Source organism: Bufo bufo, chromosome 9 (assembly GCF_905171765.1).
Source record: "Bufo bufo chromosome 9, aBufBuf1.1, whole genome shotgun sequence".
Taxonomy (NCBI): domain Eukaryota; kingdom Metazoa; phylum Chordata; class Amphibia; order Anura; family Bufonidae; genus Bufo; species Bufo bufo.
Window position 1 is genome coordinate 125500134 of NC_053397.1, and position 62309 is coordinate 125562442.

Below are 62309 nucleotides of genomic sequence, written 5' to 3' on the forward strand. Positions count from 1 at the left end.
CACCCACAGGCCCTCAGCGAAAATCTTTTAGAGGGTCAGCTCACCAGCATGCCCTCACCCATAATGTTTTAGATGGTTAGCTCAGCAGCAGATCCTCACCTCTAATGTTTTTGAGGGTCACCAGCAGGCCATCAATCATACTTTTTCCGTAGACTGTGTCCGCTGCAGACAGTTAAATTATCCATGCCACATCTGCTGTGTAAAGTGTGCCGATATATTATTTTTTTATCTTTTAAAGGGTTAGTTAACCAGCAGGCCCTCACCTACAAGTCCAGTCTCACTATCCAAGAGTCTGGTCAACACAATCCTCACGACCGGGGGTCACGTAACTACTTAGCACTGAGAAGTATCGGTTATCGGAATGAACCACACAAATCATCTCGATCCACAAGCTCACAACGGCCATGCACTACCACCCACAGAATCGAGAAAGAGGTATCAATCTGTCAATCCTTTCCGTTTCCGGGCCGGGTGAGGTTTCCCGTGCGTAGTCAAATTAAGCCCCAGGCTATACTCCTGGTGGTGCCCTTCCGTCAATTAGTTTAAGTTTCAGCTTTGCAACCATACTCCCCCCGGAACCCAAAGAGTTTGGTTTCCCAGAAAATGCTCGGCGGGTATTTAGAATAACACCGCCGGATCGAACCCCATGTCCATCTAGCATTTATACTAGAATTGTATGAGTATGGAATTGGCACTGGGTTCTGATTTGAATAAGTGGATAGATCGGTATAATTGTATGGCACATTGTCACCGGCAGCTGAATACATCCGTGCATGAATTTGTCCACTGCAACTGCGCCATTCTCTGCGCTGTAACGTTAGCGCAATTTAAAAAATATTTTTAAAATATATTTACAGTCAGGTTCATAAATATTGGGACATTGACACAATTCTAACATGTATGGCTCTATACACCACCACAATGGATTTGAAATAAAACAAACAAGATGTGCTTTAACTGCCGACTGTCAGATTTTATTTGAGTGTGTTTACATCCAAATCAGGTGAACGGTGTAGGAATTACAACAGTTTGCATATGTGCCTCCCACTTAATAAGGAACCAAAAGTAATGGGACAGAATAATAATCATAAATCAAACTTTCACTTTTTAATACTTGGTTGCAAATCCTTTGTAGTCAATTACAGCCTGAAGTCTGGAACGCATAGACATCACCAGACGCTGGGTTTCATCCCTGGAGATGCTTTGCCAGGCCTCTACTGCAACTGTCATCAGTTCCTGCTTGTTCTTGGGGCATTTTCCCTTCAGCAAGTGAAATGCATGCTCAATTGGATTCAGGTCAGGTGATTGACTTGGCCATTGCATAACATTCCACTTCTTTCCCTTAAAAAACTCTTTGGTTGCTTTTCCAGTATGCTTTGGGTCATTGTCCATCTGTGAAGCGCCGTCCAATGAGTTCTGAAGCATTTGGCTGAATATGAGCAGATAATATTGCCCGAAACACTTCAGAATTCATCCTGCTGCTTTTCTCAGTAGTCACATAAACAATAAATGCAAGAGCACCAGTTCCATTGGCAGCCATACATGACACTACCACCACCATGCTTCACTGATGAGGTGGTATGCTTATGATCATGAGCAGTTCCTTTCCTTCTCCATACTCTTCTCTTCCTATCACTCTGGTACAAGTTGATTTTGGTCTCATCTGTCCATAGGATGTTGTTCCAGAACTGTGAAGACTTCTGGCAAACTCTAATCTGACCTTACTGTTTTTGAGGCTCACCAATGGTTTACATCTTGTGGTGAACCCTCTGTATTCACTCTGGTGAAGTCTTCTCTTGATTGTTGACTTTGACACACATACACCTACCTCCTAGAGAGTGTTCTTGATCTGGCCAACTGTTGTGAAGGGTGTTTTCTTCACCAGGCAAAGAATTCTTCGTTCATCCACCACAGTTGTTTTTCGTGGTCTTCCGGGTCTTTTGGTGTTGCTGAGCTCACCGGTGCGTTCCTTCTTTTTAAGAATGTTCCAAACTGTTGTTTTGGCCACGCCTAATGTTTTTGCTATCTCTCTGATGGGTTTGTTTTGTTTTTTCAGCCTAATGATGGCTTGCTTCACTGATAGTGACAGCTCTTTGGATCTCATCTTGAGAGTTGACAGCAACAGATTCCAAATGCAAATAGCACAGTTGAAATGAACTCTGGACCTTTTATCTGCTCATTGTAATTGGGATCATGAGGGACTAACACACACCTGGCCATGGAACAGCTAAGAAGCCAATTGTCCCATTACTTTTGGCTCCTTAACAAGTGGGAGGCACATATGCAAACTTTTGTAATTCCTACACCGTTCACCTGTTTTGGATGTAAATACTTTCAAATTAAAGCTGACAGTCTGCAGTTAAAGCACATCTTGTTCGTTTCATTTCAAATCCATTGTGGTGGTGTATAGAGTCAAAAATGTTCGAATTGTGTCCATGTCCCAATATTTATGGACCTGACTGTATATTTTCTCGTAGCCGGTGCTGACCGCCATTTCCTGAGCTAACTCTGCTCTATAACGTTAGCGCATGCAAAATATAGCTCTAAAATTCAATATAAATTTTTCATACCCAGTGTTTTTCATAATATCTCTGCAATGTCCTAGCACTGGCAGCCGGGGGTCACGTAACTACTTAGCATGGAGGAGTATCGTTGGTTATCGGAATGAACCACACAAATCGTCTCGATCCACCTGCTCACAAGGGCCATGCACCACCACCCACAGAATCGAGAAACAGGTATCAATCTGTCAATCCTTTTTATGTCCGGGCCAGGTGAGGTTTCCCCTGCCTAGTAAAATTAAGCCGCAGGCTCCAATCCTGGTGGTGCCCTTCCGTCAATTAGTTTAAGTTTCAGCATTGCAACCAAACTCCCCCCGGAACCCAAAGAGTTTGTTTTCCTAAAAAATGCTCGGCGGGTAATGGGAATAACACCGCTGGGTCACCTGTGGGAACATCTTTGAACCTCCGACTTTCATTGTTGATTAATGAAAACATTTGTGGAAACAAATGCTTTGGCTGTGGTTCGTCTTGCGCCGGTCCAAGAATTTCACCTATAGAGGTACAATACGGATGCCACCGGCCGTCCCTCTTAATCATGGCCCAAGTTCCGAAAATCAACATTTTTAGCTGAACTTGCACTATATATACAAGTACATATACAGGAAAGAATGTTTCCTAACAATTTTTACTCTACAATCGATTTTATGTTTGGTTTTGTGCGTATTATTGTCAGTCTGTAAAAGTGGCGTACTACTCGGACAACATCGCTCCCAGTAGCGACATGGGAGTCCAAGATGCATCCAGAGATCGTCCCCATGGTGTTCCTGATCCATTTCGGTGGTGTTTCTGTCAGACCTTTTCCAATGGACCAGTCACAAACCCCTCTTCAGAGCAGGGGGTGCCTGGTTGTCTCCCATTGACTTCTATTATACTCAGATGCTCGGCCGAGCACACAAATATAGCAATGTGTTCAGCCCGAACACCCGAATACTTTGGTGCTCGATCATCACCAATAATAAGGATGCCCTCCTTTCCATTCCATGATGACTGGAAACCCCTGACGAAGAGACTGGGCCCTGGTTGGTTTGAATCGTGATTAAATTTGCAACTCTTCCAGGCTCCAAGCAATCTTGAAGCTTTGTCTTCTTCTGATTTTCTGTCGCCAGTAGAGGCCTAAGCATGGCAGAAGTATCTTGCTGGATGAGCAGCCAATACCGCACTTGCATCAATCTTGACAGGATTCGGCTCCAGGTGTAGAGCAATTGTTTTTTTGGAATGCTTTGTCCATCGCAACACCCTCCACGTCGTTGAATAAACTGAAGACTAGCCGATTCTCTCCTAAGAAAAAAATTTAATGTTATTATTAAATTTATTAAAATATATTATAAAATTTGGTGTCTCCATGATCAATCTTCAGCGGGGGGTTCCCACACGGGTTCTACAAACTTCCAAAATAAAGTGGGGTGAATAGATGACATATGATCAGGAAGCTTCATGATCTTCCCAGGAGCTGCATTTGGGAGCCGAGGTTCATTTCTGAGACGTCTGTGTGGGAATCGGAAGACCATCTCCATCTCCGTGCACCACAGGATGTCCTACTCCACCTGTATTAGGAAAAATGTAATTTTTATTACAGGCCTTACAGCTGCTACACAAACAGCCAGGATCTATGCGTCTCATTTTTCCTTCCTTCTGACAGATCAGAAGAAAGGTCAAATAAATTATGAAGTCAGCCAGGCCAAAAGCCAAAATAGTGGCCCAGTCATGAAGTGGGGAGGGTGTGAACAGCATGAGAAGTCCACAGAGTGTCCCTATGACAGAGTGGTGAGGTGGAAGCAGCATGAGGAGACCACACAGTGGCCCAATGACAAAGTTTGAAGGTAGCGGCAGCATCAGGCGGCCACACAGTGGTACAATGACAGTGTGGAGGTGGCAGCAGTATGAGGAGGCCACCGAGTGGCACAATCACAGAGTATGTAGTTGGCAGCAGTATGTGGAGGCCAGCGAGTGGCCAGGTTACATAGTGTGGAGATGGCAGCATGATAAAACAGAGTGGCACTGTGACATAGTGTGGACATGGCAGCACAACAAGGCCACAGAGTGGTAAGGTGACATAGTGTGGACATGGCAGCATCAGTAGGCCACAGAGTGGCAAGGTGACATAGTGTGGAGGTGGGTGGCAATACTAGTACTCACTGAAGATGGTGGGTGAAAGAAGGAGCACTTGGCATCAGATGTTTGGCATCAGGCGGGTAATAGCATTAGAATAGTAGCTGAGGCAGGTAGCCAGAAGAAAACGGTCTCTTTTGTCAAAATGTTGGTATGGCACCATGGATGATCTAGTCTGATGCATCAGGCATTGGTGTGTTGAAATCCTGGCTGATCCACGCCTGATTCATCTTGATGCAGTGTCCCACTATGTGCTATATGTGGGCACTTTAAACTCTTGCTAATAATGCGATTCGTTACCACGAAGCGTGAGGAAATTTGCATTCGTTCATAATCGAATTTTTCCTGAAATTCAGAACGAATTCAACTTTGCCAGCTTCGATTCGCTTATCTCTAATCACAACAGTTGCAATTAGTTTGTACAATAGCGTTTGTCCCTCTGTATAGCTGCGGTATCTCAGCAGAACCGCACACAAATGCTGCACAATACAAATGCACTATATATAGATTATATTATAGGTATATCACACCCCTGCCTCAATCGGTTATTTTGGGGGGCAACTGGTATATCATACCAGTAGAAATTATTTGTTCCAAGTGTTTGTCACTCTGTCTAGATGTGGTAACGCAGTAAAACCACAGGCAAATGCTGTACTACCTAAATGCACTATATAGAAAGTATATTATTGGTATATAACACCCCTGCCTCAATCAGTTTTTTTTTTGGGGGGGGCAACTGGTTAATCACACCAGTAAAAATTATTGGTTCCAATAGCATTTGTCACTTTGTGTAGATGTGGTAATGCAGCAAAACTGCAAACAAATGCTGCACTACTTAAATGCACTATATAGAAAGTATATTATTGGTATATAACACCCCTGCTTCAATAAAAAAAAAAATTGGGGGGCAGCTGGTAAATCATACCAGTAGAAATTATTTGTTCCAATAGCGTTTGTCACTCTGTGTGGCTGCAGTATCGCAGCAGAACCGCACACAACTGCCGCACAATACAATTGCACTATAATATAGTTTCTATGTTAGAAAGTATATTATAAGTATATTACACCCCTCAGTATGTCACACCTATACCAGTCCTTAAAAGGACTTTTGTGGCCCTATTAACTAGCGTTTGGTGTCCCTAACAGTCTGTCCCTGCTCCACACATCAACCTCTCCCTACACTGGCAAGAGACTGAATGTACAATGGCGGCCAGATCAGGTTTATTTATAAAGTAGGGGGTATGTCCATGTGCTGAAACATCCCAATTGGGTGTCCTGTACCACCTGATGGATGTGTCATGGGTCAAAGTTCTTCACAATGTAAAAGAATATGGTGGGCGCGAATATCGCCATATGCGAATAGCGTATGAGCAAGGTTCGCCGCAAAACGACCGCCGGGCGAACCGCAAGGCCATCTCTAGAAGTTATTTGCTGAAGTGAGACAACCCTTTTAAAAAGGACTGTTCACCTCTCCTGACATGCCTGTTTTAATAGCTTCATGCATTCCCCCAACGTAATAACAATTCTGGAGCTTCTATTTATATGGCTCTATGTTGTGCGATTCCTTTATTATTTCTACTAGAAGTTATAAATGAATTGCTAGCAGTCTGCAGTAAGGGTACAGAGGGGTGGCAACCTGTTGGGGGGTGTCCCTGCACAGTCTGACTATCTAGTCATCTAGTCAGACTTTGCAGGGACACTCCCACAACTGCTTAACACCCCTCTGTAACCTTACTGCAGACTGCTAGAAAGTGGAATGGCAACTAATTTGCCCTCTCAACAAAAAGACGTGATAAAGAGTCCTTTCCAAATTTAGCCAGCAGCCACTCCTCAGCTTCCTTCGGGATCCCTACGAATCTAAGATTATTCAGGCAAAACCTGTTTTCCAGGTTATGTTTTGTTGATTTATAAACACAAGTTATAAACCACTTTGCCAAGATCCCTTTTAACTGGGGGGATTTCATCTTCCATGATACCAACTCTCACCACATTATCTGGTCATTGAACTTCCAGAGGTCTTGCTGTATCAGTGACACATTTTCATGCTGGTTACCCTTATGGGAATTCAGTGATATCAAAGCACTGCTGCACTGTGTAACAGCAGAAAAAAAATGTCCCTTATAGTGGGGTTCTCCGTCTTTTAGGGGGGGGGAGAGATATAGAAACGCCCAAAGGGTTAGATACCCTGGTCACGGCCTGCCACAGAGTCCAGAGCATTTTCTGATTCTGCACTACCAGCACTGCTGCCAGACAGACACATCAGACCATGCCAGACCAGCAGGCTCACCATCAGCAGATGCTGCTTCAGTAGTACTGGTATCAGCACGCACCGTCTATGAGGATATATTGTTCAAGGTGCCCCTATTGTAGAGTAGGAGCATGTTGCTTAGCCGGTGTAGCAGGTCCAGTGTGCCTTCTTTACTTGTTTTTTCTGCATGTTTGGTTCAAAGTGGCAAAAGAGTACTCAGACGGGATCAGGAAAGACTCCCCAGTCAAGATGGGACCAGCAAGATATCGCAAATGGGTGGATGCAGGAGAATATCAGAAGGTCTTTTGCACTTTCAGCGCACAGGCAGTAAACCTGTTGGCATAAACTGAAAGAAGACAGTCGATGTCTTAGCATAACAACCCTTTTCACAGTACAAGAAACACTTAGGCAACCGTACACAATAAAAGTTTGCAGTAAGGCTCAAAGATACGCCAATTTCTATATGCTATGCAATGCGCCCTAAGTGGGAAGATGCTAGGGGAGAGGGTGGGAGTGGTAGTCCAGATAGTGGCAGTGATCCCACGCCATTGCTCCCTTGGAACTGTGCAGTCAGGAAGGTAACATTCACCAAACCAAAATACAGGTGGTACCTCCAGACTGTTGTTCTTAAACTTCCCATAAGGATGCTCAACCTTCAATATAATTGCTTTCAGCTCTCAGTATGCATGGGTTTTCTGTAATTTCTCTATTAGTCCCCGACTTCTTGTCTGTAGTTCCTGTTTACAGCGATGCCGGCGGAATAACCCCTTCTATGTCGCGGTCCGTGCTGACCGCGACATAGAAGTGGTTTGCGGCAGGTGAGTGATCGCATCGAGCCCCCGCGCTGCTGTGGTGGGGACCCGATGCGTGACAAGGCAGCCAGATGCCGTGCAGAGGCTGCCCAATGCCCTGCACGGCATCGGGAACTGCCTTCTACGGGAGCCGAGGAAATCCAGTCTCAGGCTGGGTCTCCTAGGCAACAAGTTAGTGTATGACTCAGTGTCATACACTAACAGGCAATGCATTACAATACAGATGTATTGTAATGCATTGCAGAGGGGATCAGACCCCTAAAAGAGTGGGACAGAAATAAAGTTTTTAAAAAAAAAAAAGTTAAAAAAAGTGTTTTGAATAAAAAAATAAAGTTTCAAATAAAAAAAAAAAAACGCCCCATTCCCCTGATTTTCTAATTAAAAGTTGCAGAAAAAACGCACATATTAGGTATCGCCGCGTCCGTAACGAACGGCTCTATAAATGTATCACAGGATCCACCCCATCCGATAAACACCATAAAAAATAAAAACTGTATAAAAAAGCCATTTTTGTCAACTTACATCACTAAAAGTGCAACACCAAGCGATCAAAAAGGCACATGCCCCGCAAAATAGTACCAATCTAACCGTCACCTCATCCCGCAAAAAATTAGCCCCTACATAGGACAATCGCCCAAAAACTGAAAAAACTATGGCTCTCAAACTATGAAGACACTAAAACTTTATTTTTTGGTTTCAGAAATGAAATCATTGTGTAAAACTTAAATAAATAAAAAAAATATATATACACTCACCTAAAGAATTATTAGGAACACCATACTAATACAGTGTTGGACCCCCTTTTGCCTTCAGAACTGCCTTAATTCTACGTGGCATTGATTCAACAAGGTGCTGATAGCATTCTTTAGAAATGTTGGCCCATATTGATAGGATAGCATCTTGCAGTGGATGGAGATTTAAGGGTTGCACATCCAGGGCATGAAGCTCCCGTTCCACCACATCCCAAAGATGCTCTATTGGGTTGAGATCTGGTGACTGTGGGGGCCATTTTAGTACAGTGAACTTATTGTCATGTTCAAGAAACCAATTTGAAATGATTCGAGCTTTGTGACATGGTGCATTATCCTGCTGGAAGTAGCCATCAGAGGATGGATGCATGTTCTCATTCTGTTTACGCCAAATTCGGACTCTACCATTTGAATGTCTCAACAGAAATCGAGACTCATCAGACCAGGCAACATTTTTCCAGTCTTCAACAGTCCAATTTTGGTGAGCTCGTGCAAATTGTAGCCTCTTTTTCCTATTTGTAGTGGAGATGAGTGGTACCCGGCGGGGTCTTCTGCTGTTGTAGCCCATCCGCCTCAAGGTTGTGCGTGTTGTGCGTGTTGTGGCTTCACAAATGCTTTGCTGCATACCTTGGTTGTAACGAGTGGTTATTTCAGTCAACGTTGCTCTTCTATCAGCTTGAATCAGTCGGCCCATTCTCCTCTGACTGCTAGCATCCACAAGGCATTTTTGCCCACAGGACTGCCGCATACTGGATGTTTTTCCCTTTTCACACCATTCTTTGTAAACCCTAGAAATGGTTGTGCGTGAAAATCCCAGTAACTGAGCAGATTATGAAATACTCAGACCGGCCCGTCTGGCACCAACAACCATGCCACGCTCAAAATTGCTTAAATCACCTTTCTTTCCCATTCTGACATTCAGTTTGGAGTTCAGGAGATTGTCTTGAACAGGACCACACCCCTAAATGCATTGAAGCAACTGTCATGTGATTGGTTAACTAGATAATTGCATTAATGAGAAATAGAACAGGTGTTCCTAATAATTCTTTAGGTGAGTGTATATTGGGTATTGCCGCGTCCGTATTAACCGTCTCTATAAAAATATCACATGACCTAATCCCTCAGGTGAATACCGTAAAAATAAAAAACGGTGTAAAAAAAGCCATTTTTTGTCACCTTACATCACAAAAAGTGTAATAGCACTTACAAATTTGCCCCTACACAAGACAGCCGCCCAAAAAATAAATAAAACTATGGCTTTCAGAATGTGGAGACACTAAAGAATCTTTTTTTTTTTGGTCATATTTGGTATTGTCGCATCCGTGACAACCTGCTCTATAAAAATAACACATGATCTAACCTGTCAGATGAATGTTGTAAATAACAAAAAATAAAAATGGTGCCAAAACAGCTATTTTTTGTTACTTTGCCTCACAAAAAGTGTAATATAGAGCAACCAAAAATCATATGTGTTAGTGGTTTCATTAACTCACAATATGTACCCTAAAATAGTACCAACAAAACTGCCACCCTATCCTGTAGTTTCTAAAATGGGGTCACTTTTTTGAATTTCATCTCCATTTGCGAATAACTCTTGTGGAACACCTAAAGTGTTAATAAAATTTGTAAAACCAGTTTTGAATACCTTGAGGGGTGTAGTTTCTTAGATGGGGTCACTTTTATGGAGTTTCTACTCTAGGGGTGCATCAGGGAGGCTTCAAATGGGACATGGTGTAAATAAACCAGTCCAGCAAAATCTGCCTTCTAAAAACCACACAGCGCATCTTTCCCTCTACGCCCTACCGTGTGCCCGTACAGTAGTTTACGGCCACATATGGGGTGTTTCTGCAAACTACAGAATCAGGGCAATAAATATAGGGTTTTGTTTGGCTGTTAACCCTTGCTTTGTTACTGGAAAAAAATGATTAAATAAAAGATTTGCCCAAAAATTTTAATTCTCAAATTTCATCTCCATTTGCCAATAACTCTTGTGGAACACCTAAAGGGTTAACAAAGTTTGTAAAACCAGTTTTGAATACCTTGAGGGGTGTAGTTTCTTAGATGGGGCCCCTTTATGGAGTTTCTACTCTAGGGGTGCATCAGGGGGGCTTCAAATGGGACATGGTGTAAATAAACCAGTCCAGCAAAATTTGCCTTCCAAAAACCACTCGGCGCACCTTTCCCTCTACCCCCTACCGTGTGCCTGTACAGTAGTTTACGGCCACATATGGGGTGTTTCTGCAAACTAAAGAATCAGGACAATAAATATAGGGTTTTGTTTGGCTGTTAACCCTTGCTTTGTTACTGGTAAAAATGGATTAAAATTGAGAATTTGCCCAAAAAAAATTAATTCTGAAATTTCATCTCCATTTGCCAATAACTCTTGTGGAACCGCTAAAGAGTTAACAAAGTTTGTAAAACCAGTTTTGAATACCTTGAGGGGTGTAGTTTCTAGAATGGGGTCACTTTTATGGAGTTTCTACTCTAGGGGTGCATCAGGGGGGCTTCAAATGGGACATGGTGTAAATAAACCAGTCCAGCAAAATCTGCTTTCCAAAAACCACACGGCACACCTTTCCCTCTACGCCCTACCGTGTGCCCGTACAGTAGTTTACGGCCACATATGGGGTGTTTCTGCAAAGTACAGAATCTGGGCAATAAATATAGAGTTTTGTTTGGCTGTTAACCCTTGCTTTGTTACTGTAAAAAATGGATTAAATGGATAATTTGCAAAAAAATTTAAATTCTCAAATTTCATCTCCATTTGCCCATAACTCTTGTGGAACACCTAATGGCTTAACAAAGTTTGTAAAACCAGTTTTGAACACCTTGAGGGGTGTAGTTTCTAGAATGGGGTCACTTTTATGGAGTTTCTACTCTAGGGGTGCATCAGGGGGGCTTCAAATGGGACATGGTGTAAATAAACCAGTCCAGCAAAATCTGCTTTCCAAAAACCACACGGCGCACCTTTCCCTCTACGCCCTACCGTGTGCCCGTACAGTAGCTTAAGGCCACATATGGGGTGTTTCTGCAAACTAAAGAATCAGGGCAATAAATATAGGGTTTTGTTTGGCTGTTAACCCTTGCTTTGTTACTGGAAAAAATGGATTAAAATGGAAAATTTGCCAAAAAGTTTAAATTCTCAAATTTCATCTCTATTTGCCAATAACTCTTGTGGAACACCTAAAGGGTTAACTAAGTTTGTAAAACCAGTTTTGAATACCTTGAGGGGTGTAGTTTCTTGAATGGGGTCATTTTTGGGTGGTTTCTATTATGTAAGCCTCACAAAGTGACTTCAGACCTGAACTGGGCCTTAAAAAGTGGGTTTTTGAAATTTCTGAAAAATTTCAAGATTTGCTTCTAAACTTCTAAGCCTTGTAACGTCCCCAAAAAATAAAATGTCATTCCCAAAATGATCCAAACATAAAGTAGACATATGGGGAATGTAAAGTAATAACTATTTTTGGTGGTATTACTATGTATTATAGAAGTAGAGAAATTCAAACTTGGAAATTTGCAAATTTTTCCAAATCTTTGGTAAATTTGGTATTTTTTTTATAAATAAAAAAGATTTTTTTTTACTCCATTTTACCAGTGTCATGAAGTTCAATATGCGACGAAAAAACTATCTCAGAATGGCCTGGATAAGTAAAAGCGTTTTAAAGTTATTCACACATAAAGTGACACTGGTCAGATTTGCAAAAAATGGCCTGGTCCTTAAGGTGAAAATGAGCCCGCTCCTTAAGGGGTTAAGCAATTTTTTTATGTAGCAGCTCATTTTTTGCCGGATGAGGAGACTATTTTATTGGTACTATTTTGTAGGACATACGCCTTTTTGATCGCTTGAAGTTGCACTTTTTGTGATGTAAGGGGACAAAATTATTTTTTTTTTTTACACAATTTACATTTTTTTATGGTGTTTATCAGACGGGGTAGATCTTGTGATATATTTATAAAAGTGGTCGTTGCGGATGCGGTGATACCCAATATATGTAGTTAATATTTTTTTTCCATTTTTTTATCTCTTAGAAATGAGTGGATATGTGAAAAGGCTATTTCCACTGAGGAAGGAGACCGAGATCTCCAAAACGCGTCTGGTGAAAGAGGACCCCCAGCTGAACGTTTCTCATCAATACCGGACCCTTATGTCCTAAAAGAGCGCTCTAATCAAGTTCTCCTGATGCAACACCTGACGTTTACTACAGCCCTACAAAGCTAACCTGTATTCCAGACCTGGTAATCATCGCACGACTGTGCCTTGGCGGATACAAGCAGCACAAGTTCTGTAGGCACGTGGGACGCCGCAGCCACAGAGATATATACAACATTAACGGGCTACTACAAGCGATACAACACTACCAAGTTGCTTATGTCAGGAGCTAAATCCGGAGACAACTAACTGTGAGTAAGCAATATAATACTCAACTACCCCCAATGCATGAATGTAGACAGTAAGTCGGCCGACAAACTGGAACTATATAATCACAAAATAGAATCTACATCTATATGACATTGCTATTGGAGAAAGAAATACTATTTGCACATCACAGGGTGCCCTCTGCATTGCTATCTTGCGGGAGAAACTTTAACCCTTACAGTACTAGACAGCATACAATCTTTGATCAGTGCTGGATAGGACACAAATATCCAGACTTACGTCATACAGTGAGATTATTGCCGATGCTGGATAAAATACAACAGATTGCAGTTCTGTATTTTATACTATACTAATATCGAATTTTTAATACTGTATTTTATACTGAAATTCTAATACTGTACTTTATATTTTTTACGTAGTTCTTTTATATGTTTCTATACATTGCTGTGTTTTGAACTATTGGCAGAAAGGAATTATTGTCAGAAAGAAACCAGTTCTATCACCGTCGAATTGTAGTATAAACGTTCTTATTTATTGTGGCACTTACCCTGTTGTAGTCAGATTTATGCACTTATAACATTTTTATTTCGATTTATATCACACTTAGAAGGTATACATTTTGCACTTATTAATTCACGTGGATACCCACATATAATAACTTTGTCGACACAATACCATTGGAAAGAATATATTATACTTTGTTATCACCATTATAGTGAATAATATTTTTAAATACCGGTAATGATATACAAACATTTAAGGGACTGTATATATGTACACTGCTCAAAAAAATAAAGGGAACACAAAGATAACACATCCTAGATCTGAATTAATTAAATATTCTTCTGAAATACTTTATTCTTTACATAGTTGAATGTGCTGACAACAAAATCACACCAAAAAAAATAATGGAAATAAAAAATTTTAACCCATGGAGGTCTGGATTTGGAGTCACCCTCAAAATTAAAGTGGAAAAACACACTACAGGCTGATCCAACTTTGATGTAATGTCCTTAAAACAAGTCAAAATGAGGCTCAGTAGTGTGTGTGGCCTCCACGTGCCTGTATGACCTCCCTACAACACCTGTGCATGCTCCTGATGAGGTGGCGGACGGTCTCCTGAGGGATCTCCTCCCAGACCTGGACTAAAGCATCTGCCAACTCCTGGACAGTCTGTGGTGCAACGTGATGTTGGTGGATAGAGCGAGACGTGATGTCCCAGATGTGCTCAATTGGATTCAGGTCTGGGGAAGGGGCGGGCCAGTCCATAGCATCAATGCCTTTGTCTTGCAGGAACTGCTGACACACTCCAGCCACATGAGGTCTAGCATTGTCTTGCATTAGGAGGAACCCAGGGCCAACCGCACCAGCATATGGTCTCACAAGGGGTCTGAGGATCTCATCTCGGTACCTTATGGCAGTCAGGCTACCTCTGGCGAGCACATGGAGGGCTGTGCGGCCCTCCAAAGAAATGCCACCCCACACCATTACTGACCTAATGCCAAACCGGTCATGCTGGAGGATGTTGCAGGCAGCAGAACGTTCTCCACGGCGTCTCCAGACTCTGTCACGTCTGTCACATGTGCTCAGTGTGAACCTGCTTTCATCTGTGAAGAGCACAGGGCGCCAGTGGCGAATTTGCCAATCTTGGTGTTTTCTGGCAAATGCCAAACGTCCTGCACGGTGTTGGGCTGTAAGCACAACCCCCACCTGTGGACGTTGGGCCCTCATATCACCCTCATGGAGTCTGTTTCTGACCGTTTGAGCAGACACATGCACATTTGTGGCCTGCTGGAGGTCATTTTGCAGGGCTCTGGCAGTGCTCCTCCTGTTCCTCCTTGCACAAAGGCGGAGGTAGCGGTCCTGCTGCTGGGTTGTTGCCCTCCTACGGCCTCCTCCACGTCTCCTGATGTACTGGCCTGTCTCCTGGTAGCGCCTCCATGCTCTGGACACTACGCTGACAGACACAGCAAACCTTCTTGCCACAGCTTGCATTGATGTGCCATCCTGGATAAGCTGCACTACCTGAGCCACTTGTGTGGGTTGTAGACTCCGTCTCATGCTACCACTAGAGTGAAAGCACCGGCAGCATTCAAAAGTGACCAAAACATCAGCCAGGAAGCATAGGAACTGAGAAGTGGTCAGGTCACCACCTGCAGAACCACTCCTTTATTGGGGGTGTCTTGCTAATTGCCTATAATTTCCACCTGTTGTCTATCCCATTTGCACAACAGCATGTGAAATTGATTGTCACTCAGTGTTGCTTCCTAAGTGGACAGTTTGATTTCACAGAAGTGTGATTGACTTGGAGTTACATTGTGTTGTTTAAGTGTTCCCTTTATTTTTTTGAGCAGTGTATAATAAATACTGAACACTATATACGAGGAAAGTCTTGTCTGGGTATATAAATATACTTCCATATGAGGTGTGCACAACTAACTTACATTTTATATTTATTCTGTACTCTATATCAGTTGGAGCACCCGCCCCATATATAACAACCAGGTGAGCCATCACAACCCAATATACTATGTGAAAAGGCTATTTATTTTCTTTTTCATATACATTTTTATTTATTTTTCACTTTTTTTTTTTATTAAGTCCCACTTGGATCTTGAAGATCCAGTGGGGCTGATGGCTGTATTATACTTTGCAATGCTCTTGCATTGCAAAGTATAGTACTATTAGGTTTCCTGGTAGATGGCAACACAGGACGCCTTTGCAGGGCTTCTGATTTGCCATGGCAACCATCGGTCCGCTGCCATCGCAGCAGCCCGACGGTTGAGAGAGGGAGCCCCCTCCCTCTAATAAGCCCATGGATGGCGCTGCCACTCACTGCTGATGGCATTGGCTCAGGAATTGAGCCGCCGCCATCACATTCAAGAGGACCGCATAAGGGGCAAAAATGTAGGCTGGGAATACAGTAAGGGGCATGGGACATCGGCAGGCATAGTTGTAGCTAGGAACAGGCCTGTGCTGAGAAAGGCTGGAGAGTTTGAAGTGGGAAAGCAGATTGCAGGCACTGATCGCGGGATAGGGCAGATGGGGGAGGCATTAGAGCGTGCTTATAAGGGCACAGATTGGGAAGAGGGCTAAATGCCCGATACATATTGGGGGCACTGATCATCTAATGCCTGACTTCAGGCTCTGATCTGCAGAGTGCAGATCAGAGCATTAAACTGGCATTTTTACACTGTCGTGATCCGATTGGTTAGTCTGCACAGACTAACCAATCGGAGCGATCACCGGCAAGGGACCACTCTGATTGGTCCCTTGCCGGCAGTACTGGACTGTATGCTGTCAGTGACAGCGGCAGTAGCTTTAATCCAAGCGTTTTGCAGCGCTTGGATTAAAGAGCTGCCATGATGTTTATACACGTGCTAGCTGCACGGGGTATGTGCAGATAGCACGTATATAGATGTTTGGCAGTCATGAATGGGTTAAGGGTAACACAAAAAATCACTGGTTCTTTTTATGCTGCTTCCTCCAAATCCTCCCTCCTTCACAGCTTCTTAGTCTCTGAACCAACGAGCGGTAGTGGGTATGTTTCTCACGCCTTTAAAGAGAGTATCAACATAGCACAGACCTGCATGTAAAATAGTTCACGCTTCTTTATTATACTTACATGATCGTAATCTTGAACATCACATAGAACATGATAAATCCTGACAACACGGGTTTTGCTCCTTTTCATACGTTTTGGACTGAAACAAGTGTGGAACTTCTTCGACAAAGGGACTGCAGCTAATTTCAGCACGCAATCTAATACACAAACCTTTTGTATATTCTTTCACTTCTCGTTTGAGGGATTATCACTCATTCTTTCTTGCAAAAGTCTTTCAGTTCTGTGGGATTCCAGAGCAGTCTTACATGCACTGCTCTTTTGAGGTCTATCCACAGATTTTCAATAACATGTAGATCAGGGGATTGTAAGCTTTCGCCTTTTAAGGTAGTCTATTGTGGATTTTGATGTGAGTTTAGGACCATTATCCATTTGTAGAAGCCATCCTCTTTTCAAGTTCCGTTTTTATTTTTTTACAGTTGGTATAATGTTTGCTTCCAGAATTTGCTGGAATTTCATTGAATCCATTCTTTGGCCTCATGCGCACGGCCTTTTTGGTCAGCATCCGAACCGACATTTTGGCGGCTCGGATGCGGACCCATTCACTTCAATGGGGCCGCAAAAGATGCGGACAGCACTCAGTGTGCTGTCTGCATCCGTTGCTCCGTTCTGTGGCCGCGCAATTTTTTTTTACATGTTCTATTCTTGTCCGCGCTTTGCGGACAAGAATAGGCATTTATATTGAAGGCTGTCCGTGCCGTTCCGCAAATTGCGGAACGCGCACGGACGCCATCTGTGCTTTGCGGATCTGCGATTTGCGTACCGCAAAACACACCACGGTCGTGTGCATGAGGCCTTTCCCTGTACAAATAAAAGTCCCCTGTGCCACTGGCTGCAACACAACCCCAAAGCATGAATGATCCACTTCCATGCTTAATGGTTGGAGAGGTGTAATTTTCCTGAAATTCTGTGCCCTTTTTTCTCCAAACTTACCTTTGCTTAAAGAGGACCTGTCACCACTCCTGACATGCCTGTTTTAATAGGTACGAGTTCCTCATGTGATAGCAATTCTGGAGCTTCTATTCTTATGTCTGTATGTTGTGTCATTCCTTTACTATTTCTACTAGAAGTTATGAATTAAAGGGTTTCTGTCACCCCATTAAACCGTTTTTCTTTTTTTTCTTTACTAATAATCCCTATAGTGCGATCTCATGATACATCGATTTTTAAAATATGCTAATTACCTTGCTACCAGCAAGTAGGGCGGCTACTTGCTGGTAGCAGCCGCATCCTCCGATGGTAATGACGCGCCCTCGGCATGCTGATTGACAGGGCCAGGGAAGGGAATCGTTCTCTGCTGGCGCTGTTAGAATTTGAAATCTCGCGCCTGCGCCGTACCTGTCTTCAATCGGCGCAGGCGCACTGAGAGGCGGCCGCTCTCTCGACCGCTCCATCCTCAATGCGCCTGCTTCGATGACGTCATCAAGTACACCCGGAAGAGATTTATTATTAATAATCGTTGGTGGTATAGTGTTAATAACTGTCATTTTTATAAAATTATTTATTCCCATTTCGTTGGTGGTTTTTGTGGCAGCATGCTTATTATGTACATACTTACCTGATTCGAGCATCCAGCGACGTCACCAGACTCTCCGCCTCCTTCCAGCGATGCCGGCGTCTTCTCTTCCGGGTGTACTTGATGATGTCATCGACGCAGGCGCAATGAGGATGGAGCGGTCGAGCGAGCGGCCGCCTCTCAGTGCGCCTGCGCCGATTGAAGACAGGTACGGCGCAGGCGCGAGATTTTAAATTCTAACAGCACCAGCAGAGAACGATTCCCTTCCCTGGCCCTGTCAATCAGCATGCCGAGGGGGCGTCATTACCATCGGAGGATGCGGCTGCTACCAGCAAGTAGCCGCCCTACTTGCTGGTAGCAAGGTAATTAGCATATTTTAAAAATCGATTTTTAGCAAATTCTACTGAACCAAAATGATTAATTTGCTTATGTATCATGAGATCGCACTATAGGGATTATTAGTAAAGAAAAAAAAAAAAACTGTTTAATGGGGTGACAGAAACCCTTTAAATGCTATCAGTCTGCAGTAATGGTAGAGGTGTGGTAACCAGGTGTGTGTGTGTCTGTGTGTGTGTGTGTGTGTGTGTGTGTGTGTGTGTGTGTGTGTGTGTGGGGGGGAGGTGTATCTGCACAGACTCACTCTATCCAATCAGAACTGCCATTTTCAAATTGTACAGGTACACACCCCCAAGTTGTTACCACACCTCTGTACCCTTACTGCAGACGGTTAGTAATTAATTCACAACTGCAAGCAGAAATAACAAATGAATGGCACAACATACAGACATAAGAATAGATTCTCCAGAATTATTATTACATGGGGAACGCATGAAGCTATTAAAACAGACATGTCAGGAGTGGTTAAAGAGGACCTTTCACTAGAATAAAAAATCTAAACTAACTATACAGACATGGAGAGCGGCGCCCAGGGATCTCCCTGTACTTACTATTATCCCTGGGCACCGCTCCGTTCTCCCGGTATAGCCTCCGGTATCTTCATATGTTAGGCTCCACCCAGTGGAACCTGCCAGGGTCTCCTTCTACCAGGCTGTAGCGCTGGCCAATCGCAGCGCTCAGCTCATAGCCTGAGAGTTTTTTTTTCCTCTCAGGCTATGAGCTGAGCGCTGCGATTGGCCAGCGCTACAGCATGGGAGAAGGAGACGCCGGCAGGTTCCACTGGGTGGAGCCTAACATATGAAGATACCGGAGGCTATACCGGGAGAACGGAGCGGCGCCCAGGGATAATAGTAAGTGCAGGGAGATCCCTGGGCGCCGCTCTCCATGTCTGTATAGTTAGTTTTGATTTTTTATTCTAGTGAAAGGTCCTCATTAATGTAGCCAAAGAGTTCTATTTTTTCCTCATTGGTCCACAGGACTTGTTTCCAAAATGCATTAGGCTTGTTTAGATGTTCTTTTGCAAACCTCAGATGAATTTTGTAGACGGCGCAGGAGAGGTTTTTTTATTCTGATGACTTTTCCATGAAGGCCATATTTGTACAGGTGTCGCTAAACAATGTACCAGAACTCCGAAGTCTGCTAAATCTTCCTGAAGGTCTTTTACAGTCAAGCGGTTAATATTTGCTTTTCTATCAATCCTACGACCAGCCATCTCTGAAAATTTTCTTGGTCTTCCACATCATCTCTTGACCTCCACTGTTCCTGTTAAAGCGGCTCCGTTACCAGGATCAACCCTATTAAAATAGACATACTGCCTGGTAGAGCTCAGCATGCTGATTAAATCTATACCTTTCTTTTGTCTGTTCGCAAAACAGCTGCAGAGAGATCTGCATTTTATTCATATGCAAATGAGAAATTGGAGCATCAGGAGGCAGGACGCCATCACATTCAAGAGGATAAGGGGCAAAAATGTAGGCTGGGAATACAGTAAGGGGCATGGGACATCGGCAGGCCTAGTTGTAGCTAGGAACAGGCATGTGCTGAGCAAGGCTGGAGAGTTTGAAGGGGGGAAGCAGATTGCAGGCACTGATCGCGGGATAGGGCGGATGGGGGAGGCAGGAGGCATTAGAGCGTGCTTATAAGGGCACAGATGGGGAAGAGGACTAAATGCCCGGCCCATATTGGAGGCACTGATCATCTAATGCCTGACGTCAGGCTCTGATCTGCAGAGTGCAGATCAGAGCCTTAAAGGGAATCTGTCACTAGCATATTAGCAAAAATTTTTTTTCAGGAATCCATGTGTAATAAAGTACCTTATATCCATATGTCTTGTTCTTTTTATTGTGAGTCTTGTCATTTCTTCAAAAAAAAGGCTTCTTATGATATACAAATGAAGCTGTAAGGAGCCCAGAGGGGCGTTATTCTTTCTCCACGGTGCCCAGGAACGCCCCTCTGAAGTGCCGTGCCCGCCCAAATTTGAAAACTAATAACTCCTCCAAGTTCAGCTAAATCACCTCCCAGAGGGGAGGCTAAGTGCTCCCCCCCCCCAGCGCCGCGCTCTGCAGCAAACACCCCCGATCCTCCTCTCGCCTGCAACCGAAATCCCGCGCAGGCGCAGTGCCGGCGATTTAGCTGGCTGAGGAAACAGCGAACACGTCACTGGGATCGACGCATGCCCAGTGACGCTGTTGAAGCTGTTGCCCTCAGTTGTCTTATCAGCACAGGCGCAGGAAATCACCTGTGCTGCGCCTGTGCGGGATTTCGGTTGCAGGCGAGAGGAGGATCGGGGGTGTTTGCCGCTGAGCGCGGCGCTGGGGGGGGGGGGAGCACTTAGCCTCGCCTCTGGAGGCGATTTAGCTGAACTTGGAGGAGGTATTAGTTTTCAAATTTCGGCGGGCACGGCCCTTCAGAGGGGCGTTCCTGGGCACCGTGGAGAAAGAATAACGCCCCTCTGGGCTCCTTACAGCTTCATTTGCATATCATGAGAAGCCTTTTTTTGAAGAAATGACAAGACTCACAATAAAAAGAACAAGACATATGGATTTAAGGTACTTTAGTACACATGGATTCATGAAAAAAAAATATTTGCTAATATGCTAGTGACAGATTCCCTTCAAACTGGCATTTTTACACTGTCGCAATCCGATTGGTTAGTCTGCACAGACTAACCAATCGGAGCGATCACCGGCAAGGGACCACTCTGATTGGTCCCTTGCCGGCAGTACTGGACTGTATGCTGTCAGTGACAGTGGCAGTGCAGGGGCAGAAGCTTACATCCAAGCGTTTTGCAGCACATGGATTAAAGAGCTGCCATGATGTTTATACACGTGCTAGCTGCACGGGGTATGTGCAGATAGCACGTATATAGATGTATGGCAGTCATGAATGGGTTAAGGGTAACACAAAAAATCACTGGTTCTTTTTATGCTTCTTCCTCCAAATCCTCCCTCCTTCACAGCTTCTTAGTCTCTGAACCAACGAGCGGTAGTGGGTATGTTTCTCACGCCTTTAAAGAGAGTATCAACATAGCACAGACCTGCATGTAAAATAGTTCGCGGCTCCGTTACCAGGATCAACCCTATTAAAATAGACATACTGTCTGGTAGGGCTCAGCATGCTGATTAAATCTATACCTTTCTTTTGTCTGTTTGCAAAACAGCTGCAGAGATATCTGCATTTTATTCATATGCAAATGAGAAATTGGAGCATCAGGAGGCAGGACTGAATTGTTTGACCACTCCTTTCTAACTTCCCCCTGTGCTCTGCACACTCCCCACCCCCTTTGTTTGACAGGGCTAGAATCAGCATGCTGAGTGCAGAGCTGTGCCCTAGCATCTACGTATCATATACACGATGTACTATAGCTTCACTACACTGAGATATGCTCAGAAAGCGGATATACATATTAACACTTTATTCACAAGCACAATATAGGATTATAAAGACACCAGTAATATGTGTTAGCTTTCTGACCATACAAAAAGTCCTTCTCTATGTGATAATGTTATAGCTTATTGCTTAGTGATCTGTCATGCATGTAGAAATGTGGTAATATTTATTAGCTTTCTAAAAAAAACTTTCTCAATATGATAAGGATATAGAGGGTAATTTATCAAACTGGTTCTAAAGTAGAACTGGCTTAGGCTACTTTCACACTGCCTTTTCTGAGCCTTGAAACAGATCTCACAAGCGGCCCAAAATGGACCAGTTTAGCCCCAATGCATTCTGAATGGATAAGGATCCGTTCAGAATGCATCAGTTTGGCTCCGTTCCGCCTCCATTCTGCTCTGGAGGCGGACACCAAAACGCTGCTTGCAGCGTTTTGGTGTCCGCCTGGCGATGCGTAGCCAAACGGATCCGTCCTGACTTACAATGTAAGTCAATGGGGACAGATCCATTTACATTGACACAATATGGTGCAATTGTAAACGACTTGTTTGACTTACACTTAGACTTTTTTTCTTGACAGAGTAAAGCCGACGGATCCGTTCTGAATGGATACCAGCGTTTGCATTATAGGTGCGGATCCGGCTGTGCAGATACCTGAGGGATCCGCACCTAAACGCAGGTGTGAAAGTAGCCTTAGTTGTCCATAGCAACCAGATTCCACCTTTAATTTTTGGCAGCTCCATTGGAAAATGAAAGGTGGAATCTGGTTGGTTACTATGGACGACTAAACCAATTCTACATTACACCAGTTTGATAAATCTCCCCCATAGACTTTTATTAGGGGTTAAATGTGGAAGAAAGAAAATACCTGAAGAAAAAATAAAAAAAAATAAAAACTGAAGTCTTTCCCAAGATTCAAAGCTGGGATCTCAACTTTAAAAAGCAAACACTTACCTCCAAACTATAGCATTACCACATAGATGCATTTTTTTATGCTTATAAGCTAACACATATAACTGTTGTCTTTATAATGCTATATTGTGCCTGTGAATAAAGCGGTAATATGTGTATTAGCTTTCTGACCAGTTTGCAATTTGGTGAACCTATACTACATAGTGTATATCAGGCATACTCAACCTGCGGCCCTCCAGCTGTTGCAAAACTAAAACTCCCATCTTTCCCGGACATCCTACAGCTTTCAGCCTACAGAAGGGCATGGTAGGAGTTGTAGTTTTAAAACAGCTGGAGGGCCGCATGTTGAGCATCCCTGGTGTATATGATATGTAGATTCTAGGACACAGCTCTGCCCTCAGCCTGCTGTCTAGCCCTGTCAATCAAGGGGATAGGGGAGTGTGTAGAGCACAGGGGGTGTTACAAAGCAGTGCTCAGAGGATTTAGTCCCACCTCCTGGTGCTTCAATCGCATATTTATTTATTTATTTTATGCACTCATATAGCGCTACTATATTCCGCAGCACTTTACAGACATTAGCAACCAACTGTCCCCAATGGGGCTCACAATCTAAGATCCCTATCAGTATGTCTTTGGAGTGTGGGAGGAAACCCACGCAAACACAGGGAGAACATACAAACTCCATGCAGATGTTGTCCTTGGTCGGATTCGAATCTAGGACCCCAGCGCTGCAAGGCACCAGTGCACCATATGAATAAAAACATAAATATCTTTGCAGCTGTTTATCATAGAGAAAAAAGAAAGGTATTGTTTTAATCAGCATGATGAGCCCTACCAGCCAGTTTGTCTGGTTTAATAGGGTTGATCTTGGTGACAGAGCCTCTAACTGCCATTTCTTAATTACATTTCGAACTGAGAAAATGGCAATCTTCTTATAGCCTTCTCCTGCTTTGTGGACCTCAAACATTTTCAGAGTGTTAGGCAACTACTTAGAGGAACCCATGGCTGCTATTTTTTTGGAACAAGGTTAGAGGAATCTGGGTATTTAGATTGCTTTGACATTTGCATTACCTGGCCTTTCCTAATGATGACTGTCAACAAGCCTTAACCGTAACAGGCTATTTAAGGCTTGAAACCTCAGCTATCTGATTGCTCAAATCCTTGCAAAAGTACAGACATTCAGCAACAGATCTTATCAGCTGTAGTCAGGATCATAATCCCTGACAAATAGAGCAGAGAGGAGGCTGAGGCAGCTCTTTAGCTCATTGTTCTGAAGTGCTATATTACACTGGCTGATGGTTGGCCAGATCATTGCTAACGAGCAATCATAGGAACACTCGTTAGCAATCTGGCTGTGCAATACAGCCCTGAAAGTGCCTCTGATTGCCCAATGAATGAGCAAACATTTGTCCATCAGCCAATCAAGATTTTTAAGGAGGCTTAAAAATAGTTTGTCGTCAGCAGATCGTGCCGTCTAATCATGATCTGCTGCCGGCAAACAATGATTCAGTATGGGGACAAGCGATGGTATTAGTGATCGCTCCTCCCCATACTGTGGAGGAGATCATTGCATGTAATAGCAGCAGTCTCCTCCTCTGACAAGCAGGCGATGGCCAGGAAGAAACTCTTCCCGACAATTGCCTGCAAAATATTTTAATGTAATACAGCCCTAAGGCAAGGGCTACACGGCGACACCTGTCGCGGCCAGGATTGCTGAGCAGCGATGATCTCATAGAAATGAACTGGATCGTTGCAGCAGTAGCAATAAATTTAGCAGTGTTGGATTTCTTACGACCGTAACAGGTGTCAACATGTAGCCCTTGCCTTACTCGGTTTGCTGTGTGATTTGGACAGGTTTTGTGTGTTGTAATAGGACAACAGACATTTTATTTCCCTTGATGATTGCTCCCTAGACAAATTGAACCATTATAACTAATGAAAGGTATTTGGGAAGTTATTTATAATAAAGTAATATTTAAAGGGATTCTGTCATGAGATTTGAGCCCTATAAGCTAAACATATGGCCAGGTCCTTACTAATAACCTGAATCCGAAACTGCCCTTATTAAACCTGCTTGTGGCTCTATTAGCCCAAAAAACTGTTTTTTATAAGCGGTCACTCACCTACCTAAGGTGCCCAAGGGGTTTTACGTTAACACAGGGTGCCCGCCCGCACCCCTCGCCGTCTGGTGCCCAGCGCCGCCTTCCTCACCTCAGCCCCGCCTCCGCAATCCTCCTGTCCCTCTGCTAGATCCGGCGCCTGCGCACTAGGCTCACCCTGATGCGCCGCGGACTCCTGGCAGCGGCTTCATTGAGCGAAGTGCGCATGCGCATCAGGCGGCGCATGCGCACTTCGCTCAACGAAGCCGCTGCCAGGAGTCCGCGGCGCTTCAGGCTGAGCCTAGTGCGCAGGCGCCGGATCTAGCAGAGGGACAGGAGGATTGTGGAGGCGGGGCTGAGGTGAGGAAGGCGGCGCTGGGCACCAGACGGCGAGGGGTGCGGGCGGGCACCCTGGGTTAACGTAAAACCCCTTGGGCACCTTAGGTAGGTGAGTGACAGCTTATAAAAAACAGTTTTTTGGGCTAATAGAGCCACAAGCAGGTTTAATAAGGGCAGTTTAGGATTCATGTTATTAGTACGGACCTGGCCATATGTTTAGCTTATAGGGCTCAAATCTCATGACAGAATCCCTTTAAGTATTTTTTGTCATTTTATTTTATTAATTCTCGGAGAACCCCTTTCAGTCACCTGCTAAAGGACCTTTCATCCAGGGCTATGGGTCCAGTCACCAGGTATCCTGGCCTGTGAGAGACTGCAAGTTATGATGTCACATCTATCGTGTGACTGTTCAGAAAAATCACTGGCCTCAGGTCTCATGGGCCATTCATACATCTGTAGTCAGAACCCACCCCCGTGTCAGATTTGCTGCCAACATATTGGGTTATCATAATCATTGCCTGTTACTAAAAATAATAAAAAAATGCAAAGAAGGAATCATATCAGGTGCCTGAGAATGGCATAACTCATGTACCGTACAAGGCAAGATTTATGGCCTTACTCATTGTGGAACTATCTGATTGAAGCATGGTTTTTCTGTCCAAACTGAATGAAAGGCCATTTGTCAGTTATATATGGTTCCACATTTATTTACATCAAGTGCACTTTGTTGGAATGATCATCTATATGGGACACAAATATTGGCATACAAGATAAACTCATGTTCAAAATGTCCCAAAATAAAAAGTGTCACAGAAATCCATGTATAAATATAACTAGAAACACAAAAAATAGGATGTGAAGAAGGCCTTGAAGGGAATCTGTCACCAGGTTCATGCCCAATCCGAGGACAACATAAATTAGAGACATAAATGGATCTACAACTCACTGGCTTGCTTGGTGTAGTCCTCATAACATAGCCCTTTATCAGCTGCAGTTATTGTACTCAGGGAGAAAGCAGCCAATCAGCAGTGTGTGGGCATGGTGGAGTAGCAGCTTCTGAATATCAAGGACCATCCTGCAAGTGTACAGCATTGGTTCCCGCAGTGGCAATTTTTTAAACATTACTCCAAGTCTGGGATTCCAGAAGTAGTTTATGATGCTTCAGATAGGGGACTATAAACCTAATAACTCCCTTTAAACAGTATCTTGGTTCACATGTCCAGGAACAGCATTATTTGCAATCTGGCTAGACTAATTGGTTATCAAACTGTACATAACAAGTCAAAGAGAAGGCTGCAAAGTATACAAAACAACAGAAAAAAAGCATTTCTTTAATATAGAAGCTTCCACAGCTCCAAACTGGCTTGCTAAGCATAAGGGTATTCTTAATTACCAACAGGAAATGGAGAAATATGGAACTGGAGGAAATGAGTAAGGGTACTTTCACACTAGCGTTTTTCTTTTCCGGCATAGAGTTCTGTCCTAGGGGCTCTTTACCGGAAAGTAACTGATCAGTTTAATTGCCTTTTTGATTGATCAGGCAAAAGATAAAACCACAGCATGCTACGGTTTTATCTCCGGACAAAAAAACTGAAGACTTAACTGATTTTTTTTTTTCCATAGGAATGTATTAGTGCTGGATCCGGCATTCAAAATACTGAAATGCCAGATCCGTCCTTCCGATCTGCGCATGCCCAGACCAGTAAAAATGTGAATTTTTTTTTTTAAACTGATTCGTTTGTCCGTATGACAAATGGACAGACGGATCCGTTCTTGCAATGCATTTGTAAGACGGATCAGGATCCTGATCAGGCTTAAAATGCAATCAGTTGGCATACGTTTTGCCGGATTCCTCTGCCGCAAGTGTGAAAGTAGCCTAAGCAAAGCATATCGTCATAAATTATAAAATAACATTTGGTTTTATAAATTAATGTCAGTCTATGTGACTTTTCTCATCTTCTGTGGATTGACAAAGGCTTCACTTCATCCACCTTATTCTTATGAACTTGGAATGCAGGAGTGACCCATCGACCACATGAACACTGATCTCCATACCAGTTGAAGGAACCCAGTTTGGCTTTACACTTGGGACAGAGAAGCTGTAAGTATTACAAAGGTAATTTATGCATCATATACAAATGAACTTAATAAGTGTCTTAATAATTAATCTTCATGATGTAAATGAAGACATACATTTTGATAATCTAAAAGAGATCAGAGTTGATTAACCTCTTAACAGGAATCGGACACCTGCAACAATAATTAACTGCATCACTACAAAGACGCCAGATTGCTACTTTATGTGTGCATAAACCACCACTGTAATACAGTGCCTGGACTCATGAGCTATGTGCTCATACTGAAAAGTGAGCTCATGAGTCCTCTTAAAGGGGTTGTCCGGGTTCAGAGCTGAACCCAGACATACCCTTATTTTCACCCAGGCAGCACCCCTGATGTTGGCATCCGAGCATTTTATGCTCCGATGCGCTCCCTTGCCCTGCGCTAGATCGCGCAGGGCACGGGCTCTTTTGTTTACAATAACACACTGCTAGGCGGAAGGTGACGTCACCAGCTCAGATGGGCGTACTTTAGCGCTGCCCTAGCCAATTTACTGGCTAGGGCAGCGCTAGAGCACGCCCATCAGTGCCGGTGACGTCATCGGCTTCCTGGCAGCTCCATGGAGAGCCCGGTATGTCACCGGAACTCCTGAAAATGCCTTTACCCTGCGCGATTTAGCGCAGGGCAAAGGAGAGCATCAGATCATGAACTGCTCTGATGGTCAAGTCAGGGGGGCTGTCTGGGTGAAAATGGAGGTATGTCCGGGTTCAGGTCTGAACCCAGACAACCCCCTTTAACCACTCATCAGTTTTGCCTGAGCTCTGCTCGGGCATATTAACAGTTCAGGGTGAGGGGGAAGGGGGGGAAGGGCTGGTTTAGCTGCTCATATCTCGGGATTGGTAGCATCTAGTGATATGGGTCTTGTCTGAAAACTGCCATTCCAAGCTTTTAAACAAGACCAAAATCATATCTCTGCTACATCGGGAGATATAGCGGCTAAAAATCAGGTTGGGGGAGAAAGCTGTGAAACCTGCTTTTACTTTCACTGTCAGGCAAATTCACTGCCAACACGATTTCTAACAGCTACGGGGGTATACACATATAAAGCAGCAATCTGGAATCAGTATCAGCAGTACTACTCATGTAACATGCAATTGAAATAGGTATATGATATCCTTTATGGACACAGATATTTTAAGCTTTAAAAGGGGTTGTTCATCCCCAGAAGCCTTTTGGGAAACCCCCCTAACACCAGACTTCTGGCAGCAGGGGGAGCCAGAAGGGGTTAGGGAAATATGATTTCCTCCACAGGTCTGGCCATGTTAGGAGGTGGGGGGTCCCCAGAGTGAACAATCGCTTTAAGGACACAAGTTTATTTTTTCAAAAACTGTATTCCAAAAACAAAACATTTTTAAGTGCACCACATACTTTTATAATATTTTCATGGAAAGTGAGAGGCATTCATAAACTCTGCACATTCTGCTCATTTTTTGTAGGTGTTGTATGTCTCACGCTGTGCTTGGGCAAGTCATGCGTCTGTGTGATGTTTTCGGGCAACCACTCCCTGTTTGTGTATTTGTGTGTAGTGGTGGTAATTAGGTCTCTCATTGTCTCTCCTAACATTCCTGTCAGGATTTACGCTACTTTTTACTCAGAAATCCAATACCAAAATCATATAAGCATATATATCACAGTTCTGTTTCTCTCCCTCTATTATCTTGCTCTTACGGTAGCAAAAACCATCTAACAGGTTCACTTAAAGTGTAGCTGTTATTTTAGGTAATTTTTCAGAATAAGCAGCCATTTTGGCCACTATATGACTTCAATCTGACAGCTTTGTCCTTTATTATCTCTATTTGTAATTCTCAATTTTCTGAGCTAGTGGGTAGACTCTACCTGAAATCATATGTCTGTCCTCACACTACACATGAAGAGAGAACAAAATCTGCTCTGTAGGCAGAAGTAATGGAGGACATACTACAGCAGTACTGAGCAGCTTAGATGAGAATCCAGCAGGGAAGTTAGACTGTAAGTCACTTAGTAAGTAGCAGCAGTATCTGTGTCAGTCTCTCTGCCTGTCTCCAGCAGTCCCTCTGTTCTCCTACTCCCCCCTCCACAGACCTCTTCACACCATTCCATAAATATATGGCACGGCAAGCTGAACGTTAGCACACCATACCATATATTTACGGCATAGAGTTGTCAGCGGAGATCTCTCAATGGCAGCTGGAGGCTTTACAAAGACCTCTGGGTATACCATATACTGAAGCCTACCAGGCTCTGCCAGAGGCAAGGTCTGATAACGTCATTTGTCAGTCTAAAACTGACAAGTACAATACACCGCAATAGAAGACAATTGCAGTGTATTGTATCAGCAATCTGACAGTCTATTCAAGCCCCTAAGTGGAACTTTTACTTTTAAACAATAAAAAAAAAAAAAAAACAACAATGGCGGCAAAAAGTCATATGAACCCCAAGTGGTAAAAAAATAAATACAGCCTGTCCCTCACAAAACAAGCCCTCAGGCGGTTACCTTGGTAGAAAAAATGTTATGGATGGATATACCACAACTCTCCTTTCATCTATATGCCCTTATTTACAGGTCCACATATCTAGTTTATATGTTATACGAGTGGTGAGTAGTGCTGTTTAGTAAAAACTTGCATTATTATCAAATTTCTCTAGCTCAGTCACCCACAGGGGTTATTTTCCATATGGACCTTGTTTATTATCTTAATGGAGCACTGTCTGGTTCTCAAAGCGCCTTGTTTCTACAAAGCCTTGCAACAATGACGTAATCTAGAAGTGTACACACTGCTCTTGAAATCTCCTACTCTTAAAGGATAACGGTCATATTTTTTTTATTTGCTAGTTTATTAGAGCTAGGCATGTATACCTGAGTTAGTCTGTCAATGATTGGCAAAATATCTGTAATTACATTATAATAACAGCTTTCATTAATGTCTACTGTCCCTTTCCACTGCTCCCTTAAAAGACCGTTGCTATGGCTAATCTGTCTAGGAAGACAGAGGGACGGTCCTTCACACTGCATGTCTGCATTAGGCTTCAGAGTGAGGAGGCGTGTCTCTCAGTAATCCAATCTGATTGGCTGGCAGGAAGCTGCTGGCTACAGCAAGTTTGTATGTGACCTGATGGAATGCAGCTTTGGCCTCAGAGAACTGGCAGAGGAGCCATCTTGAACAGATCCTCATAATGTAGGATTCAAAACAGCCGTAACTAAGGGGAAAACTCCAGGAAAACTGTGGTAAGAGAAGAAACTCAAGATTGCTCTATGCATAATAATGCTGCTGCAGCAGTAACATATGCTAAAATAGATTTTTTGATGAAAATATGACAGTTATCCTTTAACTATGGGTAAAAAGGGCTATTGTTATTTAGCAGTACTCGGCACATGTGCCGGTTTTACCCATAGCGCTTGCACTATTCAACTATGGGCAAGAAGAGCATTGTGATGTTTTAGGGCACGCATGCTACAGTACATTATGTAATGGTGCATGCGCAGTTCCCCCTAAGAGACGCTGTGATATTTTGGTTTCATTCACAAACTAACAAGCGCCTACTAGCAATTTTATCTTCACAATTACCTGATGATGTAATTGTTGATGCAAACTCATGATGTCACTAAGGTGTAAGTATATAGGCACTGCACGGATAGTGATACCTCATAAAATAGTTATTACTTAACATTCACCGTCGGCATCATTTTCCAAATGTCATTTAATTTTTTTAGAACGTTAAAAGGTTTTGAATTTTAGAAGCAATTTTGAAATGTTTAACCCACTTTTTTAAAGTCTAATTCAGTTATGAAGTCAAGTTGTGGGACTTATATAGTAGAAATCATCCTTAAAGGGAGTCTGTCATCAAAGTTTCACCTTTTTAACCCTTCCCATAGCTTTCTAGCAGCCTTACAGTTAATAAAAACGTTACCTTTATAAGCAATCCTGGACTTATAAAACCGGCAAAAAACAACTTAGTAGCATATGCAAATGAGGGCTCGCAAGTGCCCAGGGGCGGCGTTATCCTCGTAGGTGCCCAGCTAGCTCAGCCTTATCGTCGCTTCCCCCCGCCCATTCTTTCCCTCTGCCCGCCAATCCTTTCCCTCTGACCGCCCATCTACTTACCTCTTGTTTCGCCGAGATCCCGCGCCTGCGCACTCAGTCCGTCGGCCGGCGCATGCGCACTGCGATGCCCATTCCTTGTACGGCATCACAGTAATTAATGCGCATGCGCCGATGGACCGTCTCCTTTGTGGTGTTTTCACGCTGTTAGCCGGCGCATGCGCATTAATTACTGTGATGCCATACAAGTAATGGGCATCGCAGTGCGCATGCACCGTTTTTCTGTCCGCAATTTGGACACAGTAGAAAACGGATGCGTCCCCCATTGACTTTCAATGGTGTTCAAGAAGTCATGGCTATAGAAGACATAATACAATCGGATCAGTTCATGACGGATGCATGCAGTTGTATTATTGTAACGGAAATGTGAAAGTAGCCTAATTGTACAAACTTTGTTATTCCTTTAGGTGTTCCACAAGATTTAAAGGAAAATATATTTTTTTTGCAGATTTTCCATTTGAATTCATTTTACCAGTAAAGCAGCAAAGGATAACAGCAAAACAAACCTTAACATTTATTACTCTGATTGTGCAGTTTACAGAAACATCCCATATGTGGTTGTAAATTGCTGTATGGGTGCACCGTAGAGCTCAGAATGGGAGGAGCGCATTATGGTTTTTGGAGGGCAGATTTTGTTGGAATGGTTTTTGGGCATCATGTGACATTTGAGGAGATGCTGTGGTATCCGTAGAGTGGAAAGCCCTCAAAAGTTACCCCATTTTGCAAACAACAATCCTCAAATAATTTGTTGAAGAGTGTGGTGACAGCTTTGACCCCACAAGTATTTCATAGAATTTAGAAACATTTAGCATTTAAAAATGAAAAAAATAGTATTTTTCCAATAAAATTTTGCTTTAGCCCCAGAATTTTCATTTTCACAAGTAGCAACATGAGGGGAAAAAAAACCCACTATAATTTGCAACATAATTTCTACTGAATACGGCAACACCCCATACATAGTTGTAAACTGCTGTATGGATGTGCCACAGGGCTCAGAAGGGAAGCCGCACAATATGCTTTGTGAGGACAGATTTTGCTGGAATGGTTTTCTGGCACCATAACACATTTGAAGCGACTCTGAGGTACTGCTACAGTAGGAACCCCAAAAAAGTGACCCCATTTTGGAAACTACACCACAAGGAATTTTTATAGGGGTGTAGTGAGCACTTTAACCCAACAGATGTTTCATAGAATTTAGAAACCATTGGCCGTGAAAATGAATTACTTTTTTTTCTAGTAAAATGTTGGTTTAGCCCCAGATTTTTTATTTTACAAGTGGGACCACACAATTTGTTACTTATTTTCTCCTGAATATGGCAACACCTCATATGTGGTCGTACACTGCTGTTTAGGCACACTGCATAGTTCAGAAGAAAAAGAGCACCATGTGCATTTGAGGCGTAGATTGGTAATTTATACCGCACTGGCCGACAGCTGCAGAGCCTCTGAGGTTAAATATAAAAAGACACCACCAAGAAGTGACCCCATGACGGTGCCCGGAATCCTCCAATACCTGTATCACAGCAGTGGGGGATAAAATGACCGGCCGGAGAGGAGCTAATAGAGCCGATAGAGACATCCAAGATGGCTCCGGATCCGACACGCTGAGGCGCCGAGAGAGCGCTGGAGAGGTGCAGCGGGAAGCAGCAGCTAAGCTGGGCAAGTATGCCCGTAATACAGCCTCAACCCCAGCAAAGAACAGCAGTGGCAATAGACACAACCCTCCTACTGATTCGGAGGAAGAAGATACCGCTGCAGGCGCTGCATCCAGGCATGTCTCTGGCATAAGTGACTCCCTGCTAACTTATAAAGACAGAGCTGAGATGGATGCAGATTTGGAGCCAGAAGAACCCACTCTTAAAGACGTCCTGCGAGCCATCACTAAGTGCAGTAAGTCCTTAACTGCTCTTACAATGCAAGTAGGTACTATTAAGGAGGACGTGTCTATAGTGCGCCATGATTTAAAACGGTTGGCAGAGCGTACCACTGCTTTAGAAGGCCGCATGGGGGATCTGGAGGACGCTGTACCACCTGTAAGAAGGGAAACAAGTGAGCATGCCCGCAAGCTAGATGTTATTGTGGCCAAACAGGACGATTTGGAAAACCGTCTACGCAGAAATAATGTGTGTATAGTGGGGGTACCAGAAAAAGTGGAAGGGCCGAACCCTACTGACTTCTTTGAAAATTGGATTAAAGAGCAATTTGGGCCTGAATCCTTTACTCCGCTTTTTGCAGTAGAAAGAGCGCATCGGGTCCTGACCCGACCATTACCACCGGGAGCCCCACCCAGACCAGTGCTCATGAAAATACTTCACTATAAAGATCGGGACATTATTCTCAGAAAAGCTCGTGAAATGCCTGCAATATCTATCAACGGCCAGAATGTGTCACTCTTTCCCGACTATTCTCTGGATGTCCAGAAAAGAAGGGCGAAATTCCTGGATACAAAGTGTCGCCTGCGAGGTCTCAACGTGGCCTATTCTATGCTTTATCCGGCAAAATTGAGAGTAGTGGCCTTTGGGACTACCACATTTTTTGAAGACCCAAGAGGAGCGGTGCGATGGCTGGATCGTCATGAGCGACAACTCCGTGCGGCAGAACCACAGGCAGACGGGGACTGAATTATCTCCTCTTCTGATTGCCGTTGAATACTTTAGTATACTGCACTGAATGCATGCATGAGAATGTGCGCCTGAATGTTTGTGCTGCTATGTACTAGAGTTTCCATTTTTAGTTGCACTGTTTTTCCCTTTCTAACAAAAGATAATAGGGATCCATAGAAGTTATATAATATAGATAGGTTTGAGATTATATTGAAATTGCATAGTCCGAGGGGGTGACCACGGTGAGTCTGTGAACTTTACAGGCCCCAATGATTGCAAATTTTATTTTTATTGTTCGTTGTTACATGGTTCAGAGTTCATTTTTGTATCTTACTACCACTCCCCTCACGGGGTAGCCAACTACGGGGCTGGGCCCGGTAGTGCTGACGGGTTTTGGTTATTCATCCCGCGGTTCTGTCATGGGAGTTGTTGTGGGGACCTGTTGGCTCTAACTGTCCTTTGGTTCTAACTGTTTACATGGGGTCGGGATGGGGGGGGGGTTCCAAAGGTCGCGGTTGGGGAAACTCGAGTTCTTAGGAAGTACGTTCTAATTAGTCACTTGATGACTATGGCTAGTTCCGTAAATCTTCTGAGCTGGAATGTGAGAGGGATCAAGGACGCCGACAAAAGAAAAGCAGTTTTAGACAATGTACGACAGAACCAGCCTTTAATATGTTGTTTGCAGGAAACTCACTTGCTCTCCTCTGACACTCATTTGCTCACTCCTTTCTGGGCTGGACACAGCTTCCATGCTACGTATTCGTCATACGCCAGGGGAGTGAGCATTTTGGTTCATAAAAATATTCCATTTACCTGCATCACTAAAAAAGTTGATGAGGAAGGGAGGTATATATATTTACACTGCACTGTATTTAATGTTAAATGCGTTCTTATAGGGATCTATATCCCCCCACCCTACTCTCCACTGCTAATAAGGAAGGTGATCTCCTTTATTGCGGACTTGCCACAGGTTCCCACTCTACTTTTTGGTGACTTTAATACTGTTCCCTGTCCAAAACTAGACAAGCTCAGCCAGACCTCTAGTGTGATTAATGAGGGTGTTACTCCCTTCACGCGGTTAATACAGGAGGCGGCGCTTTTTGATTTCTTGAGAATGAGAAACCCGGATGCGAAACAGTATTCTTGTCACTCTAGTTCGTATGGCTCATTGTCTAGAATTGACTTGGTGCTAGGAAATGAAGCTATAAGCCGTTTTGTAGGAGACGTAGTTTACCTCCCTAGGAGGTTGTCTGATCATTCTCCGTTACTTACAGTCATTGTCTTGCAGCCGCGCTTGCAGCAGGGAGACAGGTGTTGGAAATTTAACCCAAATTGGCTGCATATACTAGTGGATGTAGCGGATGTTAAGCAGCAGTTGACAGAATTTTTTTTACTTTTAATTTAACTACTGCCTCGCAGAGGATTGTTTGGGATGCGCTGAAAGCCTTTTTACGGGGTCTTCTGATAGCGAGGATTAATGAGAGGAAAAAGGAGACTAGAGAAAAGGTGAGGAGACTGACGCAAGATGTAGCGGAAACAGAAGCTGAGTTTATTTTAAATCCATCTATTGATTCTGAGAATAAGTGGAAAGAGGCCCAAAAGTCGCTGAATGACAGATTATTGGTGAATGCGCAGAACAGGAGATTTTTTTCAAAAACAGCGGTACTATGAGGAGGGAGATTGTTGGCTCTCTTAACCACCTCAGCCCCCTTAGCTTAAACACCCTTAATGACCAGGCCACTTTTTACACTTCTGACCTACACTACTTTCACCGTTTATTGCTCGGTCATGCAACTTACCACCCAAATGAATTTTACCTCCTTTTCTTCTCACTAAAAGAGCTTTTATTTGGTGGTATTTCATTGCTGCTGACATTTTTACTTTTTTTGTTATTAATCGAAATTTAACGATTTTTTTTGCAAAAAAATGACTTTTCACTTTCAGTTGTAAAATTTTGCAAAAAAAACGACATCCATATATAAATTTTTCTCTAAATTTATTGTTCTGCATGTCGTTGATAAAAAAAAAAATGTTTGGGTAAAAAAAAAAATGGTTTGGGTAAAAGTTATAGCGTTTACAAACTATGGTACAAAAATGTGAATTTCCGCTTTTTGAAGCAGCTCTGACTTTCTGAGCACCTGTCATGTTTCCTGAGGTTCTACAATGCCCAGACAGTACAAACACCCCACAAATGACCCCATTTCGGAAAGTAGACACCCTAAGGTATTTGCTGATGTGCATAGTGAGTTCATATAACTTTTTATTTTTTGTCACAAGTTAGCGGAAATGATTTATTTTTCTTTTATTTTTTTTCTTACAAAGTCTCATATTCCACTAACTTGTGACAAAAAATAAATACTTCTATGAACTCACTATGCCCATCAGCGAATACCTTGGGGTGTCTTCTTTCCAAAATGGGGTCACTTGTGGGGTAGTTATACTGCCCTGGCATTCTAGGGGCCCTAATGTGTGGTAAGTAGTTTGAAATCAAAATCTGTAAAAAATGGCAGGTGAAATCCGAAAGTTGCTCTTTGGAATGTGGGCCCCTTTGCCCACCTAGGCTGCAAAAAAGTGTCACACATGTGGTATCTCTGTACTCAGGAGAAGTTGGGCAATGTGTTTTGGGGTGTCATTTTACATATACCCATGCTGGGTGAGATAAATATCTTAGTCAAATGCCAACTTTGTATAAAAAAATGGGAAAAGTTGTCTTTTGCCAAGATATTTCTCTCACCCAGCATAGGTATATGAAAAATGACACCCCAAAACACATTGCCCAACTTCTCCTGAGTACTGAGATACCACTTGTGTGACACTTTTTTGCAGCCTAGGTGGGCAAAGGGGCCCACATTCCAAAGAGCACCTTTCGGATTTCACCGGCCATTTTTTACACATTTTGATTTCAAACTACTTACCACACATTCTGGCCCCTAAAATGCCAGGGCAGTATAACTACCCCACAAGTGACCCCATTTTGGAAAGAAGACACCTTAAGGTATTCGCTGATGGGCATAGTGAGTTCATGGAAGTTTTAATTTTTTGTCACAAGTTAGTGGAATATGAGACTTTGTAAGAAAAAATAAATTAATAAAAAAATCATCATTTTCCGCTAACTTGTGACAAAAAATAAAAAATTCTAGGAACTCGCCATGCCCCTCACGGAATACCTTGGGGTGTCTTCTTTCCAAAATGGGGTCACTTGTGGGGTAGTTATACTGCCCTGGCATTCTAGGGGCCCTAATGTGTGGTAAGTAGTTTGAAATCAAAATCTGTAAAAAATGGCCGGTGAAATCCGAAAGGTGCTCTTTGGAATGTGGGCCCCTTTGCCCACCTAGGCTGCAAAAAAGTGTCACACATGTGGTATCTCCGTACTCAGGAGAAGTTGGGCAATGTGTTTTGGGGTGTCATCTTTCATATACCTATGCTGGGTGAGAGAAATATCTTGGCATGGGTATATGTAAAATGACACCCCAAAACACATTCCCCAACTTCTCCCGAGTACGGCGATACCACATGTGTGACACTTTTTTGCAGCCTAGATGCGCAAAGGTGCCCAAATTCCTTTTAGGAGGGCATCTTTAGACATTTGGATCCCAGACTTCTTCTCACGCTTTAAGGCCCCTAAAAAGCCAGGGCAGTATAAATACCCCACATGTGACCCCACTTTGGAAAGAAGACACCCCAAGGTATTCAATGAGGGGCCTGGCGAGTTCATAGAATTTTTTTTTTTTGGCATAAGTTAGCGGAAATTGATTTTTTTTTGTTTTTTCTCACAAAGTCTCACTTTCCGCTAACTTGGGACAAAAATTTAAATCTTTCATGGACTCAATATGCCCCTCAGCGAATACCTTGGGGTGTCTTCTTTCCAAAATGGGGTCAGTTGTGGGGTGTTTGTACTGCCCTGGCATTTGAGGGTCTCCGCAATCATTACATGTATGGCCAGCATTAGGAGTTTCTGCTATTCTCCTTATATTGAGCATACAGGTAATGAGATTTTTTTTTTCCGTTCAGCCTCTGGGCTGAAAGAAAAAAAATGAACGGCACAGATTTCTTCATTCGCATCGATCAATGTGGATGAAAAAAATCTCTGCCAAAAAAAAAAAAAGGAGGGGAAAGGCGTCTGCCAAGACATAGGAGCTCCGCCCAACATCCATACCCACTTAGCTCGTATGCCCTGGCAAACCAGATTTCTCCATTCACATCAATCGATGTGGATGAATAAATCATTGCCGGGATTTTTAAAAAAAAATTTTTATATACAAAGTGTTTGCCAAAGCATAGGAACACCGCCTCCTCCTCAGCTCATATGCCTTGGCAAACGTATCTTTTACTGCAGAGGAGAAATCTCGTCTTGCAGCACCGCATACACCGACTTGCGTGTAATCTGACAGCAGCGCAATGCTTCTGTCAGAATGCACATCAGTGCTGCAGCTAGTCGATCGGTTGGTCCACCTGGAAGGTAAAAAAAAAAAAAAAAAAAAAAACAGGCCGCAACGCAATAATTTTATTAACTTTGGAACAGAACATATAAACTTTAACTTTTTGAACTGAACATTAACCTTTTTGCTTACTGGTGTTTTTTTTTTTTTTAACCTTTATAGAACAAACCATGGGTCAATGTGCAAAGCGCAAATCGCCCAAAGATGTGGCGAAGTGCGTTATGCACTTTGTCCCAGGTGAAAGGAGACGTTTGCAGCAGCTGTGAGTGAATGGGCCCTAATAGCCCTGTGTGCCTGTCCTGGTGAGATGTGATCCCTATGCTAGGTGTACCTGTGTGTGGTACTTCCGGAAACACTCCCCTAAGCATAGGGCAGGGTGGTCAGGACAGAAATAAATAATTACTCTTACCGGTAATTGGTTTTTCCAATAGCCTCCACAACGGCACTTATTGGAGTGTCCCCGCCTCGGACAGGAAACAACGACGTAGAAGCAGAAGATTTAAGAACCTCCTCCCCTTTACCTAGTCAGTCAATAAGAGAGGACACAGAAGTGATGCCAAGATAAATCATGTATTAATAACCAAGGACAATTACATCATTAGAAGGAAAACAATAAGTCTTTACAAACTTAGACCCATGTAATAATATTTTAGGGAGGGAATCCCAGTGCCGTTGTGGAGGCTATTGGAAAAACCAATTACCGGTAAGAGTAATTATTTATTTTCCCTAACGCCTCCACAACGGCACTTATTGGAGGATTAACAGAGTAATAGGATCTAGGGAGGGACAGCAGCAGAAAGTACCCTGCGCCCAAATGATAAGTCCTGGTTCTTAAGGATATCCAGCCTATAGTGATTGAAAAAAGTCATAGGATTGGCCCAGGTTGCGGCTCTACATATCTGTTCTAATGATACAGATGCTGCCTCCGCCCATGAGGATGATACCGCTCTGGTGGAGTGAGCCCTTATTCCAACCGGGGGTTGGAGGTCTTTCTGCAGGTAAGCTAACTGGATCATATTTTTTATCCATCTGGATATCGTAGGTTTGCTCTCCCCGTGACCTTTGTTGGGCCCTTGGTACTGTAAGAACAGTTCGTCTGAGTGCCTGAACGATGAAGTTCTGTTGAGGTAGCAGATTACCACCCTTCTTACATCCAAGTTGTGGTAATTCTTCTCCTTTTCCGAGGTTGGTGAAGGACAGAACGAGGGCAGTGATATTTCTTGTTCGCAGTGAAATCTAGACACTACCTTAGGTAGGAAGGCTGGGCAATGTTTCAGAATTATGCGATCATCGAAGATTGTCAGATAAGGAGGTTTATATGAAAAGGCTTGGATCTCCCCGACTCTTCTAGCCGTTGTAATGGCCGTAAGGAATACTGTCTTCAACGTCAGAAGTCTCAGGGATATATCTTCTATAGGTTCAAATGAGGGAGACATTAGTACAGACAGTACTAAATTAAGATCCCAGGGAGCAATGGTAGGACGGGCTACAGGAGTCTTTCTCGTTGCGCCCTTGAGAAAACGCTTTATTAAAGAGGATTCTGACAACTTGATGTCCAAAAACACACTAAGGGCTGATACCTGCACTCTAAGGGTTGCTGGCCTGAGGCCTTTGTCAAGTCCGGCTTGAAGGAACTGCAGAATTTGAGGAATGTTGGGCAAACTCGCGTCACCCGCGAATTTCTGAAAGGCTTTCCAGGTCCGCATATAAATTCTGGATGTTATGGGTTTCCGGCTGAGCATAAGAGTAGAAATAACTGAATCCGAGAGTCCCTTTTTTCTTAAAGTGTTGCGTTCAGTCTCCAGGCCCTCAGGTTCAAGTTTTTGACGCTTGGGTGATCTACTGGGCCTTGATGAAGGAGATCCGGAATGGATGGGAGGACCCAGGATTCCCCTGCTGAAAGGTGAAGTAGCAAGGGGAACCAGGATCTTCTCGGCCAGTGAGGGGCTATAAAGATTACCTTGGCCTTCTCTTCCTGTACCTTTATCAGAGACTTCGGTATTAGGCTGAAGGGAGGAAAGGCATAGAGAAGGCAGTTTGGCCATGGTCGGGATAGGGCATCTATCCATAATGGCTGGTCCTTTTGGGAGAGGGAACAGAACTGTTTGGTCTGTTTGTTGGACTTTGTCGCAAACAGATCTATTTCTCGAGTCCCCCACTTGAGACACAATTGGTGAAATATTTGTGGATTTATGGACCACTCTCCCTCTTTCAGAGTTTGACGGCTGAGGAAGTCGGCTAAAGTATTTTCTTCTCCTCTGACATGTAAGGCTGTAAGGGAAATCAGGTTGCTCTCTGCCCAGGAGAAGATTTTTTCGCTTACGGCTGCTAGGGAGCGACTCCTGGTTCCTCTCTGTTTGTTTAAATAGGCGACCGCGGTAGTATTGTCTGAGAAGACTTTTATACTTTTTGGTGATGTAGGCGTAAAGAGAGCGACCATGACTTTGTATACCGCTGAGAGTTCTTTTAAGTTGGAGGAGGCTTGTAGTAGATCCGCTCCCCAAGTGCCTTGGACCACTTTCCCGTATGAGTGACCCCCCCAGCCGATGCTGCTGGCGTCTGTGGTTATGATCATTTGATCTCCTTGTCTCCAGGAAACACCCGTCTGAAGGTGTTTTCTGATTCTCCACCACAGAAGAGATGTTTTTACCGATTTCGGAATCAATACTCGCTTTTCTAGGGCCGAGGAGGTGCCATCCCAGGAAGATAGGAGGAACGCCTGAAGTGGTCTTGTGTGGTGTTGGGCCCATCTTACTGACTGGATCGTGGACGTAAGGATACCTAGAATGGTCATGAGGTTCCTTATCGTTGTGGATTTTTGGCTGCAGAAAAGCGAGACTTTTTCCTGGAGCTCGATCTGTTTGATCTGTGGAAGAAAAGACATTAATCGATGGGAATCTAATATTACCCCTAAAAAGGTTTTGCTTTGTGCTGGATTTAAGTCTGACTTTTTGAAATTTATTATCCACCCTAGGGTGGTAAAAAATTTCTGAACATCTGCTAGGTGCGACAGAAGGGTCTCTTCACAGGGAGCAACTACCAGAAAGTCGTCCAGGTACGGTATAATTTGGATGCCTCTTAGGTGAAGGGCTTTGACGACATCAGACATAACTTTTGAAAACACCCTTGGGGCTGAGGAAAGCCCAAAGGGAAGGGCTATGAACTGAAAATGACAGAGCCGGTTATTTATATAGATAGCGATTCTCAAATACTTTTGATAGGCCACAGCAAACGGGACGTGGTAATAGGCGTCCTGAAGGTCCATGGTCGCCATGAAGCAGTCTTGGGGCAGGACATTTATGGTGGATCTCACTGACTCCATCTTGAAGCGTTTGTAAATGATAAACTTGTTTAAACCTTTTAAGTTAATTATTAGTCGATAGATCTTGTTGGGTTTTTGGATTAAGAAGACAGGGGAGTAAAACCCTTTTCCCTGTTCTTCCGCAGGAACCTGACAGATTACTCCTTTCTGAATGAGTGATGTAATTTCTGACTCTAGGCAGGATTGTTTTTCTTGATGAGGTAGGATTTTGTTGATCATGAAATGATCTGTGGGTATCGACAGAAACTCTAACTTTAGGCCATGACTTAGGGTGTCCACTACCCAGGGAGATGCTCCTATATTTTCCCAGACGGCAGCAAAGTAGATTAGTCTGCCCCCCACTTGATGTCTAGCTTCATTGTTTTGAGGATGAAGCATTCTCGGGGTTAAAGAGAAACCCTCTACCCCTACCTCTGGAGGGCTGCCACCTCTTTGAACCCTCTTTTTTCTTAGGATCTCCTTTGGTATTTCTTTGATTCCGAAAGGAACGCCTCTGATGGAAATAGCGTTTCTCTATAGGGAAGCCCTTCTTCCTGTCCGCCGCCTGATACAGAATATCATCCAAGGTGGACCCAAATAGTCTATCGCCTTCACACGGGATGGAGCATAGGCGATTCTTTGAGCTCGCGTCCCCTGACCAGGTGCGGAGCCAGACAGCTCTTCTTGTGGCATTCGATAAGGCCGCTGACCGGGCAGAAAACTTTACTAAGTCTGCAGATGCATCGGCAAGAGAATTAGACGCCTTCTTTAGGGCTGGTAGGGAAGTTAGGATTTCTTCCCGCGGGGTACCCGCCGCCAGATGATCCTCTAGCTGGTTCAGCCATACTGAGAGTGTTCTTGCAGTACAGGTGGAAGCTATACTTGGTCGCAGCATAGCTGTGTTAGTCTCCCATGATTTCTTTAGGAGGCTCTCACACTTTTTGTCCATGGGGTCTCTGAGGAGGCCAGTATCCTCAAAGGGTAGCGAGGTTCTTTTAGAGATCCGGGCTACTGGTGCATCTACCTTTGGGGTTTTTTCCCACAGGTTAGAATCAGCATCATCAAAGGGGTATTTGCGTTTAAAGGCACCCGATATAGCCACCCTTTTTTCTGGATCTTTCCATTCCCTAGCAATGAGGGACTTGACATTATTGTGAATGGGGAAGGTTCTTTTCTTCCTTTCCCCTAACCCCTGGTACATCTGGTCTTGTACAGAGTGAGCCTCCTTCACCTCCTCGATGTTCGGATGATTTTTAAGAATCCATCTGTCTCTTCCGGCAGAAAGAGGGGTTTACCTGAGTCGTCCTCAGAGGAGGAGACTACCTCAGAAAAGATTTCCCCTTCATCGCATTCAAACCCGGCGTCAGAGGCTAGGGATCTTTGAGAGGTGGATGGTCTTGGGGATGACGGCATTCTTAGGTCTACTGCCGCATTCACTTCTTCCTTAATTATTGACCTCATGGACTCGAGCAGGGAAGGAGATTCCTCTGAGACAATTTTTTCTGTGCACTTGGGGCACAGAGGTTTTTTTGACTTGGAGGAGAGTGCTTTGTGACAAATGCCACATTTTTTCCGTGCCAAATCTCCACCAGGCGGCTTCAGGGTCACGGTCTCTCTGGCCTAAGATCAATTACACAAAAGAATGGGGCATACTTAGAGACCAGTGGCTTTAGAAATTATTTAAGAGGCCAGACCCTTCACCGGTGGTGGAAGCAGCAAGCACCAAGTGTGTACATACTCTCTAGGTAAGAACAGAAACACACGCTATTAAGCATATCTCTCCTCTGGGAGGAGGCTTACCGGGCTGAGGGCAGAGGCTGAAGGATCCACAGGTTTTCTGGCGGTGTCCATATCTCCAGGGCTTTGCATCGTCCTCGTAGCACATGGACGCTGTGTTTGAGGAACTCTTTTTAAAATCCGCGCCGCTGGAGCTCCGCCTTCTCGCGAGATTCTCTTGCCCAAGGAGAATCTCACCCGCTGACGTCACACGCCGGACGTCGGATCCCGCGATAATCTCTGGCAACTACCGCACATGTGCCCGGGGACGCCTGCAACCAGGACTTACTCCAAGGAACAGGAAGGGAGGCAATGCGTCCCCGCGGGCCCGTTCCCTGCTCCAGCCCTCCCACATGAAGTGGGGAGAACCCCAGGATCGAGGTCAGGCTGGGCGGAAGAAAAGTTACTCCTGCTACAGGAGCGGCTTCCACGTCTTCCGTCGGACAGGAAACAACGACTGACTAGGTAAAGGGGAGGAGGTTCTTAAATCTTCTGCTTCTACGTCGTTGTTCCCTGTCCGAGGCGGGGACACTCCAATAAGTGCCGTTGTGGAGGCGTTAGGGAAAATAGCGGGTGTCACGCCTTATTCCACTCCTGCTACAGACACAACATTTTTTTCTGGGTGACGGTTGGGTTGAGGTACCGGCAACGACATTAGGGAAATGTCGCTCGTGTAGACGGCTAACTACACTGGTGGATGGGGCCACGGAACCTCCTGGGTAAAGGAGGTTCTCGATGATCTCTTCCTGGAATTTGAGGAAAGATCGTGTTCTCCCAGCCTTACTGTAGAGAACAAAACTATTATACAGAGCCAATTGAATCAAATATACAGACACCTTCTTATACCAGCGTCTGGTTCTGCGGGACACTAAATACGGAGACAACATCTGGTCATTGAAGTCCACCCCTCCCATGTGAAGGTTATAGTCGTGGACTGAGAGGGGCTTTTCAATGACACGGGTTGCTCGCTCAATTTGGATTGTCGTGTCTGCGTGAATGGAGGAGAGCATGTAAACGTCACGCTTGTCTCTCCATTTCACCGCGAGCAGTTCTTCGTTACACAAGGCAGCCCTCTCCCCCCTTGCAAGACAGGTGGTAACGAGCCGTTGGGGGAAGCCCGCGCGACTAGTTCGCGTGGTGCCACAGGCGCCAATCTGTTCTAGAAAAAAATGCCAAAAGAGGGCCACACTTGTGTAGAAATTGTCCACATAAAGATAATACCCCTTGCCGAATAAGGGTGACACCAAGTCCCAGACTGTCTTCCCACTGCTCCCCAGGTAGTCAGGGCAACCGACCGGCTCCAGGGTCTGATCTTTTCCCTCATAGACACAAAATTTGTGGGTATAGCCTGTGGCCCTTTCACAGAGCTTATACAATTTGACCCCATACCAAGCGCGCTTGCTTGGGATGTATTGTTTGAAGCCAAGGTGCCTGGTAAAATGTATTAGGGACTCGTCTATGCAGATGTTTTGCTCTGGGGTATACAAATCTGCAAATTTCTGGTTGAAATGGTCTATGAGGGGCCGAATTTTGTGGAGCCGGTGAAAAGCTGGGTGGCCTCTGGGACGGGAGGTGGTGTTGTCGCTAAAGTGCAGGAAACGCAGGATGGTCTCAAATCGTGTCCTGGACATAGCAGCAGAGAACATGGGCATGTGATGAATTGGGTTCGTGGACCAATATGACCGCAATTCATGCTTTTTAGTTAGACCCATGTTGAGGAGAAGGCCCAGAAAAATTTTAATTTCGGAAACTTGGACTGGTTTCCACCGGAAAGGCTGGGCATAAAAGCTTCCCGGGTTGGCGGTTATAAATTGTGTGGCATACCGATTTGTTTCTGCCACAACTAAGTCTAAGAGCTCCGCAGTCAAGAACAGCTCAAAAAATCCCAGGGCCGAACCGATCTGAGCTGTCTCAACCCGAACTCCAGACTGGGCGGTGAAAGGGGGAACTACAGGGGCGGCTGAAGTTGGGGACTGCCAATCAGGGTTTCTAGAGGCTCTACGGGCCCGTCTTCGCGGTGGCTGCGACGGGGTAACTACTGCACGTGTCACCGTACCAGCTTCAACTGCCCTTCTGGTGCTCGCTACTTCACCATGTTGTACGGCAGTGCTGGCACTAGGTCCAGGAAGGGCTGCGCTGCTGGTGTATGCCTCACCACGTAATCCGACAGCGCCAGCACCACTCTGCTGCTCTTGAAGTGCATCCTGCGCAACCTGTGGTCTAGCGACACGGGGCCGGGTACTCCTGGTGCTATCAGGGACCTCAGCCTCCTCGTCCGAACTTTGGGTCAGAGAGCCACTGCTTTCTACAGGTTCATATTCTGACCCGCTAGATTCATCAGATGAGGGTTCCCATTCCTCATCCGACTGGGTCAGAATCCTGTAGGCCTCTTCAGAAGAATACCCCCTGTTTGACATTTAGGCAACTAAATTTAGCGGTATTCCCTGAGACTACCCAAGAAAAAAAGCAAGCCTGTCTTACAAATGGGAGGCGAGCGAAGTACCGGAGGCCGCTGCGGTTGATCAAAAATATCAAAACAGATTTTTTTATCGCCGCAGCGCATGTAAAGTGAATGTGCAGTGATCAAAAAAAAATATTTTTTTGTCACTGCGGTGGGGCGGGCGTGGGTGAACGCACGTGTGGGCGACCGATCAGGCCTGATCGGGCAAACACTGCGTTTTGGGTGGAGGGCGAACTAAAGTGACACTAATACTATTATAGATCTGACCGTGATCAGTTTTGATCACTTACAGATACTATAAAAGTACAAATGCTGATTAGCGATACGCTAATCAGCGAATAAGGGACTGCGATGCGGTGGGCGCTAACTGATCCCTAAACTACCTAACCAAGGGGCCTAAACTATCCCTAAAACCTATCAGTCAATACCAGTGAGAAAAAAAAAAGTGACAGTTTACACTGATCACTTTTTTCCTTTCACTAGTGATTGACAGGGGCGATCAAAGGGGTGATCAAAGGGTTAATTGGGGTGCAGGGGGTGATCTGGGGCTAAAGTGTAGTGTTGGTGCTACTCACTGTGAAGCCTGTTCCTCTGCTGGATCCAACCGACGAAAAGGACCAGCAGAGGAGCAGACAAGCCATATAACAGATCATATTTACTAATATGATCTGTTATCTGGCTTGTGATTTGATTTTTTAAAAATCAGGAACCTGCCAGCCACGATCATTGGCTGGCAGGTTGCTGACGAAATACTCCTTTAACTTTTGCCGGCCCGCGATGCGCATGCGCGGGCCGGCTCTGACCGAAATCTCGCGTCTCGCGAGATGACGCACGGATGCGTCCAGGAGGGATGAATCAACCACCTTCCGGACGCATCTGTGCGTTAGGCGGTCCGGAGGTGGTTAAAGAGGACCTTTTACCTGGAAAAACATTGTGAACTAAGTATCCTGACATATACAGCGGCACCCAGGTGTTCAAAATTATTCAACCCCCAATGCTGTAAAGGGTTTTAGGGAATTTAGTGTACATTTGTAATTGTGTTCAGAATTAAATCTTACAAGGACTTTTTAAAGAACCAAATGCAATTAAAATGACATCAATTGTTTTTGTAATACAGTATTAAATGTTTTTTTTTGTGATTTCTTCATTGACACAATTATTCAACCCCTTAAAGACTACCACTTTTAAGAACAGAGGTTCATTCAAGTGTTTTCGATCAGGTATTGAAAACACCTGTGGATGTCAAGGAGCAGCAATCAAGCATAATAAGCACCAATTAGGCAGATTTAAAAGGACTGTGATACTCAGCTCCTTCTAGACATTTACTGGTGTGTTTACAAACATGGTGAAGTCAAGAGAATGGTCCAGGAAGACAAGAGAAGAGGCGATTTCTCTTCACAGGAAGGGCAATGGCTATAAGAAGATTGCAAAGATGTTAAACATACTAAGAGACACCATAGGAAGCATCATTCGCAAATTCAAGGCAAAGGGCACTGTTGAAACGCTACCTGGTCGTGGCAGAAAGAAGATGCTGACTTCGACTGCTGTGCGCTACCTGAAGCGCAAAGTGGAGAAAAGTCCCCGTGTGACTGCTGAGGAACTGAAAAAAGATTTGTCAGATGTGGGTACTGAAGTTTCAGCTCAGACAATAAGGCGCATACTGCGTAATGAAGGCCTCCATGCCAGAACTCCCAGGCGCACCCCCTTGCTGTCTCCAAAGAATAAGAAGAGTCGACTGCAGTATGCCAAAAGTCATGTAGACAAACCACAAAAGTTTTGGGATAGTGTTCTGTGGACTGATGAAACAAAATTCGAACCGTTTGGGCCCATGGATCAACGCTATGTTTGGAGGAGGAAGAACAAGGCCTATGAAGAAAAGCACACCTTGCCTACTGTGAAGCATGGCGGGGGGGTCAATCATGCTTTGGGGCTCTTTTGCTTCTTCAGGTACAGGGAAGCTTCAGCGTGTGCCAGGTACCATGAATTCTCTTCAGTACCAGGAGATATTGGATGAAAATGTGATGCAGTCCTTCACAAACCTGAGGCTTGGGACACGTTGGACCTTTCAACAGGACAATGATCCCAAGCATACCTCCAAGTCCACTAGAGCATGGTTGCAGATTAAAGGCTGGAACATTTTGAAGTGGCCATCGCAGTCACCAGACTTAAATCCGATTGAGAACCTCTGGTGGGACTTAAAGAAAGCAGTTGCAGCGCGCAAGCCTAAGAATGTGACTGAACTGGAGGCTTTTGCCTATTAAGAATGGGCGAAGATACCCGTAGATCGCTGCAAGACACTTGTGTCAAGCTATGCTTCACGTTTAAAAGCTGTTATAACTGGAAAAGGATGTTGTACTAAGTACTAAGATTGAATTTCACTTGGGGGTTGAATAAAACTGATAATGATGTGAGCACAGAAAAGACATTTGTGGTTATTTCATTATAAATGTTATGTTATATTTGTCTGACTTACAAGTGCCTCTCTGATTTAATTGTAAACAAGATGACTGAAATGATCAAAATCAATGTCAAACTGGCCAAAGCACTCAATTTCAGTGGGGGTTGAATAATTTTGAACACAACTGTACTATTATCCCTGGGCGCCGCTCCGTTTTCCCGTTATGCCCTCCGGTATCTTCGCTCAGTAAGTTATAGTAGGCGGAGACTGCCCTTGTTCTGCTGGGCGTCTCCTCCTCCTAGGCTGTAGCGCTGGCCAATCGCAGCGCACAGCTCACAGCCTGGGAGAAAAAAACCTCCTAGGCTGTGAGTTCTGCACTGCGATTGGCCAGCGCTACAGCCTAGGAGGAGGAGACGCCCAGCAGAACAAGGGCAGTCTCCGCCTACTATAACTTACTGAGCGAAGATACCGGAGGGCATAACGGGAAAACGGAGCGGCACCCAGAGATAATAGTAAGTGCAGTGAGATCCCTGGGCACCGCTGTATATGTCAGGATACTTAGTTCACAATGTTTTTTCCAGGTGAAAGGCCCTCTCTAAGGCCCAACATCAGTCCAGCTTTATACCAGCTCTGCGTAATTCAGAAGGGTTGATATGTAACTCCCCAGAGCAGGTGGTAGAGATCATGTACTCCTTTTACTCCAATTTATATTCCTCAAAAATTACTGCCACTGAGGCTCAGATGGAGGACTTTCTGGTCACACTTGATCTCCCTGCTCTTACACATGACCAGCAATCCCAGTTAGATGCCCCCATTTCCCTTATGGAATTGGAAATGGCGCTGCAAGACATGTCTAATAATAAGGCTCCTGGGGGGGATGGACTACCAGTTGAAATTTACAAAACTCTTTTCTCAGTGCTCCTGCCCCAGTTATTAGAATTATTTAAAGAGGCTCAAACTAGTAAGGCTCTGCCAGCTTCTATGAATGAGGCAATTATCGTGGTTATCCCAAAACTGGGAAAAGACGTCCTAGAGGCAGAATCTTACCGACCCATTTCCTTATTGCAGGTGGACATCAAACTGTTGGCGAAGGTATTGGCTAACCGTTTGAACCTGGTGATTAAATCTGTAATCCACTCTGATCAAGCCGGTTTCATACCCAACATGTCAACGGCAGTAAATATTAGACGACTGTACCTGAATATTCAGGTGGGCCGGACGCATGCGGCAGTCGCGTCTCTTGACACGGCCAAAGCATTCGACAGTGTGGAATGGCGATACCTCATTACTGTACTAAAAGCCATGAGATTCGGGTCAGGGTTTATTAATTGGGTCCAGTTATTATATGCATGCCCTACTGCTAGACTACAGGTGAATGGAAATCTTTCTGACTCCTTTGAACTCCACAGGGGGACTAGACAGGGGTGCCCTCTTTCGCCGCTATTATTCGCAATCGCGGTGGAACCTTTGGCAGAGGCTCTCCGAAAGGCAGAGGCGGTGAAGGGTATCACTTGTGGGTCGGTAACGGAAAAGGTCGCTCTCTATGCGGACGACCTTCTGTTATTTCTTGATGACTGGACTTCCTCTCTGCCGGCAGCTATGCAAATCATTAATGATTTTGGGCGTCTCTCTGGCCTGACTATTAATTGGGCAAAGTCAATGCTAATGCCTTTGGGAAATACTACGCAGACAGATCATAGTTTTACTGCGGGTTTGCAGGTTGTACCCTCCTTTAAGTATCTGGGTATACAGGTATCGGCGGATCCTCGGGATTTTATCCGTTTGAATTTATTACCGCTATTAGATAAATTCAGACGGAAGGTCCAAGTGTGGATTAGACTCCCCTTGTCACTCATCGGTCGTACCAACTTGCTAAAAATGATCCTTATGCCTCAGCTTTTGTACATTTTGCATAACTCCCCGTCCTGGATCCCCTTACAAATATTTCATTCTATCAATGCAATATTCCGAGACCTTATTTGGAAGAAAAAAAACACCCCGAATTAAACTTGCGTTGCTGTGCAGATCCAAAACCCAGGGGGGGGTTGAGTGTCCCTGACCCACGGATGTATTACATAGCGGCCCAATTACAGCATCTTCGGGGATGGGGAGAGGCAGATAAGTTGAGCACTGCTGGGCGGGTTGTGCAGCAGCTTATCCATACTAGGAATGTAATGGCAGCTTTGGAGGGTGGAATTTTGACAGGGGTAGGCAATATGATATCCTACGCACCATACACACAGTATGGTGGAAAGCTAAAGAGATTGTAGGAATCCAAGGGTACACACAACTTACCCCGATCTGGCCTAACTACCTGTATAAAGGGCTAAATACGGTAACTAATGTGAAATTATGGGACGTCTATGGTCTTAATCGAATGTGTCAGCTATATGAGAACAACTGTATTAAATCCTTTAATATGTTGCAGCAAGAGTTTGGACTGCCTAAGACGTTATTTTAGGTCTACCTTCGGTACGACATGCTGTACAATCACAAGACCGTAAGGAGAAAATAGTCTCTGCTGATTCACATACGATTATTACTCATATTACCTCCCTGGGGGATACAAGAGGGGTGATCTCTTTGTTCTATCTGAGCTTAATGGAGGCGTTACACAAGGCCCATCGGCTGCAGCAATATTCCAAATGGCAACATGATGTCACGGACTTAACAGTGGAACAGTGGGAGGAGGTATTGGAGGATTTCACGGTGGTAGCAGTAAGGGAGGCTCACAATTGCTATTACTGCATAGAGTGTACAGAACTCCAGTCTTATTACACAAAATGGGGTATAGGACGGAAGATATTGGTCTGATGTGGGGAACTTAGTCTGTAATGTGTTTGATGTAACTATTGAACTAACTCCTACAATCTGTATTCTGGGATATACCAAGGAGATACCTGTTACCCCTGAGCTTAGAATAGCGATCACAAGAATCCTTTATCAGGCAAGGAAGCTAATTGCGTTTCACTGGATTGCCTCTGTCCCCCCGGTTATCCAGAACTTAGTAGATAAGATTCATATGCTAGTAAGACTAGAGAGTTACGTATACCAAAAACGAGGGAGTAATAAGAAATTTGAGAAAATATGGTCCCTTTGGATATCATATTATAATGTTGTGGTTTAATGTAATAGACTTGTTGCTTTGAATGGCGATGGGAACGTATTGCATGATGGTCTGTGAGTAAGGTTGGGAGATAGTTGGAGTGGATGCTGGATATGCATGTGGAAAATGGAGAACCAATGGAAAGTCGGGCAATGGCTTATCCTGAAGGTCTTCTGGGACTAAAGGTTCTTGGAGTACTACGGAGCCACCATTGATGCCTCTTCTAGGGACTTTCTTACAACCGCGAACCCTGGGTTTGGGGAGGGGGGGAGGGTGTTTATGTTTTCCCCTTTTTGGGTTGTTTGCATAAAATCTTATTGAAAATCAATAAAAAAGATTTTATTTAAAAAAGAAGTGACCCCATTCTAGAATCCACACCCCTCACAGTATTTATCAAAGGGTGTATTAAGCATTTTGACCCAACAAAAGTTTAGCAAAAATTGAAATTTTTCCACAGTTATGCTATTTCTGTGCCCAGTGTATGCCAGTGTGAAAAGCAAGCCCGGGTATTATGTGGTACTTCCTGGTTTTATAAACACCCTAAATGTGGCCCTAATCTTTTGCCTGGACATACCATAGGGCTCAGGAGTATAAGATCACGATTCACATTTGTGGTGATTTACACATCTTAAGGGGTGAAATAATAAATTGAAGCCCCTTTAAGTGACCTATATCAGAAACTACATCCAAGGTATTTATTAGGGGGTGGAGTGAGCATTTTAACCCCACAGGTGTTTTGCAAAAAATTAATGAGCAAGGATGGGTTTTCCACAGATATGGCATTTCAGTGCTCAATATGTTGTTTCCACTGTGTGCCATCTGAGACACTCTATGCTTTTAAAATTGTTAGATAGGTGCTGAAATGCCAATAAATGTGGAGGTAAACTGCTGTTTGGTTACACTGCAGGGTTCAGGAAAGACCATTTTGCAGCGCACATTTTGATTGGTTAGGTTATGGGCGCCATGTAACTATTGAACAGCCTCTGGGGTACCAGTACAGACATCTTCTGACAACCATACTGTTATTTTTCTTTGAATTGTGCTGTGTCAGGACTTATTTTTAACGGGATGAGTTGCCATCATTGTTTCTATTTTGGGGTAGATACAACTGTTTGATCACTTTATTTTGCAAAGCAGGATTAGGAAATGGTAGCAATTACACCATTGCTTTTCAGGCTTTATTATTGCGGCATACACTGTGCGGGTAAAAATGACATGTTATACTTATTCTGCTGGTCAGTACAAATACAGAGATACCAATTTTATATTGTATTATTACTAATAAGGTCATCAATAAGTTATTGGCAGAGTTTCGACAACCCAAACCACCTAGCGATTAGCTGCTGAAGAGTGGCTCTAGCACTAGACCAACAATACTAAAATCCTGGAATACCCTTTTAAGGCTATAAAATTCAAGCTTTACCTGTCCATCCAGTACTCCCAAAAGAGCATTCTCCATCCACTGCACTGGCTCCACAAAAAAAGAAGTGCACTTTGTAGGGTCTGAAACTTGTAATGGGGTCATTCTTTTATGAACAAATGTTGCAGGTCCATCACCTAATGCATGATTCAAGATACTTCCTGCTCTGAACAAGGAACGACTGGATGAACAGAAAAAAATGGGATATAAACAGACACAAATACAGACATCATTAATACACTTTAACTCCGGTAAACTTGATAAACTTCATTTTAAATAGAACCTAATATATAACAATAAAAGAGATGCTGCAGACATTTGTATAGTATTTAAAAAGTGACTTCAAGATTTGATTTTACTGCTATATACTGTAACTTATTCTTAGCTGCATATGGAGTACAGCAGGGGTGCACAACGTTTTTTGGTCTGAGGGCAGCACTGACACCGCTCTATTTCAAGGGGCCGCAAATAAAATAAAAATGTTGATCAGTACTCATTTGCATCGGCCTATTACACAGGCCAATGTAAAGTGATTGGGGAGGAGTGATCGCTATCACAGTCATTCCTCCAATTCGGTCCTCCGGACTGCCCCTGCTGCCTCCATCTTCGGGTCCTTGTGCTGTTTTCACCTGGCAGTGCATGGCCATGGTCACATCCACCTCATAAGCCAATAACTGGTTTCAGCGGTAATGTGGCCACAAGCAGCATGTCACCACTGAAGCCAGTCATTGACTGGAGCGGTGTATGTGACCATGCCCATGCACTGCCAGGTGTAAACAAAGCAGGAACCAAAAGATGGAGGCAGAGGGGGCAGCGCAATAGACCGGGGTGGCATGGAGCAGGTAAGTATGAATCTTCTGATTCAGGGGCAATGCTGCAGAAACTTGTTAACAATCATTTTTACAGGAAAAACCCGAAAAAGTGGCAGCATTTTCTTCCATCCTGCCTCCTATTCATAAAATCAGAGCTTTCCTTCACTGCAGAGGTTGGCGCTCTATGGTACTACCACCTCCTGCCCCCAGTTACAGGCGCCATGTAATAACCAGTAAGCACCTTCCCTTACTAGTGGGGAAAGTGCTTCTTGGTTAACCTTTAATAACCAGGCCTGAACAGACACTTTTTTGTGATTTAGCGCACCTGGTGGTTCAAACTTTTGGAACTTTATGTTTTATGTATTGGTAACTATTTTTTCCTTCAAACACATAGGGCCTTATAATTTATTTTTTAGTTTTATTTGGGGGAAAAACTGTACAAAACATTTCTTTAGAGTATTTTTTTTACATACCGAGTATTTTTTTTTTTACATACTGTATTTTTCGCCCTATAAGACGCACCCCCCCCCCCCAAAAGTGGGAGGAAAATGGCAGTGCGTCTTATGGGGCGAATGCTGCTGTTTTTACACTGATACACCGCCGACCGCAAGCTGCACAGTTTTGTAATGGCAGCGGGCCCAGTGCAGTCACTGTATTCTATTGCACCGGGCCCTGCTCACTGTACTAATGGTATCTACTGTATCTGCAGGCAGGCAATGTTTAACCATAAATATGTTCGATCCAGCAGCCTTTACTTATTATCATAGCAGGCAGGAGGCAGGAGGCTGGGCGGGCGGGCACTGGCAGTGTAACTTCCTACGTCACGTGCCTGCTCTGCCCACTTTATGAATGAAGCTGGCGGCGCAGGCACATGATGTAGGAAGTTACGCTGCCAGTGCCTGCCCAGCCTCCTACCTCGAGCCTGTTATGATCGTAAGTACAGGCTGCTGGATCGAACATATCTATAGTTAAACATTGCCTGCCTGCAGATACAGTAGATACCATTAGTACAGTGAGCGGGGCCCGATGCAATAGAATACAATGACTGCACTGGGCCCCCGCTGCCATTTAAAAACTAGTGTAGATGCCAGCCCCCACCCCCTGTATTGGGGGTCATTCACAGTGGCTGACACTGTTATGGGGGGGAATCTGTGGATGTCAAATAGCATAAGATGCTATTTATCTGTCATCCACAGATATCCCCCCATAGCAGTGTCATGCCATCCACAGATATCCCCCCATAGCAGTGTCATGCCATCCACAGATTCCCCCCATAGCAGTGCCATCCACAGACGCCCCCATAACAGTGTCAGCCACAGACCCCCATAACAGTGTCAGCCACAGACCCCCATAACAGTGTCAGCCACAGACCCCCATAACAGTGTCAGCCACAGACCCCCATAACAGTGCCAGCCACAGACCCCCATAACAGTGCCATCCACAGACCCCATAACAGTGCCATCCACAGACCCCCATAACAGTGCCATCCACAGACCCCCATAACCGTGCCATCCACAGACCCCCATAACCGTGCCATCCACAGACCCCCATAACAGTGCCATCCACAGACCCCCATAATAGTGTCATTCACAGGCTACCATTAATTCAAAGCCCACCAAAAGCACACCTTTTGGTTAAAAATATTTTTTTTCTTAGGTGCATCTTATGGGCCGGTGCGTCTTATAGGGCGAAAAATACAGTAATATGTATGGTTTCATGTGAATGAGGCGATAATGGTGACGGACAATTTTTTAATTTTTTCTGCTACAACATACCCGCAAGGAGGTAATAAAAAGACCTTTGGGGACACTGACACTTTGTTAATGTTTCACTTTTTCCCTTTAAATTTTTTCCTTTTATTTGTATTTTATTGATATTTTAGTGTATTTTTTTTAATAATTGGTTTACTACCTATATTTTTGCCACATAACATGTCCCCCAAGGTGTCATAAAAAGACTGTTGGGGGACAATGAACATTATAATTTAGCATTTTTTATTTTATTTGTATTCTATTATTATAATTTTTTTATATATAGTTTTGCAACACAAAATGTCCCCCAAGGGATCATAAAAAGCCTGGGACAATGAACGCTCTTATATTTTGAAATGGTTTCTTTTGTTTTTCTTTTCTTTATTTTTTAAATAATTTTCAATTTTGTTTGCCACAATATTTTTTTTCTTTCATTTGTGTTTTATTATATATTTTTAGTTTTTATATATTTTTTTAATAATTTTTTTAACTTATTTTTTTATATATTTTTTTTCACTTAATTTGTCCCCAAGAGGACACTAAAAGACCTTTGGGAGACGGTAGGAGATTTTTTTTGCACTATGTCCACTGTAACTGGGGCATCCAAAGGAGCTCCAGTTACAGGGGAAACAAGCGTGCTGTGGGGGCATTGTACAAGGCAGAGCTGAGCAGGGTCTCCTGACACTGCAGCTCTGCGCTCCTATGCCCCCAAGCCAAGTCCACCATGCATAGCGCTCATACACTGCTTCTGCCTTCTCCTCGGGTCTTGTGCTGTCAGTGACAGCCGGGGACCCGTCCTGCTCCTGCTACAGTGCGGGAGCAGGAACTGTAAGGCCTCTTTCACACGGGCGTCGCGTGTGACGGCCGGATAGGATGCGGGTGTGTCGCAGGAAAATCATGCAATTTTGCCTGCGAGTGGGGTGAGTTTTGTATGCGATTGCATTGCGTTCTTCAGTTTTTTCCACGCGAGTGCAATGCATTTTGCACGCGCATGAGAAAAAACTGAATGTGGTACCCAGACCCGAACCCGTACTTCTTCACTTAAGTTCGGCTTTGGGTTAGGTATTCTTTAAATTTTATTATTTTCCTTTATAACATGGTTATAAGGGAAAATAATAGCATTCTCAATACAGAATGCTTAGTAAAATGTAGATTGAGGTGTTAAAAAGTAAAAAAAAATTAACTTACCTGTTCCAATTGATCGCGCAGCCTGCATAGTCTTCTTGCTTCTTCTTTCAGGACCTGCAAAAGGACCTTTGGTGACGTAATTGCCCTCACCACATGGTGAGCGCGGTGACGTCAGCGCAGTTCCTGCTGAATGAAGATAGAAGATTACGTCACCAAAGGTCCTTTTGCAGGTCCTGAAAGAAGAAGCAAGAAGACTATGCTGGCTGCGCGATCAATTGGAACAGGTAAGTAAATTTATTATTTTTTTTTTTAACACCTCAATCTACATTTTACTAAGCATTCTGTATTCAGAATGCTATTATTTTCCCTTATAACCCTGTTATAAGGGAAAATAATAAAGATCGGGTCCCCATCCTGATCGTCTCCTAGCAACCATGCGTGCGATTTTCACGCAGCCCCATTCACTTCTATGGGGCCTGCGTTGCGTGAAAAACGCACAATATAGAGCTTGCTGCGATTTTCACGCAACGCACAAGTGATGCGTGAAAATCGCCGCTCATGTACACAGCCCCATTGAAGTGAATGGGTCCGGATTCAGTGCGGGTGCAATGCATTCACCTCACGCATTGCACCCGTGCAGAATTCTCGCCCGTGTGAAAGGGGCCTAATGGTCTGTCTTGCGGTGCTGTGGGCAGAAACACAGCTGATCACATGATCATCTGTGGCTCTGTCTAGGAGGACAGGGGCCACAAACCATGGCTCTGGGGGGGCATGCGCCCCTGGCGTAGAGTGAACGTCCATCCTAAAACATTTTTTTAAATTAGATACAAAATTCTGTCCAGAAAAAAGCGCAAGATTATGTCAAATGAGTTATCCCTTAATTTCAAACAACCATATGCACATGCTTGTTTGGAAGAGGCTGCTTAGCTGAAACTTGTCACATATGCTTGTATTTTCTTTATGGCAATAAAGTGAAAATGTATTAGAATTAGAGATGAGCTAATCAAAGTTGACTAAGAGGAATTCGATCCGAATTTCAGGAAAAATTTGATTCGCACCAAAGCCGAATTTTCTCACGCTTCATGGTAATGAATCGCATTTTTTCCTAAAATGGCTGCTGCACATGTTAGGACATGGAGCCAAGAGCTGTGGAAATGAAGGATCACCCATAATGCCATACATGCAGCCAATCAGCAGCCAGCCAGCCCCTGTGATGTCACAGCCCTATAAATACTCTCAGCCATTTTGGATTCTGCCATTTTCCAGTGTCCATAGTGCAGGGAGAGACTTTAGCAGGCGTTAGGGACAGTGTTAGAAAAGGCTATTGTGCTGAAAAAAAGATTTACAAGTTTAGGGAAAGAATATTCAAGGTGTAGGGTAAGCATAGGGAGGCATCATCTACACTATAAAAGGACAACAGGCTGCAATAGGAGAGAGTGTACAGCCTGGGTAATAGGAGCGATTCTATTATACCTTGCTGCACTTATTGGGGATCCAAATTGCCATTATACTGCTGCTTTTAGGTTTGCACTAGATGATACCTCTGTAATTCCAGCAAACTTTGTTTATTATTGGGGTGCAAGTGCTGTGTTGCAGGGTGTATTTATAGGAAATATACATACGTCATATTAACCGTTCTGCGGTGCAGTTACATTGTGCTACACACTTTTTTTTTGGGTGTTTTAATAGCAAAACGTATGCAAACTGATGCCATTAGTAAGGCTACTTTCACACTTGCGTTGTTCTTTTCCGGCATAGAGTTCCGTCACAGGGGCTCTATACCGGAAAAGAACTGATTAGGTATGTCCCCATGCATTCTGAATGGAGAGTAATCCGTTCAGTTTGCATCAGGATTTCTTCAGTTCAGTCGTTTTGACTGATCAGGCAAAAGAGAAAACCGTAGCATGCTACGGTTTTTATCTCCGGCTAAAAAAACTGAAGACTTGCCTGAATGCCGGATGAGGCATTTTTTCCCATAGGAATGTATTAGTGCCGGATCCGGCATTCAGAATACCGGATCCGTCCTTCCGGTATGCGCATGCGCAGACTGAAAAAAAGGTGAAAAAATAAATGCCGGATCCGTTTTTGCCGGATGACACCGGAAAGACGGACCCGGCATTTCAATGCATTTTTTCGACTGATCAGGCATTTTTAAGACTGATCAAGATCCTGATCAGTCTTACTAATGCCATCAGTTAGCATACATTTTGCCTGATCCGGCAGGCAGTTCCGGCGACGGAACTGCTTGCCGGATCTCTCTGCCGCAAGTGTGAAAGTAGCCTAAGACTTATGAGAATCATGATCAGTCTTAAAAATGCCTAATCAGTCAAAAAAAATGCATTGAAATGCTGGATTAGTCTTTCCGGTGTCATCCGGCAAAACGGATCCGGCATTTACGTTTTTCACCTTTTTTCGGTCTGCGCATGCATTCCGGTATTTTGAATGCCGGGTCCGGCACCAATTCATTCCTATGGGAAAAAATGCCGGATCCGGCATTCAGGCAAGTCTTCAGTTTCTTTCGCCGGAGATAAAACCGTAGCATGCTACGGTTTTCTCTTTTGCCTGATCAGTCAAAATGACTGAACTGAAGACATCCTGAACGGATTACTCTCCATTCAGAATGCCTCTATGCCGGAAAAGAAAAAAACTAGTGTGAAAGTACCCTAAAAAGTACGCATTATTTGCCGTTCTGCAGTGCAGTTACTTTGTACTAAAGACTTTTTTGTGGTGTATAAGTGTGAAAAAGGAACATCTTATTTGCTGTTCTGCGGTACAGTTACCTTGTACTTTTTTTTACACTTCTACATCCCAAAAAAGGCTATAGTACATCATATTTGCCGTTCTGCGGTGCAGTTACTTTGTACTACAGGCTTTTTTGGTGGTATTTTAATTCATTTTATACTGTCCTCATAGCACGGTGTGTAATTTAACATGTAGCTAAACCCCCTGTCTTAAGAAAAAAGGCTGTGGAGCTTTAACCTTCTTATTGCTAGTAGTATGTGACAGGAAAGGTGAAACTACAGAATAAGGCCTTATTCACACGTCCGTTGTTTCTTTCCTGATCTGTTCCGTTTTTTGCGGAACAGATCTGGACCAGATCTGGACCCATTCATTTTCAATGGGTCCTGAAAAAAAACGGACAGCTCAATGTCTGATTTTTTTTCAGGACCCATTGAAAATGAATGGGTCAGATCTGGTCCAGATCTGTTCCGCAAAAACGGAACAGATCAGGAAAGAAACAACGGACGTGTGAATAAGGCCTAAAACATTAGTATTTCAGAACATAAATATTCATAGTACACGGCATAAATACTGAATATCTGCTATACATACAGTACATGAGGTAATGCAATGACAATGAGCTATCAAATACAAGAAACATATAATAAACTACAGTGTAATGTCACAGATACTGTCCTTACCGACTATGCTTGTAACAGGCTGTAAAAACAGATGAGCAGAAAAACAAGTGAGAGAACCAGGAAGTACCCATAATGCACTGGGAACTGAGGCAAACGAAGTACACAAACTCACCAGTAGATGGTGCTGTTACCACACAATATAATGCAGATTAAATACAACACAGGTAAATTGCAATGTCTAAACTGATAAACACAAAAAAATAATTGGATTTGCATCTGACAGAACACTCACCGCTTGATGTCAGCTGACATCACTATTGTATTCGTTGGGTGCAAACAGTAGAACGAGTTCCCCTACTGGTCTGAGGAACAATCTGGTCTCTCCCTGTCTCCGTATTTTCAATTCTACCTTGCGTATAATTCAGTCTTTACTTGGGAATGTCTTAGTAACAAGACCTAACAGCCATTCGTTTCTTCGTGACTGTCAGTCTTTCATTAGTACTACATCGCCGGCCTGGAGGTTAGGCTTGCTGGTTTGACACTTTCTCCTCGGTTGCAGATTAGGAAATGTAATGCTTTTTCCACTTGTCCCAGAACGAGTTTGAGAGACTCTGTACTTGTCTCCATTGATTCCTGTAAAGATCTTTGAGATTCAATATTCCAGGTGGAGCACAAATTTGTTCAGTCTTTGGTGTAAGCAGTGTGGTGGGTGTGAGAACAGTTGGGTCATCAGGTCTATACAAAAAGGTAGGGCCTATAAACCAATTTGTGTCCTTGTGACGGTTAGCAACAACAGATCTAGTTATTTGGTCTGCAGGGTTGAGATGTGTAGGTTCATATTTCCATTGATCAGTAGAGGTAGACCTTCTGATCCTTAGCACTCTGTTGGTGACGTAGACATAGAAGCGCCTAGCCTTATTACAGATATATCCTAGTACTATCTTGCTATCAGTATAAAACTCTGAGTCTTTAATCTCCAGGTCCATTTCTGTAGCGATGAGTTCGGCTAACTCCACTGCTAACACCGCGGCACATAGTTCCAGGCGTGGTATTGTGTGTTCATGGAGTGGTGTTAGTTTCGTTCTGCTCATGATGAACCCTACATGGCATTGTCTGCTGGTTTCTAACGTCTTCAAGTAAGCTACAGTCGCAATTGCTTTGACTGAAGGATCGCAGAAAACACAAAGTTTTTGTGTCTCAACCTTGGTAGTTGGTACAGAAACATATGGAGGAGCTATGTGAAAATCAGATAAGGCTATAAGGGAATTTTTCCAGGCCATCTACGTTTAACTTTCCTGCTTGGGAAGGGGAGTGTACCAGTTTGACGCTTTTCTGGTGAAGTCTCTTAACATAGCTTTACCTTCGATAAGTATAGGAGCTGCAAATCCCAATGGGTCATATAAACTGCTTATGGCTGACAATACTCCTCTGCAAGTAAAGGGTTTTTCCTCTCTGCTAACCTGGAAAGTAAAAGTATCAGCTTTTATGTCCCAGGGTAGGCCAAGGCTCCGTTGCATCGGAGGCGAGTCACAGCCTAGGTCTAAATCTTTAAAGTCATCTGAATGGTCCTGAGAAGGAAAGGCTTTCATCAATTTCTGGCTATTAGAAGCGATCTTGTGTAGCCTTAGGTTAGACAGAGAGAGCATCTCCTGGGTTCTTTTAAGACAACTGATTGAAGTCTCATCTGAGGGCATTGATTTCAGACAGTCATCCACATACAAGTCATTCTCTACAATGAGTCTGACATCCGCTCCGTACTTCTCATCTACTTTCTGAGCTGCAAGTCTTAATCCATAGATGACAAACTGCAGAGAAGGACTATTGCCGAAGATGTGAACTTTCATACGATACTCTAACATCTTTAGAGGATCGTTGTCCTTGAACAATAGGAATCTCAATACATTTCTATGTTCCTTTTTAACTAGGAAGCAATGGAACATCTGTTGGATATCAGCCATGAATGCAACAGAGTCTCTGCGAAAACAGAGGAGCACTCCTATGAGCTTGTTGTTTAGATCCGGGCCTGACAGCAAAACGTTGTTCAATGATATGCCTTCATACTTAGCACTTGAGTCAAACACTACTCTGATCTAACAACTGGAGATAAGACGGACGACACTCACCCCTTTGCGCTATGACAATCTTTCTTTATTTGCAGTAGGTAGCGGACAACATATCCAAGAGTGTACACCAGCTGATTAGGCGACGGCCGTTTCGCACCTAAGTGCTTCTTCTGGCCAGAAGAAGCCACTTAGGTGCGAAACGGCCGTCGCCTAATCAGCTGGTGTACACTCTTGGATATGTTGTCCGCTACCTACTGCAAATAAAGAAAAGATTGTCATAGCGCAAAGGGGAGGTGAGTGCGTCTGTCTTATCTCCAATTGTCATGTAAATATCGAAGCGTAACTCTCTTGTTACACGTGG

At 43.9% G+C, this 62309-nt stretch overlaps 1 protein-coding gene across 1 annotated transcript; it reads right to left on the reverse strand.

The window, feature by feature from the left end:
* Positions 1-26896: 26896 nt before the first annotated feature.
* Positions 26897-59991, reverse strand: LOC120978877 (dual specificity protein phosphatase 12-like). The gene is made up of 3 exons (XM_040407266.1): positions 59946-59991; positions 52836-53013; positions 26897-27230 (listed from the first exon to the last, which is right to left on the reverse strand). Exons 2-3 carry the CDS (start codon positions 52935-52937, stop codon positions 27084-27086), a joined length of 249 nt encoding a protein of 82 aa, XP_040263200.1. The 5' UTR covers positions 52938-53013; positions 59946-59991; the 3' UTR covers positions 26897-27083.
* Positions 59992-62309: the final 2318 nt, after the last annotated feature.

Bases quoted from the DNA above. Each gene is read 5' to 3' on its own strand.
- LOC120978877 (XM_040407266.1), bottom strand. From the start codon at position 52,937: ATGACCCCATTACAAGTTTCAGACCCTACAAAGTGCACTTCTTTTTTT. The intron at 27,231-52,835 runs GTAAAGCTTGAA...TAATACTTACAG, and splicing joins TGGGAGTACTGGATGGACAG to CTTCTCTGTCCCAAGTGTAA.